Source organism: Hemitrygon akajei, chromosome 21 (assembly GCF_048418815.1).
Source record: "Hemitrygon akajei chromosome 21, sHemAka1.3, whole genome shotgun sequence".
NCBI lineage: Eukaryota > Metazoa > Chordata > Chondrichthyes > Myliobatiformes > Dasyatidae > Hemitrygon > Hemitrygon akajei.
In genome coordinates this window covers 35,604,913-35,677,001 of record NC_133144.1, presented here as the reverse complement: position 1 = coordinate 35,677,001, position 72,089 = coordinate 35,604,913, and the positions used below count along the sequence as shown (strand labels likewise).

The 72,089-nt window shown below is 40.3% G+C and overlaps 1 protein-coding gene across 1 annotated transcript; it reads right to left on the bottom strand.

Annotated features, from left to right (window-relative positions):
• Window positions 1-20,999: 20,999 nt before the first annotated feature.
• On the bottom strand, window positions 21,000-48,837 carry ghitm (growth hormone inducible transmembrane protein). The gene is made up of 9 exons (XM_073025192.1): window positions 48,724-48,837; window positions 42,435-42,612; window positions 35,435-35,537; window positions 34,603-34,714; window positions 32,818-32,959; window positions 31,836-31,944; window positions 27,960-28,148; window positions 27,695-27,866; window positions 21,000-21,394 (listed from the first exon to the last, which is right to left on the bottom strand). Exons 2-9 carry the CDS (start codon window positions 42,564-42,566, stop codon window positions 21,307-21,309), a joined length of 1,047 nt encoding a protein of 348 aa, XP_072881293.1. The 5' UTR covers window positions 42,567-42,612; window positions 48,724-48,837; the 3' UTR covers window positions 21,000-21,306.
• Window positions 48,838-72,089: the final 23,252 nt, after the last annotated feature.

Below are 72,089 nucleotides of genomic sequence, written 5' to 3'. Positions count from 1 at the left end.
ACCCCTGCCAGCTGATCCACACAGGATCTAAGGCTATGGCCAGGGACACTGTCTGGAGATTCACCCTCCAGAAGACTGATCTTATGTTTGCAACGATAATGTAGATTCAGCGGCACCGCAGACTGTCAGAGTGGATGATGACATACCCGTTCCCTTCTGTTTAAAACATGCTTAGGATATGCTGAGTTCCTTGAGAAGGGATGTGCTGTTGTCGTTGATGCTGCCCACTTCATCTTGTAACCTGTTACTGTAAGTAAGCCCCGCACAGCTGATGGCTGGGTTGACACACAGTTTTGGACTGATAATATCTCTTAGCATCATGATTTCTTATAAAGGTCAGAGTATTCCGATTTAAATGCTGCAAACCAGAACTCCAGAAGCAGGTGGATCTCCCTGTTCATCCATGCTTTCTAGTTTGAAAACACCCAGATTGTCCTCTTTGGTACACAGTCCACAACACACTTGCTGATGAAGTCTGTGGCAGTAGTGACATATTCACCTATGCTGCAGCTAAGTCTTTAAATATGGGCCAGTCTACCGAATCAAAGCAGTCATTCTCAGACCAGCACTTTCTGCCTTTCTGTTCTGGTTTCTGCCGTCGTAGCTTCTGTTTGTATGCAGCGAGTCTAGAGGTCTGACTTACCGAAGTGTGGACGGGGGATGGCTTGGAAGGCATCTTTGATGGTTGTATAATGATGGTTGATTGTGTTTGGGGCCCTGGTGGGATAGGAGACATGCTGGTAATATTGTGGTAACGCACTCTTGAAGTTGGCCTAGTTGATGTCAGTAGCAATGATGAGAAGGTCCTCTGGGTACCCCATTTCAAGGTGTTGACAATTAAGTATAGTTCATTGAATGAATTGAGAAGCTGTCAGGTTGAATGGTGCAGTCAGGTGAAGTGGATGTAAGCCACATTTCAGTGAGACATAGCACGGATCAATCCCTCAGTTTTCTTTGGTAAATCAGTCCTTTCCTTCGTTCATCAACTTTGTTCTCAATTGCCTGGACATTAGCTAGTAGTATGCTGGAGCAGGGTGGGGGGGGGGGTCTTGATGTTTCAGCCTTAGCCTCTTGCCATTCTTTCAACGTAACTGCTGGCTCCAAGGATCAGGTCTCACGTTGGGCTGGGCCTCAGCCCCTGACCCCTGCTGTGGATTGGGCCACTGGCAAAATTGATTATCCAGGGTACCTGGGGGTTCACTGGATCTAGAAATCAGGCAAGTTTGAAATTAGCTTTGTGAACTTTTAAGCACGTTAATCTTCAGCAATGTTTGAATGGGGCAAGGTTTAATGAGGGTTTCATGACACTCGTGGTTTGCGGGATAATACGATTCCTCAGACTGGATTCTATCTCTCAAGACTGCTTGGTGAGATGCTTTGCAATTCTTTGCTGAACATTTCCCAGGAGATTCCATGGCTTGTATTGTAGCGGGTGGTGTTTAGAAGAGTGAGAGGATACTTGAGTAAAACAGCAGCTCCTGTGAAATCTTGGTAAATGGATCAAGATTCTTGTAGGAGAACCCAGAACTGGGGATTGATGTGTTTTTTTTTGTTTTGTAAAGGTCACCCATTTAAGACAAAGCAAATTTTTGCTTTCAGATGGTGGTGAGTCTTTGGAACTTCCTTCCTGATGGGGCAGTGGAACAAGAATCTGAATAGAGGCAGATAGATTCCTGATGAGCAATGGGGTGGGATGATGGTAAGCAGTATCTCATATTTTGCTATGTAATAAAGGAGGCCATTTGGTTAATTAAGTCTGTGGCAGCATTTCCATCAGTCACTTCTCCCAATTAAGTTTCCATTCCATTAAGCTTTCATAGTGTAGCGGTTAGCATAACACTATTGCAGTGCAAGTGACCCGGGTTCAACTCCTGCCAGTGTCTGTAAAAAGTCTGTATGTTCTTCCAGTGACCGCGTGGGTATTTTTCTGCGTGCGCTGGTTTCCTCCCACATTCTAAAGATATAAGAGTTAGTAGGTTATTTAGTCACATGGATGTAATTGGGTAGCATGGGCTCATTGGGCTGGATGGCCTATTACACTGCTGTATCACTAAATAAAAATAAAAGTAAAACTAAAAAATTCATGTTAACCTCCTTTCCAACTCCCCAACCACCCTGCCACACACTGATCCATTTAAAGCAGCTAATTAAAGTAGCTGTACGATTTGGGATGTGGAAGAAAACCAGAGGATCTTAATGGGACATGTAATCACAGGGAGATCACGTAAACTCCACACACAGAGCACAGGAAGGCAGGATTGAACAGGAGCCTCTGAGACCTGTGAGGCTTTGGCTCTAACATCTGCGCCACTAGGTCTAGGCAAGAGTGGGGAGTTCATCTGGCAATTAGATCAGCCATGAATGCAGCACAGGTTCAAAGAATCCAGTGACTTCCTCCTGCCCTGGTGTGTTGCTGTGAAGGTAGGGAGACTGTTCAGCAGGAAGAGACAGGAAGAGTTGAGACGACTCTTTTCACATTAAGAGCATGCTGCAGGCTTGATGGACTATCTCATTCTTTCTTGATGTTCTTCATAACTAACTATGTCATGTAACTAAGTGTCAATTTCAATAATTTCAGTCCTAATGCAGGATTTTGACTCTAAACATTGATAACTCCTTTCCTCCCACAAATGCTGCTTGACCTGCCGAGTTCCTCCAGTAGATTGTTTGTTGACAGATTTCAATCTTAACCCTTCATTTCAATTATGTCATGATGATCTCAGTCTTGTTAACTGGGGTAGACACAACATGTCATAGGGGGCACATCCAATCACTTCTGCCACAAGGGCAAAGACAAGTGAACGGGTCAAACATTATGGAATGGAAAGTAACAGTAGGCAACCAGTTTCTGCATTGCAGGAGAAAGTCATTCCTGAGAACAGCTGCATAGCAATTGTACAGAAACTTCATTTGCAAGGATTCCTAATGGAACTCAGAGAGTTTTGAAAGCCTGGATGGATGAGGATTCCTGGCTAATTTTGATGGGGCCCAACTGATGTTCTGCCAAGCGAGCAAGTGTTATTTCAGGAATCAAGGGGTTTCTATCTCTGCCTAATCCACCACAGCTTTGACCTGTTCTTGCTGCAGTGGCTATAGATTACAAACTGACATTCCCAGCTATTTTTGGGTTTTTCTGAACCAGAAATTAATGCTGTTCATCCAGCGGGTGGTGACAACAGAATGATGGGTTGAATCGCCTCCCTTTTGGTGGTTAATGTCATTGATTCTACGAACCTGGTGGCAATCAGCTGTCCTTCAGTACATGAAAGAAGCGGTTATTGTAAAACTAAAGGCAGCAAGCACATCAGATATGATCTGCTTGGGGAGAAAGCTATCTATATACACAGAACATAGAGAGTGATGTATAGAGAAAGTGACCATTGAATGTATGTTTTTGGTCTTCTGCTGCTGCAGCCCATCCACTTCAAGTTTTGATGTGCTGTGCGTTTAGAGATGCCCTTCTGCACACCACTGTTGTAACGTGTGGCTATTTGAGTTACTGTCGCCTTCCTGTCAGCTGGAACCAATCTGGCCATTCTCCTCTGACCTCTCTCGTTAACAAGACATTTTCGCCCACAGAACTGTCGCTCACTGGATTTTTCTTTGGTTTTGCACCATTCCCTGTAAACCCTATTGACTGTTGTGTGTGGAAATCCCAGCAATTTCTGAGATACTCAACCACCCCAACTGGCACTAGCAATTATTCCATGGTCAAAGTCACTTAGATCACTTTTCTTCTCCATTCTGATGTTTGGTCTGAACAACTGAACCTCTTGACCATGTCTGCATGCTTTTATGTATTGAGTTGCTGCCACTTGATTGGCTGATTAGGTATGTGTATTAATGAACAGGTGTATCTAATAAAATGGCCACTGGGTGCACAGTATATTTACTGTATATAGGGAGATAGAGCATATTCAAAACCCGGACTCCTGCACCATCAATGCGGGTTCCAATGGCCATGGACACCTTCAAAGCAATTGCACAGCCTCCACTGTGACTCTAGCCTTGAACTCCACGCCGGGTCTTCATGTGCTGCTATTGTGACTCCCGTCTCCCCTTCCCCCACCACCACTCTGCAACCCTGTCTCCCTCAGATCCCATCATCAGCTCCTGGACCCTCAAAGGCTCCATCTTCCTCTCACCCCAACCCTTCCCTCTCCACTGACACTACCAGCCTCCCTCCCCCCTCTGATCCCAGCTCTCATCCGTGCCGGGTCTTTATCATTCCCTCTGACTTTCAACTCTCTGAGCCAGAGCGCTCTGACCTCAGTAAGGGCCTCACCTTTGTCCCCCTTCGCCCACACCTCAGCGAGTTCCACATGCGCCATGACGCTGAACTTCTCTTCTGCCAGCTCCATCTTTGAGCCTACTTCTTCGGCAAGGACTCTCCCACCCCCACCGATGACCCCTTCTCCCGTCTTCAACCCTCCTCTTCTTCATGGACACCCCGCTCTGGTCTTCTGCCTGCTCTGGATCTCTTTATTGCTAATTGCCAACGGGACATCAACCATCTTGACTTCACCACACCTTGTTCCAATTCCAACCTCACTCCTTCTGAACGCTCTGCTCTCCACTCCCTCTGCACCAATCCCAACCTCACTATAAAACCCGCTGATAAGGGAGGTCGCTGTTGTAGTCTGACGTACTGACCTCTACCTTGCTGAGGCACAGCAACAACTTGCTGATACCTCCTCTTATTTACCCCTCAATCATGACCCTACTAAGGAGCACCAGGCCACTGTCTCCTATACCATCACCAACCTTATGAGCTCTGGGGATCTCCCATCCACTGCCTCCAACCTCATAGTTCCCACAGCCCACACTTCCCAAGATCCACAAACCTGCCTGTCCAGGTAGACCCATTGTCTCAGCTTGCTCCTGCCCCACCGAACTCATTTCTGCATACCTTAACACTGTTTTATTTCTCCTTGTTCAATCCCTTCCACCTATGTTTGTGACACTTCTCACGCTTTGAATTTTTTCAGTGATTTTAAGTTCCTTGGCCCCGACTGCCTTATTTTCAACATGGATGTCCAGTCCCTATATACCTCCATCCGCCACCAGGAAGGTCTCAAAGCTCTCTGCTTCTTTTTGGATTCCAGACCTAACCAGTTCCCCTCTACCACTACTCTCCTCCATCTAGCGGAATTAGTTCTTACTCTTAGTAATTTCTCCTTTGGCTCCTCCCACTTCCTCCAAACTAAAGGTGTAGCCATGAGCACCTGTATGGGTCCCAGCTATGCCTGCCTTTTTGTTGGCTTTGTGGAACAGTCCATGTTCCAAGCCTATACTGGTATTCGTCCCCCACTTTTCCTTCGCTACATCGATAATTGCATTGGCGCTGCTTCCTGCACGCATGCTGAGCTCGTTGACTTCATTAACTTTGCCTTCAACTTTCACCCTGCCCTCAAGTTTATCTGGTCCATTTCTGACACCTCCCTCCCCTTTCTTGATCTTTCTGTCTCCATCTCTGGAGACGGCTTATCTACTGATATTTACTATAAGCCTACAGACTCTCACAGCTACCTGGACTATTCCTCTTCCTACCCTGTCTCTTGCAAAAATGCTATCCCCGTCTCACAATTCCTCCCTCTCCACCGCATCTGCTCTCATGATGAGGCTTTTCATTCCAGGATGAAGGAGATGTCTTCCTTTTTTAAACAAAGGGGCTTCCCTTCTTCCACCATCAACTCTGCTCTCAAACGCATCTCTCCCATTTCACACACATCTGCCCTCACCCCATCCACCCACCACCCCACTAGGGATAGGGTTCCCCTTGTCCTCACTTACCACCCCACCAGCCTCAGGGTCCAACATGTAATTCTCTGTAACTTCTTCCACCTCCAATGGGATCCCACTACCAAGCACATCTTTCCCTCCCCCCCCTTTCTGCTTTCTGCAGGTATCGCTCCCTACGCGACTCCCTTGTCCATTCGTACCCCCCAACCCTTCTCACCGATCTCCCTCCTGGCACTTATCCTTGTAAGCAGAACAAGTGCTACACCTGCCCTTACACTTCCTCCCTCACCACCATTCAGGGCCCCAGACAGTCCTTCCAGGTGAGGTGACACTTCACCTGTGAGTCGGCTGGTGTGATATACTGAGTCAGGTGCAGCCTTCTATATATTGGTGAGACCCGATGCAGACTGGGAGACCGTTTCGCTGAACACCTACGCTTGGTCCGCCAGAGAAAGCAGGATCTCCCAGTGGCCACACATTTTAATTCCACGTCCCATTCCCATTCTGATATGTCTATCCATGGCCTCCTCTACTGTCAAGATGAAGCCACACTCAGGTTGGAGGAACAATACCTTATATACCGGCTAGGTAGCCTCCAACCTGATGGCATGAACATTGATTTCTCTAACTTCCGTTAATGCCCCTCCTCCCCTTCTTACCCCATCCCTTATTTATCTATCTATCTATCTATCTATCTATCTATCTATCTATCTATCTATTTATTCCCCCCTCCCCTTTTTTTCTTTTTCTCCCAGTCCCTCTCACAATCACTCCTTGCCTGCTCTCCATCTCCCTCTGGTGCTCCCCTCCCCCTTTCTTTTTCCCTAGGTCTCCCCCTCCCCCTCCCACTTTCAAATCTCTTACTATCTCTTCTTTCAGTTAGTCCTGACGAAGGGTCTCGGCCTGAAACGTCGACAGTGCTTCTTCCTATAGATGCTGTCTGGCCTGCTGTGTTCCACCAGCATTTTGTGTGTGTTGATAGGGAGATAGAGATAGATAGACAAACAGAGAGCGAGAGAGAGAGAGAAGGAAATACACTCAAAATACTCATCAGTGTCAGACTAGAGAAATTATGGTCACCACTCCATTTCTACCCATAAATGACCCACTAACATTTTAGTCTGTAGAAGCAAAGAAGTAAAGAGTTGGAGACCTTCATAAATTCTAGATATTGCTCTTAGGAAGTGAAGTTAGGGAAGTAGATGAAGTGTAAATTGTGCTGAGAACATGAGTTGTAAAGCCCTTGAAAGTGAGTCCATAGGTTGTGGAATCAGTTCAGTGTTCAGGTAAGTAAAGTTATGCATGCTGGTTCAACAATCTGTTGGTTGAGGAGTAATGAACCTGGTTGTGTGGGAAATAAGGCTTCTGTACCTCCTTCCTGATGGCAGAAGTGAGAAGACAGCTTGGCGTGGATGGTAGGGTTCTTGATGATGGATGCTGTTTTCTTCTGACTGCATTCCTTATCGGTGTGCTCAACATTTCCAGTGATGGGGCTGGGCTGCACCATCACTTTTGGTATGTTTTTCTGTTCTTGGGCATTGGAGTCTCCATACCAGACCATGATGCAACAAGGCATGGTAGTTGTCACTGTGCATTTGTAGAAGTTTGTCAAAATTTTAGACAACATGCCAAATCTGTGCAAACTTTGAAGAAGGTTGAAGCACTTCTGTGCCTTCTTTATAATGACACTTGTGTCTGGTCCCAGGACATATCCTCTGAAACGATAAGGCCAAGGAATTTTAAATTAATGACCCTGTTTACCTCCAGTCCCCTAATGAGTACTGGCTAATGGACCTCCATTTTCTTCCTCTTGTGTTCAAAAGCACTGGACAACAAAGATTTTGCTTTTTCTGAATACTTTTAGGTGTACCTTATGGATTTTGGGTTGCTGATCATGAAAATCACCTTGAAATTTCCTATCACACACCATTTTTTGAAATCAGCTTATAGTTGTTATTTAAATTCATAATTCAAGTCAATTAAAGTGTAGCCCACAATGTAAGGGATTGGACAGGCTAGATGCAGGAAGATTGTTTCCGATGTTGGGGAAGTCCAGAACGAGGGGTCACAGTTTAAGGATAAAGGGGAAGCCTTTTAGGACTGAGATGAGGAAAAACTTCTTCATACAGAGAGTGGTGAATCTGTGGAATTCTCTGCCACAGGAAACAGTTGAGGCCCGTTCATTGGCTATATTTAAGAGGAAGTTAGATATGGCCTTTGTGGCTGAAGGGATCGGGGGTATGGAGAGAAAGCAGGTACAGGGTTCTGAGTTGGATGATCAGCCATGATCATACTGAATGGTGGTGCAGGCTCGAAGGGCCGAATCTCTCCTGCACCTATTTTCTATGTTTCTATGTAAGCTGAAAAGGTTTCTATCCTGTGCAGGCATGCTTGGGGATGCCTAGGCAGGGTGGATGCTTCATGGCAAGACAGGTTTTAGAGAGGCTATAAAAGCATCACACACACACTCACACACGTTGTTTTATGCATTGCAATTACATGCATATTGGTTTGTGATCATGTTGATGTGCATGTTTTATGTACATAGTGTATTGTGTGTACTCATTATAATCAAGTATTGTAATTTCAGGAGTATTTTGTGATAGCAATGTTTTTTGTTATATTTGTGTTATATTTGTTTTTGTTATATAAATCTATATTTGTTATATAGACTTAAGCTTACACTTAAATCTCAAACATGGAGCATGACTTCTCTTATTAAGATTTTGGGTGTAAACTTGGCGACCAAGACAAAGCCTGGGCTCCTCACATTTGTTGTGCAATATGCACTGCCAATCTTGGAGCTTGGCTCAGAGGTACTCAGAAGTCAATGTCGTTCACTGTCCTGATGATATGGTGAGAGCAGAAGGGGCATGTGACAGAATGCTACTTCTGTATGACCATTGTGTCTGGATTCTCTGCTAAAAACAAGAAATCTATTGAATACCCCAATCTCCCTTCAGCCGTGAGACCTGTGTCACATGACGACAGTCTTCCAGTACCAAAGCCACCAGAGATATGGAGTCCAGAGGAGGCAAATGAAGATGCCATGATGCATGAGCCAGAAATGGAAAACAACACTGTACCAATTCAGATATTGTATGTTGAGTGAGCCTCATCTGATAACCCAATCTGAGTTAAATGACCTGGTCAGAGACTGGGGTTTGTCAAAGGCAATAGCACAATAATTGGGTTCAACTCTACATGGATAGAAAGAATCTACTATCATCAGCCACATAAATTAAGATGAAGGATTTTGATATTTGAGAGAGATGTTTGCCAGAATAATTGAAGCCAATACTAAGAAAGGCATTTTTATTGGTCCACAAATATAACTGGTCATCAATGATAGCCAATTCAAAGAACTTCCAGTGGGATCAGAAAAAATCACATGGAAGGTATTCAAGGATGTTGGTGAAAAATTTCTTGGCAACTACAGAGCACTAAACTACGTGCAGCTGGTTGACAACATGCTTCAAGTACACAAAACCATGAAGTGCAACATGTCACTAATGATTCATTTTCTGCATTTCCATTTAGAATTTTTCCCTGCAAATCTTGGCACTGTCAGTGCTGATCATGGTGAAAGGTTTCACTAGGACATTGCGGTCATAGAGTAACAGTTCAAGAGCAATTGAAATCCATCAGTGCTGGCTGATTATTGTTGGACGCAAGTGAGAAATCTCAGTACTAATAAAAATCATCAACAAAACATTTTAGCTTCATTAAACCATTGCAAAGCATCAGCATCGTTATGTAATTAAATGCTTTATATTTAATAAAAGTTAATTTCTTGTTCTCCAAAATCCTATGTGATACAAGTAGTCTGAAATTATATCAGTGTTCAGCTTCAAGCAGTCTATCATAAACAAACAAAAATTTCTGAGGAAACAACAGTTCTGAAAAAAAAATTGTTGTCCAGTGTAATCAGCTCTTTGGTTTTACTGATGCAGAGTGAGAGGTTGTTGTAGCTGTGGCACCATTCAGCCAGTTTTTCAATCTCCCTCTTAAACGTCAATTCGTCACCACCTTTGATTTGACTACAGCGGTGGTGTTGTCAGTAAGTGTAAATGTGCTATTCCAGCTATTCTTAGCCTCATAGTTGTAAGTATAATGTGAATAGAGCAGGAGGCTAAACACACAACCTTGTGGTATACCTGTGCTGATGGTGATTGTGGAGGAGATGTTATTGCCAATCCAAACAGACTGGGGTTATGTCCTGTAAATGAGGAAATTGAGGATCCAATTGCGTAAGGTGGTATCCTGGCCCAGGTCTTGGACATTATTGATTAGTTTCAAGGTGATGATGGTATGTATTGAATGTGAGCTATAGTTAATGAAATGCATCCTGATATGTGCATTTTCACTGTGCAGTTGTTCCACGGTTGAGTGAAATCAATGAAGTGGAATCTGCTGTTGACCTGTTGTGACGGTAGGCAAGTTGGAGTGGATCCAAGTCACTCACAAGGCAGAAATTGATATGTTTCATGACCAAACTTACAAAGCACTTCATCACAGTGAAAGGAAGTGCTGTGGACAACAGTCATCGAGGCAGGTTACTAAGTTCTTCTTGGGCATCAGTGTGGTTGAAGCCTGTTTGAAGCAGGTGGCTACCTCAGACTGCCAGTGAGAGAATAAAGATGTCAGTAAACACTCCAGCCAATTGATTAGCACAGATCTTCAAGTACAACATCTGAGCCAGATGCTTTCTATTGGTCCGATAGCACTTGAGTATTGTGAGCAGTTCTGGGGCCCTTATCTGAGAAAGGATGCGCTGACATTGGAGAAGGTCCAAAGGAGGTTCATGAGAATGATCCCAAGAAAGAAAGGGATAATGTATGAGGAACATCTAATTGCTCTGGGCACGTACTCCCTGAAGTTTAAAGGAATGAGGGGAAATCTTATTCCAACCAATGAGAAGCTTAGATAGAGTGGACATAGAAAGGATGTTTCCACTAGCTGGGGAGTCTAGAACCAGGTGGCACAATCTCAGAATACAAAGACATCCCTTCAGAACAGAGATGAATATGAATTTCTTTAGACCGAGGGTGCTAAATCTGTAGAATTCATAGCCACAGATGGCTGTGGAGGACAAGTCACTGGGTATATTTAAAGCAGAGGCCGGCAGGTTCTTAATTAGTAAGAACATCAAAGGTTACGGGGTTAAGACGTGAATATGGGGTTGAGAGGGAAAATAAATCACCCATGATTGAATGGTAGAGCAGAATTCATGGACCAAATGGTCTAATTCTGCCCTTTTATCTTATGGTCTAAAATAAAGCAGGAATATTGCAGGTTCTTAAGTAGGTGAAGCCCTTTTGGAACATTAAATATATGGTATGGCACTGAATAAAACAAATAGGAGGACAAGGAGGGACTAGAAATTTTCACCATCAGACAGAGTTAAGGAAAATCTCAAGGGGTTTCTTGAAAGTATACTAAGAGCAAGAAGATAATTAAGGAAAGGATAGGGCTCAGTAGGAATCAGAGACAACCTATAACGAAAAACACATTAACTCTGCAGATTTTAGAAAGGGACGGGGATATTTTAGAGCATGTTAAAAAGAGGATGCATTAGATATCTTAGAATGTATAAAAGTCAGAAGATCCCCCAGGCCTGTTGAGATGCACCTCAGACTGTTTTGTAGGCAAGGGAAGAGATTTCTGCATCACCTGTTGGATGTAGTAACTTGTGTCTTGTCAAGTTCAGAATCAGAATCAGGTGTATTATCACTGGCATGTGTCGTGAAACTTGTTAACATAGCAGCAGCAGTTCAATGCAATACATAATACAAAAGAAGGGGGAAAAATGAATAAATAAATAAATAAGTAAATCAATTACAGTATATGTGCATTGAATAGATTAAACTCATGCAAAAAAGCAGAAATAATATATATTAAAAAAGTGAGGTAGTGTCCAAAGGTTCAATGTCCATTTAGGAATCAGATGGCAGAGGGGAAGAAACTGTTCCTGAATCACTGAGTGTGCGCCTTTGGGCTTCTGTATCTCCAACCTGATGGTAACAGTGAGAAAAAGGCATGCCCTGGGTGCTTGAGGTCCTTAATAATGGACACTGCCTTTCTGAGACACCACACCTTGAGATGTCCTGAGTATTTTGTAGGCTAGTACCCAAGATGGAGTCGATTAAATGTGCAGTAGCTCCCTTCACCCACCCCCCCAAACCCAGACAGTGATACAGCCTGCAAGAATGCTCTCCACAGTACATCTATAGAAGTTTTTGAGTGTATTTGTTGACATACCAAATCTCTTCAAACACCTTATAAAGTATAGACACTGTCTTGCCTTCTTTATAACTGCATTGATATGTTATGACCAGATTAGGTCTTCAGAGATCTTGACATCCAGGAACTTGAAACTGCTCACTTTTTTCACTTCTGATCCCTCTATGAGGATTGGTACGTGTTCCTTTGTCTTACCCTTCTTGAAGTCCACAAATAGCTCTTCGTCTTACTAACGATGAGTGCAGGGTTGCTGCTGTGACACCACTCCACCAGTTGGCATATCTCGTTCCTGTACGCCCTTTTGTCTCAATCTGAGATTCTACCAGCAATGGTTGTATCATCAGCAAATTTATAGATGGTATTTGAGCTATGCCTACCCACACAGTCATGGGTATAGAGTGAGTAGTGCAGTGGGCTAAGCACACACCCTTGAGGTGCACCAGTGTTGATTATCAGCGAAGAGGAGATATTATCACCAATCCATACAGGTTGTGGTCTTCCAGTTAGGAAGTTGAGGATCCAACTGCAGAGGGAGGTACGGAGGCTCTCCATGATTACAATTATGGTGATGAAGTTCAGTGTAATGAAAAACTTGTTTATAGCAACAGCACAGAAAGGTAGGGTCAAACAACACAGTATATCATGACTCATTTATATATAAAATGAATATCATACAGTGAAAAGAAATATAGTGCAAAGCAAGGCCCTCATGCAAAACTAACACACATAGTTGAACAGGTCCTGCCGAAGGGTTTTGGCCCGAGACGTCAGCTGTACTCTTTTCCTAGATGCTGCCAGGCCAGCTGGGTTCCTCCATCATTTTGTGTGTGGTGCTCAGACATAGTTGAAAACAAGTCAATGTATTGTGCAGGAGGTAGTGTTCTGTCACTGAGGTAGGATTAGAGATGTGCACGTTGATTCAAGAACCTGACCGTGGTAGGAAAACATACATTCCTAAATCTGATAGTGTGGAACTTCAGGTTTCTGGACCTCTTGTCTGATGGCAGCATCGAGAAGAGGGCTTGACCCAGATGATGGGTTTCTTCATTTTAGATAATGCATTGCTGAGGCAGAGCCTCCTGTAGATGCTGTCGGGAGGGTTGTGTCTGTTATGGATTGGGCTGAGCTCCACTGTTCTCTGTAGACTCTTGCACTTCTGCAAATATCAAGTTGTGAAGCAACCAGTCATTGAAGAAGTAAGAATGTTTGTTGATATGCTAAGCCTCCTTAAGCTTCTAATGAACTTCTCCATCTACCTTTGTCTAATGATAATTGATAATGATAAATCTAGTTCAGTACCTTTATTTCTGCATCACAATTATTCTTTTCCTCAAAAAAGTTAGATGTAATTTTTAAATCTCTTTTAGCCACAGGTGAGGTGCCTGATGACTGGAGGATAGCAAATGCCAGCTTTATTCAAAAGGGGCAGCAGAAATAGTTGTGGCAGTTATAGCCCTTGAGTCTAACATCAGTAGTAGGGAAGTTGTGGGAAGGGTAATGTACACTTGGAAAGAAAGGATGCAAGAAAGCATGGTGTTGTTGGTAGTGATCTGATCTGACCGATGTCACCATCAGGTTCAAGAGCAGCTACTTCCTTTCAACCATTCAGTTCTTGAACCAACTGGCAAAATCCTAATCACTACAGTTTAACAACACTATGACCACTTTGCACTAAAGTTCAAATAGTGTTCACTTTGAAAAATGGTGCATAATTTATGTTTTTCTTGTCAATGCTGCTTTCATGATACTACATTGCACTTGTGCATATGACAATATCCTCAACTTTGACTTCTGAAACTTCCAAGAAAGTAACTATGTATTTATATAATTGTCCTTATTTTGATTGAAATACTAGCAGGAACATTAATGGTGGAGAGGTGATGGGACTTGCGGAGGGAATTTGAAAGTTCAATTCATGTCATGGCCATCAACAGTATATCACTCCTTGGCAGGATTTGACCTAGATTTACAATAGAATGCTACTTCTTTCAGCTGATCAGTAACTTCCTTGCTGCTGAGCATGGTAGTTTTAAAAGTGCATCTGTCATCAACGACTGAGCCACAGTGATGTATTACTAAATTGCTTCTCTACAGCTGAGCCTTGATGAAATCAGAGAGCATCAAGTTTCAAGCCATCACTCCTGCCCGAGGCCAGTCCAAGTACAGTCCCACACCTGACATCAAAATAATTTCTAGAAAATAGCAATCAAGAGTTTGCAGTTTTTTCATTGACAAATCCTGTTGAGAGTGAGTGGGCACAATGACCAGGAAAGCATACCAGTACCTCTACTTCCACATAAAGCTAAGGGAGTTTAGCATGCATCCAATAGCTCTCACCAATTTTTACAGTTGCACAATAGAAAGCATTCCACCCAGATGCAGTGTGGCTTGGTATGGCAACTGCTCTGCCCTAGACCACGTCATTGCAGAGAGTTGTGGACACATCACAAAAACCGGTCTCTTCTCAATTGTCCCTCTCTACACTCTCACTGCCTCAGGAAAGCAGATAATGTAATCAAAGACCCCGGTCATTCTCTCTGCTCCCACCCCTACCACCACCAGGCAGAAGGAACAAAAGCACTAGTAGGCTCAAGATCAGCTTCTACCCCACTGCTATACGATCCTTGAACAGATCTCCTGCATGTTTAAGAAAAACTCTTTATCTTTTAGTCCACCTTGTCATGGTCCTTCTGTCTTATTCTTTGTATCTTATTTATATCTGTGTTACACTTTATCTGTAACTCTAACACTGCATTCTGTTATTGCTTTTCTCTTGTAATATCTCAGTCATATTTATGATTTGTCAGGATGGCAAGCAAAAGTACACTCACCAATCAAAACAGTTACCAATTAGATTAAAATAACTTGCAGATCATGATATAATTTCAAGTATTTATGTTGATGTGAAGCAGTTTCAAGGTGGAATAAATACAAGGGACCAGATATTTATCTTATTTCTTGAGATACAGCACGGTATAGGCCCATTCAGCCATTTGAGCAAAGCCACCCAGCAATCCCCTGATTTATTCCTAGCCTAATCAATGGCCGATTTTAAATGATCAATTAATCTACTAATCGGTATGTCTTTAGACTATGGGAGGAACCCAGAGCACCAAGAAGAAACCCACGTGACCATGGGAAGGACATACAAACTCCATACAGGCAGCAGCAGGAATTGAGCCTGTGTCACTAATACTGTAAAGCATTGTGCCAACCATTGTGTAAACACCTTGAGAATTTCCTTGGACCATTTTACTGCATTAATGCCATTGCAACTATAATTGGTTTTCAGTATTGCTGCTTACGCATCTGTGCATTGCATTACTAAGTCTTGTCTAACTTCCTAATGCCACTTTACACAAGTCTTAACACAGGGCCAATACGTTTTATCAGCTACCAGCTATATTTAAAGACAGTAGTTGTAACATGATTGGATACCATGAACTCAGTCACAACAATCTCTACTTTGAATACTTTCTGTATCTCTTTCACTTCACATCTGTGCTCCCAGCTGAGCTTTCAGTAGACATTTGAACACTCCTTTTTCTGACTGTTGCTTCTGAAGTAACAAAAGCATTTCCTCTGACTCTCCCTGGATCACCTCAAAAGCTGTCAACTTTCCTAGGACTGTTTTCAGTCTGTCTTGTTCAGCTGCCTTAGGCTGACATTAGTATTTCTGTATTTGCTGAGAAGTACTGTACTGATTAAACTGGGCCTCAGGCTGGATGGCTTGGAACTGGAAGGTGGAGGGAAGCTGAGGAGATGGAGTGGGTTAGACAGCTGACTGGAAGTGGAAGAGGATCCAGGAAGGAAAGTAGTGAGTGTAGCAGGAGGAAGTTCTGCACCAGCTTGAACTCTGGGCTGAGGAAACTCACTTTAGTGAAGTCACACAGGGTGAATCTGAGTCCAGAGGGTGGGTGGTCAGGTGGCAATGAGTGCCAACTGAGAGTCCACTTTGAATAATCACAGAATACAGAACACCCATACCAGACACAATTAACTTGACAAGTTTAAACAAAGCACAAGGGCTTAACAACTATTTGAGAGAACAACTAATACAGGTGCAAAGCCAGCAGGGCTCATGACAGAAAGACAGCGCAAGACAGAGCATATTATTGCTTCAGAGCCCGATCCCCAGGTGTTTGGCATTCCTCACCAAAAGACATGCTTTGTTGGTTGTTGAAGTTCAATGGCCACCATATGTCATGAGGTCACATAATGCACCTTTCATTCCATAGTGTGAAGTTTGGGACCTGAAATTGTCAGGATCTGGATGGACAATCCTCACAGCAACAGTCCTGAGCTTTATTCCCGTCGTACTCAGATACTTTGACCTTGCAGCCCTGAGAAAGACATGACAGGTGGGAGATATCACACCTCAAGAAGGATTAGTTGGTAGGTACACTATATGGTAGGAGCATTCATCCAGAAGGGATTTTTGTCATTATGTGATGAGCTTTGCTCTCAAAAATGAACTCGTCTGGTATTTCAACTACTCCTCCCTGTAAAGAATGAGGAGTCCAGCTCAGAGAACCATATAAGACAGTCAGCAGCACATACACAGATGAGGCTAAAGGGGACATTACCCCATCCTTGAGGTAATTCTAACCTTCCTCCCACAGGGAGACAACTCATTCTCTTGGGTCTCTTCAGTGCCTGAGTCCGGGAGAACACAGCCCTCTAGTTTGGTGTGATCAGCAAAGTTCTCCTCCTGACCAAAAACAAAAACTGAAGAGCCCTAGCCAACTCTATTTTGTCAGAGAGATGGGCAAAAGAACCCAGAGTAACAATGCTGGTCCAAACTGTCCTTCATTTGAATGTGAGTTCAGAAGTATGTCCACATATCTTCCCATGGTTTGCCAGATATTGATGACAGTGGGAGTGACTGCATCATAACTTGCTCTGTCATCTCCATTCAACTAGCTCTGAAACAGCACTGGCATTGAGACTCTACTGCAAGGAAGTCAATGTTGAGGGTCCCAAGAACATTGGAAAATGGCTCAGCTCAGTCAGCATATCATTGACAACATATTGACCCCATCAACCTACAGAAACTGCACCAATTCCACAGCAATTGGATCAACCTGGTTCCACCAAAATTAGCACCTATGAGGAAACTCTTGCTTTCTTTGCTGAAAATCACCAGAATGGCTTGATGAGAATGGCCAAGATAATTCCACCAGGCTTCAAGGGAAAGAAATAGTTTGACAGCGACTTTAAAGCAATGGTTCAAAATAAAGGCTGTGATCTCAACAGGTTTAAAGTAGAAAGAGCATAGGGAGCTCAACAACTAACAATTGCAATGTATGGGTTCTTTGGTGCTTTCAGGAAAGTCTACAGTTTAATAGCCAACCCTATAGAGTGTCAAGAATATAGTGTTTCTGATTTATCAAAAACAGTGGCTGCTAATGGGCACAGGTTCTCTCTCATTTGAACACCCTCATAGCAAATAATGTAATTTAGCCTCACATCTATCTGAATGACAAGTTTGAAAGTCATATGTCAATATCTCTGTTGGAAGAAGTTCTAAGCCTTGCAGAGAAGAAGTCAGGTCTTTAGCTTGTACATCTAAGAGGACACACCATGGATCTCCGAAATACCATAATTGTGACCCTCTTCAACAAAAGACAAATCTAACTGCATTAACTAAAGGCTGCCCTCTTCTCTGCCTCAGGTAGTCATCATTCTGGTTCTTCTCCAGTGGTGGTTAGAACTGCTCCTGGGGTCTGTGTGCAGTTTCCCTCCAACTAACGGACATGGACACAGACATAAATCACATCAGCTCCAGACATGCAGGAAGAAAGTTAAGAATTGAGAAAGAAGCTGTGTTGAAAGGAAGAAAGAGATCAACCATGGACAGAGATTAGTGCAATGACTGATGTAGAAATAACAGCAATGTTAAGCAGGAATTGGGCATTTCAGAACAATGGTTGGCTAGCACAAATTTTCCAGCAATGTAAAGCAGAGGAATAGGCTTTTCAGCAAAATGAGTCCATGTCAATCTTCAATCACCCACCCACTCAATTCTTGATTTGTAAAAATTCTCACCCTAATTCTGTCAAATGATACCAGATTCTACAACTTAGCTACATGCAAGGACAGACTTATAACAGCCAATTAACTTATCGACTTGCATGCCCTGAGAGGAAACCAGAACAGTTAGGAGAAACTGATGTGGTTAGAGGGAGAATGTGCAAAGTCTGCTTAGTTGGTCCTGGATATCAGGAATGAAACCTGGTTGGAATGGTGAGGCAGAGCTTTATGAACTGTGTCACCGCACTGGCAATTGTGGGGGTTTGTAATTTGTCTCAAGTAGTATGGGAAACATTGAGCTCACTTTGTCTTAACGTCAAAATACTGGCTGCAAGTGATAACACTAAAAGCATGGAAACCACTTCTGATTCCCATCTCTGATGAGACAGCGCCACCTCTAGGCCAATCGAACTAACTACAAGCTCGAGATGCCCATGGATGATAGTGTATTTGGTTTGAAACAAGCGAAGTTAGACGATTTAAATGGAGATCTTTGTAAACTTGCCACTATCATCAAAATAACCCACAAGAAACACTGTACCTGTAATTAAAGTAAAATATTGCCCTGAAATCACATCTTCAGCTGTTAACACCAGATGGATCATCCTCAAGTTATTTCAGACAGGACCATTTCTGCATGCACAGTACTGCACAACAACCTACTGCACCATCTAGAATTAACAAATGCATCCGAACTAAGCTTCATGTGTGAGATTTGCTGTGAAATGTCAGAGCTCCCAATAAAAATAGGATAACAAATGTATTGAAACTAAGATCCTTCCATGTTAAAGATGAAAAATACTTGGGTTAAAGGACAAAGTCACCCTCCCCCCCACCTTCTTTATAGGGCCCCTGCCCCTCCCTCTTCAGTCCTGACGAAGGGTCTTGGCCCGAAAAGTTGACTGTTCGTTTCCACCGATGCTGCCCAGCCTGCTGAGTTCCTCCAGCGTGTTGCAAATAACTTTTGTTGATTTCAGACTAATGTTAAATGCATATTATGGTACCATCCATGTAGCACCCAAGCAGTTGTTACCATTCAATTACATGTGCACTAATGATTCCAATCCACATTGTTGATACATCAAATTTTCTCATAACTAGAAGGGAATTGGAAGAAATACAAGCACATCGCCATTCATTCTCAGCTGGCCCAAGGAGAGGTTGTACAGCACCAAGCAATCTTTCTTGCTTTCATTAACATTCAGCATAGATAGTTCCTATCAAGCTCCGGGAATGTAGCTACCCTAATACACTCTATCACTTTGCCCTTCCCAATACAGATGAATTCCAGAATATCCATGTACCCCTAACTCAACAGCCTCCACGTCCCTGGAGAATACCAATGAGAAACAATTTCATTTTATCACAACCACTGCATTCATTAATCTAAGGAATGCTGGTGAGAAACTGATAATAGATTAAGGATGAGGTTTCAGGGTACTTGGAGATTAATGGTAACTTAAGTCAAAGCCAGCATGGTTTCTGTAAAGGGAAATCTTGCCTTACAAATCTGTTAAGAGTTCGCCAAGGAAGTAACAAGCAGGGTGGACATGTAGAGGCAGTGGATGTCATTAATTTGGATTTTCAGAAGGCATTTGATAAGGTGCCACACAGGAGGCTCCTTAACAAGATCCTATGGCAATACAAGAAGTACACTGGCATGGATGGAGGAATGGTTGACAGGCAGGAGGCAGCAAGTGGGAATAAAGGGAGACTTTGCTGGTTAGCTGCCAGTGACTAGTGGTGTTCCTCAGGGGTCAGTATTGGGACTGCTACTTTTCATGTTTGTCAATGACCTGGATAATGGAATTGCTGGCTTTGTGGAAAAGTTTGCAGACAATAAGATAGGTGGAGGAGTAGATAGTGCTGAGGAAGCAATGCAATTGCAGCAGGACAAATTGGAAGAATGGGCAAAAGAGTGGCAGATGGAATCAGTGTTGGGAAATGTAAAATAATGCATTTTGGTAAAAGGAACAATAGTGAAGACTATTATCTAAATGGGAAAAGGTTCAAACATCACAGGTGCAGAGGGACTTAGGAGTCCTTGTGCAAGACTCCCAGAAGGTTAATTCACCGGTTGAGTCTGTGGTAAAGGTGGCAAATACAATGTTGGCATTTATTTCAAGGGGAATAGAATAGAAAAGCCTTTATAAGACACTAGTTAGGCCACACTTGGGAGTATTGTCAATAATTTTGGGCCCCATATCTCGGAAAGGATGTGCTATCATTGGAGAGAGTCCAGAGGAGGTTCGTGAGTATGATTCTGGGAATGAAGGAGTTAAGACATGAGAAGCATTTGGCAGCTTTGGGAGGATTACTTTGAAACCTACTAAATGTTGAAAGGACTAGATAGGGTGGATGTGGAGAAGATGTCTCCTATGGTGGTGGTATCCAGAACTAGAGGGAACAGCCTCAAAATTAAGGAGCGACCTTTTAGAACAGAGGCAAGGAGGAACTTTTTAAGCCAGAGTAGTGAATCTGTGGAATGCTCTGCCATAGACTGTGGTGGAGGCAAAGTCTGTGGGTATACTTAAGGCGGAAGTTGGTAGGTTCCTGATCGGTCAGGGCATAAAAGGATATGGCAAGAGGGCAGATGTATGGGGTTGAGTGGGATCAGCCATGATGGAATGGCAGAGCAGACTCAATGGGCAGAATGGCCTAACTCTGCTCCTACATCTTATGGTTTTATGGAGAAGGTAACCCTTTATCTCATTTCAAGGATTCCCAACCCACTTTTGAAACAGCGAACACTGTGGTCAAAAGAAAGCAAAAAAATTAAACATTTATATGCACATCATAGAAAACAAATAAGCTCAGGAATCACTTGTCCAAAAGTTACCCCAGGCAAATAATTTAAAATTTGCTGGTGCAAAGGACTTAGCACATAGGATTTACCAAATGGCCAAATGTGGAAGTCAATGAGGAACATGTTAAACCTCACTTTCAGCTTGGGAAGTTACATTCATGATTCACTGGTGAAATGATGTTAACAAGACTTTATTAAACTGGAAGAGTCACTGAATATTTTAAATTGCTGTAATATACAGATATTAATAAACTATTGCACAAGGTAATTTCATTTGACACACCTTATATTCCCAGTATAACTTCAATTTTACTTGCTGAAGAAAACAAAGGAGATGCAAAGCTGTTCTAAGTCAACCTAATGTCCCACAAACAATAGATGTCTCAGCAGAGGTTTAACATCAACTCCTTCTGATTAGGTTTATTCCAATGGTGATGGGACAACAAGTACATTTCACAGGAAGTCATCCAATTTCTTTCCCATTACTTCCTTCTGTTTGCGCCACTACTTGACAGTATAGTTGCTACTCGAATGAAGATGTTTAACGTATCCATGTAAATCCCCATGCATCTGTAATAAAGAAGCAGTGTTAACATCAACAGACAAAACAGATTTAAATCAGAATGTCAGTATAGCCTAATCAAGGAAGGGATAAAGGGATCAGAATAGGTTTCTATTTGTTCAACATCTGTTAGCTCTGCTTGGATTGTCCTGTCATCTGGCTAGGTTTCTGTAAAGTCAGCACGTGGGTGTCCAAAAATATCTGGATGCACCCTAGGTTTGTTCCTGTGGACCCAACATCTGGTCCCCTGAAAGTATACACTTCTATAAGTCCAATATTTGTTGGATTTGCTTGGGTCATCCCAATATCTAATAACACACCAACAGTACCACGACTGAGCACCAGTGCTCACAAATCAAGGATCAATTCCTGCTGCTGTCTGTAAGGATCTTGTACATTTTCACCTTGACTACCTGGGTTTCTTCTCACATCCCAAAGGCGTAAAGTTAGGATCGGCAAGTTATTGGCATACTACGTTTGCGCCAGAAGTGTGGGGTACCCTCAGCACAATCCTTGGACTGTGCTGGTCGTTGATTTCACTGCATGTTTCGATGTACATGTGACAAATCAAACTAATCTTTAAGATTACTAGATAAGAAGCCTGTTAAATAAATGTCTGGCTTACTTATGAATCAGGCCTCTTGGATACAGTGATCAGCAATCTTCCTGAACGCAAAGATCCTCTCAGATGTATCAGAGGATACATCCATTTGGTAACCATGCAGTTAGAAACAAGGTCAATGTTAGTTTACAGCTGTTATACCAACAGTCCTCGTTTCAGAGTTGAATCAGGTCTGAATAGTTGCTGCCTCCATAGCCAACTGATTGTCCAATTAAGAAAATCCTCACAACCTCTATAAACACTATACCCTCATAATAACCATAATCTCACACTTACCCAAGATATTCATTTTGTTTTTACTCTTTCCCATTTCAATGGTCTTCAACCTGAAATGGTAACTGTTTTTCTTTCCACAGATGCTACCTGACTCAAAAGTATTTCAAACATTGATTTTAATTCTAGATTTCTAACATCTGCATTTTCATTTGTGTTGAATTCTCTCCCAAAAATGCAGAACTTTAAGTTCTCCTCTGGTCTCTGGCAGGATTTCCCTGTCCTTTTTGTCATGTTCACCCTCAGTAGGCATCTCAATGACACCTTGGTCTCACTTTCTCTTCAACTAATAACCAATTTGATTTTGTGCCTTAATGGTTCTGATGAATATTCTTTGAGCTGAAAAACTTTCTTTCAAAAGATATTGCCTGACCTTTGGTGTATTTTCAGCATCAGCAGCTTTTGGATTTTCTTGGTGCTCAGAGGTTTGACCGTTACAGGGAAAAAAAAACAATTTTTTACCTTTACACATAATCACCTGAATCCAAGGGGGACCAATATCCTTGCAAGTAGGTTTGCTAGAGCCATTAGGGAGGGTTTACACTAATTTGGCAGTGGGGGTTGGGAACTGAAGTGATAGGACAGAGGGCAGTTAGTATACTAGTATGGAGTGTGCAGTGAGGCTGAGGAAGGACAGGTAGATGATGAGGCAAAATTGCAGTCTGTGGGATGAGCTGAGGTGTATCATGGGGTAAAATTGACAAGGGTGATGAATACAGTGCTGAAGGTGTTATAGAAACCTAGAAAACCTACAGCACAATACAGGCCTTTTGGCCAAAGTTGTGCCAAACATGTCCCTACCTTAGAAGACCCTATTGTAACTGCCTCCACCACCGTTGCTGGCAGCCCATTCCACGCACTCACCACTCTGAGTAAAACACTTACCCCTGACATTTCCAATTATTTGAATGCATGCAGTACACAGAGTAAAATCTTGTTAAGTTGATAAAGATTGGTAGGTATGACTGTGTGTGCAACAGTGAGTCATGGCTAAAAGAAGATCATAGTTGGGAGCTAAACATCCAAGGATACACATAATATTGAAAAGATAGACACTGGGGGTGGGTTGCTCTGTTGATAAAAAAAATGAAATCAAATCCTTAGAAGGAAGTAACATCGGATTGTAAGACGTAAAACCCTTGTGCGTAGAGTTAAGAAACTGAAAGGGTAAATATACACTGATGCGAGTTATACACAGGTCTTCTAACAGTAGCTGGGTTGTGTTACAAATTACAATGGGAGATGAAGGCTTGTTAAAAACAGGAGTGTATGGGGGATATCAATAAGCAGATAGATTGGAAACATCAGGTTGGTGCCAGATCCCAAGAAAGAAAATCTGTAGAATGCCTATGAGATGAATTTTTATAGCAGCTTGTGCTTGAGCCCATTAGGGGAAAGGCATTCTGGATTGGGTGTTGTGTAATGATCCAAATTTGATTAAAAAGCTTAAGGTACTAGGATGTTACCAGGGTTTCAGCACTTAAGTTACAGAGAAAGGTTGAACAAGTTAGGTCTCTATTCATTGGAGCGTAGAAGGTTGAGGGGGGATTTGATCGAGGTATTTAAAATGTTGAGAGGGATAGATAGAGTTGACGTGAATAGGCTGTTTCCATTGAGAGTAGGGGAGATTCAAACGAGAGGACATGATTTGAGAGTTAGGGGGCAAAAGTTTAAGGGAAACACGAGGGGGTATTTCTTTACTCAGAGAGTGATAGCTGTGTGGAATGAGCTTCCTGTAGAAGTAGTAGAGGCCAGATCAGTTGTGTCATTTAAGGTAAAATTGGATAGGTATATGGATAGGAAAGGAGTGGAGGGTTATGGGCTGAGTGCGGGTAGGTGGGACTAGGTGAGATTAAGAGTTCGGCACGGACTAGGAGGGCCGGAATGGCCTGTTTCCGTGCTGTGATTGTTATATGGTTATATGGTTATATGGTTAAAAGCACCCTTAAGAGGCAGTAACATAATATGCAGTTTGAGAAGAAAAAGTGGAATTAAATTATTACAGTAAAGGGAATAATAGAGGCATGAGAGGAGCTGGTCAAAGTTGACTGGAAGGGGACACTGACAGATGACAGTAGAGCAGCAATGGCTGGAGTTTCTGGAAGCATTTAGGAAGATGCAGAATAGATACATCCCAAAGATAAAGTAGTACTCTAAAGTGAGGATGAGGCAACCATGGCTGACAAGGGAATTCAAAGACAGCATACGGGCACAGAGGATTAGGAAGCTTTAAAAAAATTTAAACAGAAAATGGAACTAAAAAAATTTTAAGGGGAGAAAAGATGAAACATGAAGGTAAGCTAGCCGATAATATAAAAGAGGACACTAAAAGCTTTCTTAGATTATAAAGAATAAGAGAGAGAGTGGATATTGCACAGTTGGAAAATAATGGAAATGTTAGTAATGGGGGATAAGGAACTGGTGGACAAGCCTAGAACACAGAACATTACAACACATGTACAGGCCATTCGGCCCACAATGTTGTGCAAAATCAACTAAAAAGCAAATCAAAATCACCCAAATACTAATCCCTCCTTAAGGAGTTATTTTGAGAGGGAAGAGAGAAAAGGGGAAAAAGAACTAAAATCAAAAATTAGGGATGGGGTAAGAAGGGGAGGAGGGGCATTAACAGAAGTTAAAGAAATCAATGTTCATGCCATCAGGTTGGAGATGGAATAGATAGATAGATAGATAGATAGATACTTTATTCATCCCCGTGGGGAAATTCAACTTTTTTTTTCCAATGTCCCATACACTTGTTGTAGCAAAACTAATTACATACAATACTTAACTCAGTAAAAAATATGATATGCATCTAAATCACTATCTCAAAAAGCATTAATAATAGCTTTTAAAAAGTTCTTAAGTCCTGGCGGTTGAATTGTAAAGCCTAATGGCATTGGGGAGTATTGACCTCTTCATCCTGTCTGAGGAGCATTGCATCGATAGTAACCTGTCGCTGAAACTGCTTCTTTGTCTCTGGATGGTGCTATGTAGAGGATGTTCAGAGTTTTCCATAATTGACCGTAGCCTACTCAGCGCCCTTCGCTCAGCTACCGATGTTAAACTCTCCAGTACTTTGCCCACGACAGAGCCCGCCTTCCTTACCAGCTTATTAAGACGTGAGGCGTCCCTCTTCTTAATGCTTCCTCCCCAACACGCCACTACAAAGAAGAGGGCGCTCTCCACAACTGACCTATAGAACATCTTCAGCATCTCACTACAGACATTGAATGACGCCAACCTTCTAAGGAAGTACAGTCGACTCTGTGCCTTCCTGCACAAGGCATCTGTGTTGGCAGTCCAGTCTAGCTTCTCGTCTAACTGTACTCCCAGATACTTGTAGGTCTTAACCTGCTCCACACATTCTCCATTAATGATCACTGGCTCCATATGAGGCCTAGATCTCCTAAAGTCCACCACCATCTCCTTGGTCTTGGTGATATTGAGACGCAGGTGTTGTGAATACAAGGTGTTGTTCCTCCAACCTGAGTATGGCTTCATCTCGACAGTAGAGGTGGCCATGGATTGACATATCAGAATGGGAATGGGACATGGAATTAAAATGTGTGGCCACTGGGAGATCCTAGTTCCTCTGGCAGACAGAACATAGGTTTTCAGCAAAACCATCTCCCAGTCTGCGTTGGGCCTCACCAATATATAGAAGGCCACACCGGGAGAACTGGACACAGTATATCACACCAGCAGACTCACAGGTGAAGTGTCACCTCATCTGGAAGGACTGTCTGGGGCCCTGAATGGTGGTGAGGGAGGAAGTGTAAGGGCAGGTGTAGCACTTGTTCCTCTTACAAGGATAAGTGCCAGGAGGGATATAGGTGGGAAGGGATTTGGGGGAGGGGGGGGGGAGAAAACGAATGGACAAGGGAGTCGCGTAGGGAGCGATTCCTGTAGAAAGCAGAAAGTGTGGGAAGGGGGAATGTGCTTGGCGGTGGGAACCCATTGGAGATGGCAGAAGTTACGGAGAATTATATGTTGGACACAGAGGCTGGTAGGGTAGTAGGTGAGGAGACCTATATAGAGTGGATGTTTCCTATAATGGGGGAGTCTAGGACCAGAGGGCACAGTTTCAGTATTGAAGGATGTCCATTTAGAACAGAGATGAGGGGGAATTCCTTTAGCTAGGTGTAATGAATCTGTGGAATTCAGTGCCACAGGCAGTTATGGTGGTCATTGGGTGTATTTGAAGTGGAGGTTGACTGGCTCTTCATTAGTCAGGGCATCAAAGGTTACGGCAGAATGCAGGAGAATGGGGTTGACAAGGTAATAAATCAGCCACGATGGAATGGCAGAGCAGACTTGATAAGCCAAATAGCCTCATTCTACTGATATGTTATGGTCTAACACTCCTCAGAAAAAGGAAGCAGTAAGAACTGAAAGTGGTGGAGGGGATTAAACAAATGCCCACAGTTCACCTTTGGTAGCCCAGCGTGAAGAGGAACAGGAACTTTTGATGGACCAGAATTTCAAAAGTGAGACCTTGCTGACCAAATAAGCTGAAGTTATTTATGGTTGAGATATGATTCATAGAACGCTGTAGTATTTTATGATTCTATCAAGAAAGGAATCCTAGCCACACTGCTAGACCTTAGCCTTCTGGTAGTTATCAAGTAGCTAGGAACATAATTGGGCCAAAATGAGTGAGAAAGCTTAGACTGAATAATCATTAGATGACACCTATTACCAACACAACGTCCTCATTGCAAACCCTACCAAAAACATGCTATTCCAAAAGCTAATCAACTGCAGTAGGAAACATTTAAAGATACAAAGAATTTGTAAAAATGAGTATAACCAAGTGCTGTGGCCTTTATCAACCTCACGGTCTAGAGATTAAAATGAATTTAGGTGAACACAATGCATTTATACAATCCCCATAAAATGTCCTTATCACTGAAGGCTGCTGTAAAGTCAGAGGAATGAAATTAGCCAAACAACTGAAAATTTAGTTCTAGATGGATTTAACAGAGTGGAGTAGAAAGGTTTCAAGGAGTATCACTAAACCAATGTTGCAAAGATACCAGCGGAAAAATGGAAGGTGATACAAAAAGTCAGCAAAATTGAAGAAAAGCAGAATTCTTGGCAAATTGTTGGGGGGGGGAAGGATCAGAATATGAGGAATATCAATTTGAAAATTAGACTACAGATCAATGGAGACAAATAAACGCAGAAGTGAGGGTGAGATGCAATTAGGTTACAGTTGTAAATAGTGTTAGGTTACGCAGGATTGGAAATGGGACCCAGCTAATGTAACTTACTCTGGAGGCAAATGGCCTACTGGATCTGTGCACCAAATTCACTCTGGCAGTCTTTCATGAGCTGAGATCTTTGGGGTGCTGAGGATGCAAAAGACTTTTCCTTTTATTTCTTATATGCAAGTTAACTTTATACTTACGCATTGATGGGATCAAATTTCTGAACGCCATAAGCTGGGTACATCTCTGCTCGTTTGATCACCTTCTGGGTATCGTACAGCAGGAACATTCCAAAAAGCACTAGCCCTCCATAGACAGCTACAGAATATAAACCAGCACCAAACACAGAGGTGGGAGGCAGGAACATGGAGCCTGAAGGTACAAGAACGTACAGGCAACAGATAAGCCACAAATGGATTAAGACCTTATTTAAACAGCTGCAGCCACCTTTCTTGAGTCACTTACCTAAAGAGGAAGCAAAAACCAAGCCCAGTCCAACAGCCAATGGTCCACCCATGTTCAGGAACTTCTCACTTGGGGCACACATAGCAACAGTGGAGAGACCTCCCACAATACCTGCTGTGTACCAGGCTGCTCTTATCAGTAGAGGCCCACCAAGAAGGGTCATAGGAGCAACCACTGCTCCCATCACTCCTAATCAAAATACATATTAAAAAATAATCAGTTTCTGAAGAACACATATTTAAAGATTTCCTTTAAACTAACTTTGGAACTGCAGAATATTGAAACAAAAACTCTTTGAAAGTGCATTGCTTAAATATTTTTGGGAATTAGGTGTGGCTCAAGGCCAGAATACATGCACATCTTTAACAGTTCTTGTGAAAGTGGACACAAGACACATTCATGACCTGCCAAAAGTCTGTCTAGTGAAAATTTCTCTATGGTGCCATCCCATTTCCCACCAGGCCTGGAGATAAACAAGCTTCTGCCTCCTTCACAGTTCAGATGAAGGGTCCACAACACAATTTCCTCCTCCTCCGCCCCCCCCCATAGACACAGACTAACTTGCTGCATATTTATGACATCTGCATTTTCCTTTTTTGACTTTCAATGAGATGTGTTTACCATGGAGAACCTTAAAGTGGTGGTATTTCTATGTGCTAGCTACCTTCATCAGTGGTAGAGTTTGCAAGTTTGCAGCTTTGGGAAGAGCTGTCAGTATGACAAGTAAATAACTTCCATGCATTTTACTGATGGCATGTATCACAATACACTAGTGGGGGAGCAAATAAACTTTTAGGATGGCCAACGAAGAAGCAAAAGCCTATAATAGAAATTTATGTGCTAAGTCTTGAGACCTCCAGTCTCCCGAATAAATACATCTGCACCAAACTGCAACTCCTGAGAAAATGTATTATGGAACTGGAACTGCAGATTACTTTCAACTCATACGGGAGAAATGACAAGGTGATAAATAGGAGCTACAGGAGGCAGTAACTGGGTGACTGTCAGAAGGAAGGGAAATGCATAGCCAGTGCAGTTACTGTGACCACTCCCTTAGTAAGTATACAACTTCAGATCATATTGGGGGGGCAACTTATCAGGGAGAGCCAGAGTGACTGAGTATCTGACACAGAGTCTGTTACTGTGGTTCAGAGGTGACGAAGACTACAATGATGATAGAAGATTCCATAGTCAGAGGAACACAGATGAGATTCCTTGGGCATAATAGAAACAACTGGATGACATATTGTCTCCCAAGTGCCAGAGTCAGGAATATCTTGGATCAGGTCCATGGCATTCCCTGGGGAGAGAAGCAGCAGCCAGAAGTCTTTGTAAATACTGGCACCAATGACATAAATAGATAAGGTGAGAAGGTCCTGAAGAGATTTTAGGGAGCTAGGTAAAAAGCTGATAAACAGCACCTCCAGGGTAGTAATCTCTGCATTGCTGGCTGTGCTATACACCAGTGAGGGTAAGAATGATTTGGCAGATGAACAAGTGGTTGAGGAACTGGGGTGGAGTTCAGATTTATGAATCACTGGGATCACTTCTGGGGAAGTACAAAATGGATGGGTTACCACTGAACCCGAAGGGGACCAATAACCTTGGGGAAGAGTTTGCTAGAGATGCGTATGAGGGTTTAAACTAATTTGGTAGGGGGGTGGAAACCAGAGTGATAATGCTGAGGATGAGGTAGTTGGTTTACAAGCAGAGGTAATGTGTAGAAAGACTCTCATCAAGAAGCTGATGATAGGGCAAAATTGAAGTCAAGTAGACATCTCCTTGCAATGTAAAAGGCGGATAAAATTGAAAAGGGTGAATACAGGACTAAAGGTGTAATATATGAATGCACACAGTATTATGGATAAGATAGATGTACTTGTAGCACAGTTACAGAATGGCATGTATGATGTTGTGGACATCACTGAATGATGGCTGCAAGGAGGTTATAGTTGACTGGAAAAGAATATTGGCAAGGATAATGGCAGACAAGCAATGGCTGGAATTTCTGAAAGAAATTTGGAAGGCGCAGAATATATCCTGAAGGAGTAGTATTCTAAAGGCAAGATGACACAAGCCAACAAAAAGCCAAAGAGAGGTCATATAATACAGCAAAAATTATTGGGAAAGTAGAGGGTTCAGAAACTCTTAAAAAGCAACAAATGGCAACTGAGAAAGTCATTAAGGAAAAGATGGAATGTGAACAAACTAGCCACTAATATTAAAGTGGATAGCAAATATTTTTTTCAGATACATAAAGCGTAAAAGAGGTGAGAGTGGATAATGGATTCAGTCACCTGGCTCAGATGGTGCACTCCCCGGGGATCTGAAAGAGGTGGCTGGAGAAATTGTGGAGGCATTAGTAATGATCTTTCAAGAATGACTAGATTCTGGAATGGTTCCGGAAGACTGAAAGATTGCAGATGTCACTTTACTCTTTGAGAGGAGAAAGTACAGAAGAAAGGATATTATAGGCCAGTTAGTCTAACCTCTGATTGGGAAGATGTTGGTGTTGATTGTTAAGGATTTGGTTTTGGGATACTTGGAGGCACATGATAAAATATGCCATAGTCAGCCTGGTTTTCTCAAGGGGAAATCTTGCCTTAGTAATCTGTTGGAATATTTTGAAGAAACAACAAACAGGATAGACAAAGGAGAATTGGTGGATGCTGTGTACTTGGATTTTCAGAAGGCCTTTGACAAGCTGCCACACATGAGGATGCTTACCAAGCTATGAGTCCATGGTATTATTACAGGAAAGGTTCTAGCATGGATAAAGCAGTGGTTGATTTGCAGGAGGTAGAGTGAGAATAAAGGGAGCCTTTTCTGGTTGGCTGCCAGTGACTAGTGGAGTTCCATAGGGTCTGAGTTGAGACTGTTTCTTTATCATATGTCAATGACTTGGATGACAGAATTGATTGCTTTGTTGCAAAGTTTGAGGAGGTTACGAAGATAGGTGGAGGGGCAGGTAGTTCTGAGGAAGTAGAGAGGCTACAAAAGGACTTGGATTAGGGGAATGGGCAAAGAAGTGGCAGATGGAATACAGTGAAGTGCACAGTCATGTATTTTGGTAGAAGAAATGAAAGGGCAAGTCTACTTTCTGAATGGAGAGAAAGTCCAAAAATCTGAGGTATAAGGAGACTGGGAGTCCTTGTGCAGGATTTTCTCAAGGTTAATTTGCAGGTTGAGTCAATGGTGAGGAATGTAAATGTGCTGTTAGTATTCATTTCAAGAGGACTAGAATACAAGGGCAAGGATGTAATGTTGAAACTTTATAAAGTACTGATGAGGCCTTACTTGGGAGTACTCTGAGCAGTTTTGGGCCCCTTATCTTAGAATGGATGTGCTGACATTGGAGAGGGTTCAAAAGGAGGTTCGTAAATATGATTTCAGGATTAAACATCTTGTCATATGAAGAGCGTTTAATGGTTCTGGATTAACTGGAATTTAAAAAACGAGGGGTGACCTAATTGAAACCTATCAAATGTTGAAAGGCTTTGATAGAGTGGATGTGGGAAGGACGGTGGGAGCAGACAACTTCAGAATAGAGAGGCATCCTATTAGAACGGAGATGAGGAGCAATTTCTTTAGGTAGTGAGTGGTGAATCTGTGGAATCTGTTGCCACAAGCAGCTGTGGAGGCCAAGTCTTTACATATTTTTAAGGCAAAGCTTGAGGGATTCTTGATTGGTCAGGGCATGAAGAGATACATGGAGAAGGAAGGAGATTGCAGCTAAGAGGGAAAATGGATCAGCCTTGATGAAATGGCAGAGCACTCTGTAGACCAAATGGCCTAATTCTGCTCCTATAGCTTATGGTCTAAAAATAATTGCTGCTGGCTAGTTTATTTTAAACCAAAGTCTGACAGATTCCTCACCGGCATGTAACATCCAGGCTAGGTGCTTAGCATTCAGTCCTTTCTCATAAGGTAGAGATCTCACCAACATTCCTGCACCGATCATTGCTGCAAAAGTTGCTCCTATTGCCTTTTAACAATAACAGAGGGGAAATGGGTATCAGGAAACTAATAAGCATACACAAACCTGTAGAATGCTGTAAACTAACCAACAAAGGAAATAGCCATTCTCCAATTCTGAAATATATTACTTGCTCCATAGAATACACCAGAACTGTTTCAGCAGTCATTTAAGACTTTGGATAAAATTCATTAGGAACGAAAGACTTGTCAGCTCATAGCCCACAAGCTGTTCAGTATCCTTCCTTGGTGATTGTAATATTCCTAAATTCCTCCCTCCCGTTTCCTGATTTACAGCTGGGAAATTAAAAGTGATGTGGAATACTTTTTTTGCTTCACTTGACATCTTTCGTTATTAATTCCTCAGACCAACTCTCAGTTTGCAGGTAGGGTACTGCACATAGTGTGGTGGTAGGGCTATACAACATGATGGAATCTTCGACATTCTTCTGTTAAATAATTGAAACATTGATGAAACAATGTTTCATTAACTGAAGGAGTACCGTGACTGCTACCATGACAGGGTTTTCCTTCCCCATACTTAAACAAATGCCAAGTAGCCCACAGTAAATGTTGAAGACCCCCAGGACCACATTTATAACACTATTGTCATATTCAAATATATTCTCAGATGTTAAATGCACAAGAAGCCTAACTAGCTGGCAACAATATTTGTAAAATGGCTGTGGCCAAAACAGCAAGTCATTCTCAAACTAACATTTATTGAAGAAGCCAACAAAAAAATAAACCAGAAAATATTTTGGGTAAAAAAACTGAACATGACATTCCTTTAAGGGGATATTGAAAGTAATTATTAGGGTAACAGTAAAAAGCTTCTGCACAGCAAACATCAATAGAAGTATCATTATTTTCAGCCACTTACCAAAAATGAACTCCTCATCATCAGATTCATGATCGCTGGTGACCTACTGATTGCCACAGCTGAGAGTGCTGTTAACCCCACACTTCCCGAAAAGTACATGTATGTGGAATGAATCCTCTCTTTTACATACTGTGGCCAGATGCTGCAAGACAATTTTAGTTAGTAACTTTTTAAGCAGATTGGACTCTAGATCAAAATTTGTTCACCATTCTATTTTTCAGCATCATTTTTTGTTCAATGAATCAGGCGTCTTGGGAGGGCAAGATATGGACATAACTACTACAGTGAAATTCTTCCAACAGGATTTTGCAAGATTACCACTACATTTTCTCTGATAAATTAACCTGCATAACTCAGCATTGTTCTTGATACTTGATTTAATAGCTAAACTTACCTGCCTATAAGCCCAGTTATCAGACGAGAACCTAACAAGTAACCTTGGGAAATAGCCAGAAATAATGACATAGGAAAACAAACAACTTTTAAAAATTATCTTTGAGATTAGTTTTTCTTATTTGTTACTTCAGCCCATAATGATCTGTTAAATGAGTTGAATTAAAATTTCCTAATACCCTGGTTAAGAACATGTTTTATTTTATTACTACAGTTATGCTGTTGGGTATTTTATTTTCTGCAGATTTTTTGTAGTTCTGTTACTCAAATTTTACAGTCCAGTATTTTGCTTCTGTTAACATAACGCATCATTTGATTAGCATAACAATATTGTATCAGTTCGTAACAGGCTTTGAGGAAAGCTCGAATCATGTCTGGTGCCTTTCAAGCAGAATATGGGTTCAGTGCTGTGAGTAATTAAAGTGAAGCACATGACTACACATCAATGAATGTTTATGTGCACATAATAGACTGGTTTAACTGTAATGGATGCCTTTTCTGTTGAACGTTTGTTAAAGCTGAAATATTTGTAAATATATTTACACTAAGTTTATGCTGGTGTAAGTTCCATTATTTCCTGGTGAATGATAACTTTTGCATAGGACTGTATTTATACAATATTCACCATACTTTCGCTCCATTAATAGAACATTCCAACTTTTCTGTTTGCATTGAACCTAGTCCTAGGTGTGTGTTGTTTACTGAAAATAGCCATCTCACTATTACCCATACATTGCTGAGTCATGTGGCTGTTAGTCCAGAAATAGTTAACAAGCCTAATTTGTTACGAGCCATAGTGAAAGGGTTCCAGGTGCAGTAACAGCAAGATGATTTTAAAAATATATGGAAACCAAAATGCAAGCCTCTAAGTGGTCTGCATGCAAATCACAGCTGGTTTCGCAGTGGATCTATAGTTAACCTTTAGATTGATTAGAGAAGAACAGGGCTGTGAAAGCTAGTATTCTCATTGCTGATCACCATCCAATGACTGCTACTGCCAGACCAGAACCAGTACATGATGTGACTTCTTCAAAAAATACCTGATTATTAAATTAGCATTTAAGTGAGGACGATAAAACACAAGAGCAGAATTAGGCCATTCAGTCTAATGAGTCTGCTCTGCCATGCCATCATGGCTGATTTATTATCCCTTTCAACCTCATTCTCCTGCCTTCTCCCTGTAACCTTTGATGCCCTGACTAATCAAGAACTAATAATATCATAAGGAGAGGTAGTGTTTCTGACCAAATTGTGTAGAACACTGTCTGAACAGCACAAGATTGAGAACTTATTTGTTTAAAATTATCAACACTGAGAAGTTGAAATTAAGTTTCTTACAAATCAATTGTGTTATTACTCAACATAGCTACTTGCCAAGAGCTATATACTTACATAGCTTTTTCAATAGCTCCAATCTCATTGGACATTCCCAGTCCATAGTAACAAAGTGCCCCGAGACCAAGAGCTGCTCCTCCAGCAATGAACAATCTTCCAGTGTTATCAACTGAAATTCAACAATTCAGCTTTCAGAGCATATTGTAGAGACAGCCAAGATACTTTCACACATATTAAGTTTCAGGCAATCCAATTCATCATCCATAATACTTGTTAAATGGGAAAACTTACTGAAGGGTTTCCAAATGGCAAGTTAATGCAAATTAAGGGAGAGGTATAAATAAAGTTTTGCCTTATTTCTAATCTGACAATGCTTGTACAGCAGCCAAAATTTGATTGTGAATAAAGCCCATGCTGAGCCTAAACTGCCTTTTCACAATGTTAACACATTATTCATTGTAAGAATTGAGGAGCATAAATAATGAATTAAATGCTCAAGTTGTAGTTCATCAAGGATTTAAATGTATGGCAATATAGAAGAAAGGATGATTGTGCAGAAACAAATTCACAACTAAAGGAACAGAAAACTAAAGAGGTGCAGCAGTCCTGTTGGAACAAACAGAACTAGAAGACAAAGACACCTTGGAAAAGAAGAATGAATGGCTTGGGAGAGATGATCGAAAGTTGGGAAATGTTTAAATTGATCACATATACAAGAGCAACTACACAAAATGTACTCAATTTTCTCCTATGGAGATGCCTTATAAGCATTGGAATGTCAAGTTTATGGACCCATTTTTTAACAATATAATCTCTAAACAATAAAACTACCCCAGTAAAAGCCCATGAATGTTTTACAGAAGGATGTTTTACTGAATCTGGACCTTACATTTGGCTGCAGTCTCCAGTGATGGGCTGAACATTACTTCCTTCATCTTCTCTCGCATTGTTTTTGCTCGCCGTACAGCAACACGTGACTTGGTGGCATAATTCTGGCAAAGGTGAACATTCAAGTTCAGAAATATATATTTAAGGAAGAAACGCATCTGCACATACAATGAGAATGTGGAAACAGACACCACCCAAATACATGACAATATGTATACCAATACTTTAAGCTGCCTTTTCAGTTGATTTTCTAATAACTAAAGTTTAAAGTACACTTATGATCAATGTATACTATATATAAGCCTTGAGATTTGTCTCCTTACAGGCAGCCACAAAACAATCAAGCATAATAGAATCCAGTAAAAAGGACCATCAAATATCCGATGTGCCAAAAAGAAATTGTGCAAGCAATAAGTAAGTAAATAGCATACAGAACTAAAGTTCATAGCCACAAAGTCAGTCATCATTGCAGCTGATCCAGGAGTCTGTTATTGCAGGCCACAGCCACAATCAAGCAAACCTCACCAGGCAGTGACCTGAAAATCACTGCTTGCCTCTGTCCCCGACACCCTGACTTTCTATCTGGCCCAGCGCTTAAATTGTCCAAACATAGGCTCCTTCTTTGCTCTCAGGCCCAAGCACTGCCACTTGGTTACACTCTTGGGCCCAGGCCCATAACTAACCTTTCCAATCTGGTCCAGCGCTTAAAATGTCAAACATTGGCTCGTTTCCAGCTGTCAGGATCGAACTCCGCTGTCTCAACTCTGCCTTGCCTGGCACACCTCACATTGGATCTGACGCTTTAAATTGGCTCCCAGTCCACTGCAGCAATGGCAAAACTTTGGCTCTCGGGCCCGGGCCCCACTACCTCCATTCTGCCCATACACGCCATGTTGCAACCATCCTGCACATTTGAGACTTCACGCTACAAAAATGCCAGGTCATATAGATAGTTCAGAAGCTCAACTCCGAAAGTGAAGTTACAGGCTATTGATTGCTGTGATCGTTTTCCAGAAAAAGTGAGATTAATGGAATAATTAGTAATTTTATTTGCTGCTAGTAAGGTGTTGCAGTGTTTCAACAATGCCATCTTAAAACCAAAATTAGCAGTTATAACTCGCGCAAACGTAGTGCACAACTACTACTACTACCACATGGTATGTACTGCCATTCAGCAAATTACTTTAGTTAACTATTAACTTTCTTAACTCAATCATCACTGGAAGAGAACCAAATGAGCAGTTTCATACAACTTCCTCTTTAAAAACACTGGCAATGAACTGCTGACAAACTTCACAATGAATACTACACCGTGGTAACACTTGATTTAAATGTTTTCTATATAATACCATCATGATACACTGTCTTCAATCTATAACTTTTTGGCTAGAAACATACCATTCGCCAGCAGATATAAATGTCACACTTCCTGCCAGATCATTTCGTCTTTATCAAGGTCACAGAGCTCTATGCTTACAATTAGAGTTCAGTAATATAGTGGATTCCAGTTAATTGGGCCATCGGTTAATCAGGGCAGCCGCTTATTTGGGACAACTATTAAAGAACAAAAACTGATTGAGAAAATAGCTGGGATTTATTTGAATCACTATGCCACTTAATTGGAATAGGAGACTGTTGCAAACAGTTTTTAAATAGAGTCAGTTTGTGCTACATTACCCATTTAGGCTAATTGACACTGAAAAGGCAGTGATTTTTGATAATTTCGTTTTTTTATTTTTAAAAATTTCACACCTCTGCCGAGATGCCACAAGGTGTCTGTGCTGATTTTGTTCATTTAGTCAAAAGAACACTGCAGCTTACACTAGATGAATTCCTCCATCTATAACTATTAGGAACTGACACCCAGTTTTATAGCACTGTAGTAGTATTGGTACTCTAATTTATTCTGTATTTCAATAAGATACGTAAATAGTTTGTTATTCAGTTAAATAGCACTTTGTCTTTTTTTCCATACCTTTAACTATTTCCATGAAACTTCAGCTAACTGGGGCAGCTGCATAATTAGGCCATAATGTATAGTCCTGATATGTCTGAATTAACTGGAATCCACTGTATATTCTGTGTCTTCAATTTTGGAGAATGGCACCTTATCTATGAAATCATGGCAGTCTAAACAATAGTACCAAGGTGGATGTAATTTTTAGAAGTTAAAAAAGCTAACATTAGATGGACACCAGCCCTTCATTAAACCTTGCAGCATTGATCCCTAATGTCAAGCATCACACACAAAATGCTGGAGGAACAGCAGGCCAGGCAGTATTTATGGAAAAAGAGTACAGTGGATGTTTTGGGTTGGGCCAAAACTCTTCCTGCCTGAAACGTTGACTATACTCTTTTCCATAGGTGCTGCCTAACCTACTGAGTTCCTCCAGCATTTTGTGCATGTTGCTCAGATTTCCAGCATCTACAGATTTTCTTTTGTTTGTCTTTCTTGATGTCAAGATGTTTAATGTCATTTCCAGTACACAAGTATAAAGGAAAACAAAATAATTTTAACTCTGGATCAGTTGCAGCACAAAAATAAACACAATCATAAGAAATACAATATGTAAGATAGCCTATATACATAGATTTATGTCCATCCAAAAAGTTATGTCCAAGAAGTGTCTGTACACAAGATGACTAACAGGAAATGATTAAGTAGTGGTGGTGTGGCGGGGGTTGTGGAGGGGTGGATAAGTGAGTGAAGGTTGATCAGCCATACTGCTTGGGGAAAGTAACCATTTTTGAGTCGGATGGTCCTGGTGTGGATAATACACTCCCTGATGGGAGAGGGGCGTACAGTCCATAAGCAGACTGGGTGGGATCATTCATGATGCTACTGGTCTTTTTCTGACACTGTTCCATATATATGCACAACAAAATACAAAATAAAATTTAGTACCTGAAAGTGCATTGCATGTTATATAGGGCAGATGTACAGAAGGAACAGAGGGGAAAAATGCAAATTAAAGCCTCTCTTCAACCCATTACTTAAAGAATCCCTAGTTTAAAGGGTGATGTGGCAAATAAAATGAAAGCCTAAATAGTACTATTTCTCTTCCAAGATCACACTATGAAGTTTCTCTCTTCCTTCATTGTGCAAGAAATAACAGCAGAGCCTTACTTATAAGTGATAATTCCCTGCGCATACTGACTTGACATCGAAGGCATGCCTGATAATAGCAGCTGCATTTTTGCCCCCTTTCACCACCATGCTTTAACAACACATGGACCAATGTGCTGCTGTTGGGAATAGCAGTACATTATGACTCATATCATTTTAGAGTCAAGTGGTAAGGAGAAACCGGCATTCAAGAAACCTCGAAGAGGTGCCCTATTAAGAGAGCCAAACATTACATCAGTGCCTCTCAGGATGATGCAACACTGAATGGTGTACAGAGGAAATTAGGACCAGAATGTATGCACAATTACCACTGGTTTATATTGATGCAAGTTCAGTGGCTGATATGTGAGAAGCTTGTGAGTTTCTTTTAGCTTATCAAGCAGTTAAGGTGTGTCCAGCCTTTCAGAATGCCATTACTTGGAGAAGAAAAGTTGGTGATGGTATCTGGTAGGCCAAGGTTAAAAATAATATAGAATTGCCAGTAAATATTAAAATATAAAAAGGAAAATGACAGTTACAATGAATTAATTAGTTAACACAAGCAGATTGAGGAGCTTTAGTGTCAAGTTGGAGCTGGAGGCTTAGCTATGAACACTCCGTACTTCATGGAGGGGAGAAATACATGTATGCTTTGTATTGAATGACGTGTGAATATCACGAGATGGGTATTCACTGATTGGTTGGGTACAGGGGAATACAACTGTATGAGGCTTAACCTTTGCAACTGTCCAAGTCAGTGAGGATCTTTCAATCCTTTTGGTTAATAAATGAGAAGGTGGACACACTTGGCCTTTGGAATGAAACAATTGGTTTGAGTGCAAATAGAAGGATGAGAAATGGCTTAAATATGACAGACTGCAACTCAAATATTCCACTATCCACTACTGAACACTATTAAACAGTACTAGATATTTAGGAAGCATGAAAAAGGTGGAGGAGTGGCTCAGTAATTAATGATAGTTTAAGTATAATATAAAGGGATGACTCAGCAGGAAAACCAGATGTAGAGAGTGTTTGGCCGTTGATATGAAATAACAGAGGCAAGAAGCCACTGGTGGTAGCAGTGTACAGCGGCTATAGGCAGCAGCATAAGGAAAATATTAACATGTAGCGGTGTGCTACACGCAGCGCTAAAATAACGACACGGAGTTGGTAAACTGCAATTAAAGATGATTTTATTCGAACTTCACAGCCTTGCTTTAAAGCCTCCCTCATCCCGTCCTCCCCGGGCACGGATGCTCTAAGGGACACGTACTCACAAACCCCCGCAGGCTTTTTTCCTTTGTTACGGACCTGGCCTTTGTGCCTGCGCGCTGGCTATTTGTGAGCCGGTTCGAGTGCGCTAGGAAGTGGGTCGCCACAAACAGAAGCATGACAGAGAGGTAAGGTAATAATTCAGGGGTTGAGGGGGATCAAATTTAATCTACATTCTGAAAAAAAATCCAGACGTTTCAGGGCAAGATCCTTCTTCAGGACACTAGGGCAAGCACCAATCCCTGAAGTAGTCCTGAAGGAAGATTTTGGCCCGAAACATCGACTGTTTACTAATTTCCTTAGATGCTGCCTGACCTGCTGAGTTCCTCTAGCACTTTGCATTGCTTTGGATTTCCAGCATCTACAGAATTTCTCATGTTTTACACACCATGAAGGCACTTCAAGGTAGTAGCAACCATAATTTTAAATAGAAGTTTACATTTGTCGAGGAAGAAAAGAACAGCTACAAGACTAGTATTAAACTTAATGCAAGGCAATTATAAGGACATGAAAATGGATTTAAAATGAACTGCCAAATTAGGTTACAGGATTGGAACATTTAACGTGGTCTTCCAGTTTATACAAAATAAGCATTTTTGTACTTATGACAACTTTCAGGAGGATACCATTTGTGATTATCTAGAAAAATTAAAGACAATATTAAATACAATACATGGATTTCAAATTTTCAACATTCCTTCGATTCAGGAATTTTCCTTTAGATCAGAAAATAGAGAATCCTTGAATGTCACAATTGTATTTGCTTTCACTATCACCAGAGGAAGGAAAGTAAACTGCCATAGATGTTACAAAGGGATATAGATTAAGTCAGTGAGCAAAGACGTGGCAGCGTATTACATAAATGGTGAAACACTGCAGAAGGGTCTAGGTGTCTAATTACTAGATTTGTAAAATCCAGTATGCATGTAGAAAAAAATTGGGAAATCATCAGTTTGTTAAAATGGAAACTGAACAAAAGTGGTTATAATTCCAGTACATAGGGTGTTTATGCAATCACATCTGGAATGCACTGTACGGTATTTGTCTCCTTACTTAGGGAAGAATGTTAATGCTTTAGTGGCTCAAAGCTTTACTCGATTTATAGGAACAAAAAATGCTCATAACATTCAGCAACATCAATGGAAAGAAAAATACGATTGTTGTCAAAACTGGAAAAGGAAGAAAGCATGATTGTTTGAAAAAGCAGAGACTTGGGTGGGGGAAGAGGGAACCTCTCTGATAGACTCAGATATAGGCTGCTGTGTGAAAAAGCTACTTAATAGTAAACTGGGTGGTGATCGAGACCAGTTACAGTGAAATAATATAAACATAGAAAACCTACAGCACAATACAGACCCTTCGGCCCACAAAGCTGTGCCAAACATGTTCTTACCTTTAAACTTTGCTTACATTACATTAATATAGCAAAATTTACAAGTCATGAGATAAAGGCAGCTACAGAAAGTACAAAATCTGTGAAATACAGGGTTCTAAGGAATGCCAAGCAGGTCATATCATGAGAAAGAAAAATTGAGTCAATTGATAGATGATCCAAGGCAGAAGGGCCCAGTTCAAATACAAATTGAAAAATTCACCATCAAATCCAGAATGTAGCATTGTGCCCAAACATACACAAGTTCTGTCCTTCATAGCTTACATTTTAGATGAATCCTGAACAAAAAAAATTACTGTGCACAGAAAGAAATGTGGTTATTCGGATCAGCTATGGTCACATTAAATGGCAGAAAAGACTGAAGGGGTCAAGAAACCTATTCCCACTCCTAATCTTATTGGACTCACTGCATTGTTCTAAACACTGGTGCAGATTTGAATGCTATAAGAACTTGGCGTTCATTTGACATGAGCCAAGTATCAAACCAAAAGAAATTCATTAATTGGATCAATCCAACAATACCATTTCCATGTTTCAACCCAACTATATCTCATTAGTGCTCCCTGTCTCCTGCAGAATTAATTTCACAGCCCTTCTTTCCACCACTCAAGGCTCCACACTATTAAAAAAAACATAAGTATTCAAAATTCTGTTGTCTGCATACAAATTATAAGACCTAATTTTCATCAATCTCACTGAAGATTAGAGAGCCAGCCAGCAGAGTTCAAAACCATTGATGCTCTAATTACTTAATCAACTTAAATTACACACAGCTGCCTTTAGGTGATTTAAACTCATGTCTCTGCATAATACATACAGACATTTAGTTAATCAGACTAACAGCTTAATAATGGTACCATTGTATCACCCCCAAGAGGAATGAGTCTTAGGATACAGAAAATGGAACTTAGATAAGCACAAGTATACATAGGTGAGAAATGAAGAGGTGGAAGGAGAGTACTGGAGTTATCAGTCTAGTGTGACAGAATCCTTTATTAGCTATGTAAATCAAGACTGGGGTGGAGGTGGGCAAAGTTCCTGAAGAAAGTATTAATTAGAGAGAAAACTGAGCTCAAAAGAAAATGCAGTGTAAAAGGCTGCAGTCTGACAGTGGTCAGGGGGAGATTAGTAGCATTGATGGGGGAAAAGAATTTTCAGCAAAGGCTCAAGTGAATAAAACATATTCATCCTTATTATATGAACATTTTAGAAAATGCTTTAACTCACCTGTTTGGGTAGCAAAAGCCATTGACTAGTCTTTAGATTATGACTCCTCCAAGTGATATTTTTCTGAGTGAGGGCAGGCCGTAGGCTCAATGCTGGTAAATTCTTCAGACAGACAAATCTTGCCACCAACATTGTTACTACACTTAAGTCTGATCAGTAACTGCCTAGGAAATGTGACCTGCAGGAAGAGAATGTAAACACTGTACAGTTATGGATTTAAGAGAACAATGCTCATCTATAATCTTTTCTAGTAATCTAGAAAACTACACAGGATGATGCTACTTTAAATAAATGGTGAATTTTTTCCACTTAAAGCAAGCTGTGTTTATTCCAATACTGATCATTAGAATATCACCCACACTGTAACTGAGACACACTGCCAACATAATATTTTAAGTAAATTATCAGTTGCCTGGTTTGGTTATAGTTCATTAATCCAGAAAATTTATAGGTTGAAATAGATAACTACACTCAGGATTGTGTCGTCCAACATCCAGACGTGAGAAACATTGGCTGCCATTCACCAGACCAAAAGTTGCTAATGACTTCAGTAACAAGTTCAAGCTACATGTAAAAGTTAAATGCTTATTCAGCAATAGTATACTTTGCCCACAATTAATTCAGAAATCATTTTGAGCTGATGCTGCTCTCAGCTGACTAGAAGATAATCAAGTCTGGTACCAGGCAACACGAGGACAGCAGTATCCTCACCACTTTCTACCCACTTGGCATTCTATTCTCATAGGCGGGATGACCACAAGTCTGGAAAAACTGTACAGTAATAAAACAGTTATGATACTCATTCAGTGTAATTCTCTTCCCCATCTTAAACTGGGAAAATTTAAAAACAAATTACAAATATTCAATCAAGGACACAACTTTTAAAAAAAGCTATTTGTTTGAGAACAGTTAAAACAGTTGTATCATGATCTGGTGTGGAAACACCAGTGCCCAAGAACAGAAAAGCCTATAAAAAGTGGTGGATCCAGCTTAGTTCATCATAGGAAGTGTCCTCCTCACCACTGAGGACATCTACAATGAGCGCCGCACAAGAAAGAAGCATCTATATCAGGAACCTTCACCATCCAGGCCACGATCTCTTCGTGTTGCTACCATCGGGAAGAAGGTACAGGAGCCTTGGGTCCCATACCACTAGGTGCAGGAAGTTATTACCCTTCAACTATAAGGCCCCTGAATCAGCATGGATAACTTCATTCACAACACTGAACTGATTACTGAACATAACTTTTGGACTAACTTTACAACTCCTGTTCTCGGTCTTACTTACTTATTTTTACTTGTTTCCTTTTGCATTTGCACTGTAGGTCTTTTTGTGTAGTTTTTCACTGATTCTATTGTATTTTGTTTTACTGTGAATGTCTCCAAGAAAATGACTCTCAGGATAGTATCTGGTAATATACATACTTTGATAATAAATTTATTTTAAACTCTGACATGCTATAAAGCATTAGTGTGGCCAAGTATACCCTAGATGACATGTCTTAGACCAGGTTGTGTGGGTGGCCATTTAGGACTACAGGGCACCAACTTTAGGTGTCTACCTCTTAATAGAACATAGAATAGTACAGCACATTACAGGCCCTTCAGCCCACAATGTTGTGACGACCCTCAAACCCTGCCTCCCTTATAACCCCCCACCTTAAATTCCTCCATATACCTGTCTAGTAGTCTCTTAAACTTCACTAGTGTATCTGCCTCCACCACTGACTCAGGCAGTGCATTCCACGCACCAACCACTCTGAGTGAAAAACCTTCTTCTAATATCCCCCTTGAACTTCCCTCCCCTTACCTTAAAGCCATGTCCTCTTGTACTGAGCAGTGGTGCCCTGGGGAAGAGGCACTGGCTGTCCACTCTGTCTATTCCTCTTAATATCTTGTTCACCTCTATCATGTCTCCTCTCATCCTCCTTCTCTCCAAAGAGTAAAGCCCTAGCTCCCTTAATCTCTGATCATAATCCATACTCTCTAAACCAGGCAGCATCCTGGTAAATCTCCTCTGTACCCTTTCTAATGCTTCCACATCCTTCCTATACTGAGGTGACCAGAACTGGACACAGTACTCCAAGTGTGGCCTAACCAGAGTTTTATAGAGCTGCATCATTACATCGCGTCTCTTAAATTCTATCCCTCGACTTATGAAAGCTAACACCCCATAAGCTTTCTTAACTACCCTATTTACCTGTGAGGCAACTTTCAGGGATCTGTGGACATGTACTCCCAGATCCCTCTGCTCCTCCACACTACCAAGTATCCTGCCATTTACTTTGTACTCTGCCTTGGAGTTTGTCCTTCCAAAGTGTACCACCTCACACTTCTCTGGGTTGAAATCCATCTGCCACTTCTCAGCCCACTTCTGCATCCTATCAATGTCTCCTTGCAATCTTCGACAATCCTCTACACCACCACCAATCTTTGTGTCGACTGGAAACTTGCCAACCCACCATTCTACCCCCACATCCAGGTCGTTAATAAAAAGCACAACAAGAAGAGGTCCCAGAACAGACCCTTGTGGGACACCACTAGTCACAACCCTCCAATCTGAATGTACTCCCTTCACCACGATCCTCTGCCTTCTGCAGGCAAGCCAATTCTGAATCCACCTGGCCAAACTTCCCTGGATCCCATGGCTTCTGACTTTCTGAATAAGCCTACTGTGTGGAACCTTGTTAAATGCCTTACTAAAATCCATGTAGATCATATCCACTGCACTACCCTCATCTACATGCCTGGTCACCTCCTCAAAGAACTCTATCAGGCTTGTTAGGCACGATCTGCCCTTCACAAAGCCATGCTGACTGTCCCTGATCAGATCATGATTCTCTAAATGCCCACACATCCTATCTCTAAGAATCTTTTCCCACAGTATTCCCACCACAGACGTAAGTCTCACTGGTCTATAATTACCTGGACTATCCCTACTACCTCTTTTGAACAAGGGGACAACATTCGCCTCCCTCCAATCCTCCGGTACCATTTCCGTGGACAACAAGGACATAAAGATCCTAGCCAGAGGTTCAGCAATCTTTTCCCTTGCCTCGTGGAGCAGCCTGGGGAATCTTCCTTAAACCAGTGCTCCACATTAGAGACTAGAGAAAACATCCAGATGGATTTGTTATGGAGCATCTGGGATGTGGAAAACTGTCATAGATAGTAGGTTTGGTCACACTTCAGGTACAGAAAGATGGGTGACCATCAGGAAGGGCAGCAAGTGCAGGCAACATCATGGGAATCCTCTGTACTAATTCCTTCTCAAAAAACTGTTGAGAGTGAGATTATGGAATGGCAGGTTGTTTTCCTGGTCAGGGATTTCTCTGATCAGGTACAGACATTCTGGAGGAGCAGACAGACCCCAGCCAAAGTCTACTAAACATTGGCAATTACAAAGGTAGAAATAGGAAAGTCAGTTTAATGGATTAGGCAGATGGTTTTTAAAAAACAGGACCTTTCTGTTAGAAGGTTAAAAAACAGGTCATTCCTGACCCATCAAATACACAAATTTGGCAGCGTAGGGGGATGTGGAAAGTCCCACTTGCTGCAAGTGGGAAGAAAAACACAAGCTAGTGGGCAGAGCAGACAGAAGTAGGTTAGGAAGCATGTAACAGCTCGGGAGGCTCAACTGCATCCACTTTATTGCAAAGTCTCATAGGCAAGTTAGCCAAGTTAGAACATGGATCAACACTTAGAATTATGTTGTTATTTTAAATACAGAATTGTTCTTGGGTTAAGGGCAAGACTGGCATCTTAATGTTCTGGGGTGTAGAAGTTTCTATCACGACAGGGGGGAATCAAAAAAGAGGGAGCCCTAGAGCTGATTAGGGAGAAGATAACATCAGAAAATATATGGGGGATCATCCAATTAGGTGTGATGTCTAGAATTAATAAGAGGGGGAATCACTATGCTGGGGTTATAAGATAGGCCTCCCAATAGTTAGCAGGAAGTTGGGGAATTCAGGCTGAGACATTTGACAATTCGCCCACACACCCCAAGTAGCTCAACCTACTGAGTTCCTCCAGGAGTTTTTTTTGGCTTCGGAATCTATCACTTGTAGTCTCTCAAGTCTCCAACTTCAACCATTCCCTGGCAACTGCCCAAACTGAACAAGGCCACTTGAAATGTGGATGTCATCTTTCAATCAAAAGTGAATTTTTTTGGAACACAAGTTGATGGCATTCAGACAGATTGCTGAATTCCCCTATTTGCTGCTGAATTATTGAAAAGGTGAGTTAACAGGAGCTGTGACTTGGAGAAAGAGGCACGAATGATTAACAGAGGTAGGTATTGGGACTAGCTGGTGAGTGTCACTAAACAGACTCTAAAAGAGGCACATCAAAAACACATTCTGCAGATGCTGGAAATCCAGAGTAACACATACAAACTGCTGGGGGGACTCAGCAGGTCTGACAGCATCTATGAGGATTCAGGCCAAGACCCCTCTTCAGAACTTGTAAGAAGCACATTTGAAAATAGTTAATTAATAGTTGTTTGGCTAATCAACTAATAGCAACCAATAAAAAGTTTGGTCAAGCTAAGTGGGTATTTTAACTGTGGGGAACTGAGGCTTTTGTGTGAAGACAAGTAACTGAAGTTGCAGGGTTTTTTGGATTCAATGACCACAATTCTTTTAGTTTTAAAAGTTATGGGAAATATAGAATAGGTCCACAGGTTTAAAAACTAAACTGAAGCAAGCCAACTGTGAGGACATTAGGCAGATTAGAGCTGAGGTTAACTGGGTAACTCCACTTAAAGGCAAAGGAACAGTTGGCAAGTGGTAGATTTCTAAAAGGATTTTATCAGGAGTTCATGGGCATTGTGGACCTATTAGGGTGAACAACAGACATGCCAAGTTCGGGGAACCGTGGGTGACAAAAGGCTTCGGGAAGGGATAAAGGAGGAATTATACATCATGTTTTGGCAGTAAGCTACAAATGAGTTCATTAATGAATATAAAAAGTTTAACACGTGATTCCAGACTCAATTGGCAACTCGGTTTTTTTCCCCCGGGTGATCACATGGGTTTGGGCGGGATGAATAATAAAATTAAATGGGCGGCATGGTGCCCTGTTGGTTGGCACTGTTGCCTTGTGGGATTCGGTGAAAACTAGAGTTAAGATTGGATCAGCCATGATCTTGTTGAATGGCGGAGCAGGCTTGAGGGGCTGATTGGCCTACTCCTGCTCCTATCTCTTATGTTCTTATGAGGCTACAAATCACCAGGGCTTGACTAAGTATACCCAGATGTTATGGGAGACCAAAGATATCAGAGGCTTTCTGAGAAATTAGCTTTGCCATTAGCTACAGGCAAAGTTCCAGAAGATTTAAGGGTGGCTACTGTTGTTCCACTGTTCTAGAAAGGTAGCAAGAACAGGCCAGGAAACTACTGGCTGGTGAGCCTAACTTCAGTTGTTAGGAAGTCACTGGAGGAAATTTGAGGGATAGTATCTACAAATGATGAGACACTCAAGGCCTAATTGGGAACATTCAGCATGGTTGTGTGTGGGAGGTCATTTATCATTAATCTTTGAGTGTTCTGAAGAGATAACGAAGGAGCAATGGATGTTGTCTACGTGGATTCAGTAAGGCTTTGGACAAGGTCAGGCATAGCAGGTGATCTGGAAGGTTAGGTTGCACGGGCTTTGGGGAGCTAAGGAGCTGGATTCAGAAATGGTTTGACGATGGTTGAAGGTCGATTCTTCGACTGGAGGCCTGTGACTAGTAGTAATACCTTGGGACCAGTGCTGGACCACACGTTTGACCCTTAACAGTATGATCCTACTAAGCAACATTTGGGGCCGAGGACTGAAGGGAGGAAGCACATGATGCAAGCTTGTGTCATAACCCGAGCGTAATTCACAATCCAACTGAATAACAGCCAACAGCGACCGAAACACAGAAGCCTTTAAAGAAGTAGCTAAATTCACACGCCAGCTTCACAAAACCTTCAGTGAGAGACATGCCCGGGTTTTACACCAGAGCTCAGTTAACATATGCGCGATGAGCCCCGCCGAAGATAAAGGAGCGATGGGGCCAGACTGCTCCATCCCTGGGCAAGAGAGGAGCGGAGCAGGTGGGATCAGCAAACAGGCACAGGGTTAGCAAGGGTGTGGGTCGAGCGGCCGGCTACCGGGAGACACCCACACCGGTCTCCATTCCCCTTCCCAGTCAGGTCGCGGTCCTCCAACCCACTCCGAGGGAACCCCGACACTACCCACGAGGTACAAGCGCTGTACTTCGACTATTTCCCCCCCACCCCGCATGCCCTGCACTCACCTCCCTCAGAACTGCGACACAACACACTCAACCTTTCCGGAACATTCGCCCGCAGTCACTGCGCATGCGCCGCAATTAATCCGGCTTCCTGAACGACAACGGGCGGCGGAGCTGGTCACGTGAAATGGTGTTTACGTTTTGATTGGGGACGTGTTTACGTCATTCCCGTCCCGCATCGCGTAGCCAGATTATCGGCGAGCACAGGTGTAAACTGTGTGGTTATGCCAACATCAACATTTAATCTCATGCACCATTCCTACTACCAGTACCTCCCTCACTGTATTTTCCCCTGTAGCCCTTCCTCCCTTTCTATTGACCACCCTTCTTTCCACGTTCCTCTTTCTCATGGCTTCTCCAATCTCTACATCACTCTCCTCTCCCACCCCTCTTTGCTTAAACCCTTCTTCCTCATTTACCCCTTCTGCCTGCTCCCCGTCTCCTATGACAACCATCAAGACAGCTCTCCTATCTCTTGCGTTACTCCTTTGCATCAAAGGCTGTAACAATGGGGTCTTGGTTATGACTAATCAGGATATGGAAATCGCTGTTACAAAAAATTGGATACGAGAAATAAAATTTATTGCAATGTAATTATGATGTGATCTATTTATAAACCCACAATCCCCCACACCCCCTGCTCATAGACTCCAGGATTTGAGGATTTGCTTTCAGGAAATAGGGTGTGCGTGTTCATCATTCTCCCCCTTCACATAACTGCCCCATTGCCTCAGCTGCTCTTAATAAGAGTGAGCTTTGCGTCTACACTGAGACACAAGCGATTGAACATACTGTAATGAACATTGAGCTACAGGAACTTAACGGGTTGGGCAGTGTCTGAGTGTTTTCTGACCTGAAACGTCAACAATCTTTCTCACCTCTCACCCAGCTGCATGACCTGCTGAGCTCCTCCACCCACATCCACACAACCTCCTGGGAAAAGTGGTCTCCCTGAATTCCCCACTTGATCTCAAGTTTTCCCTTTCCATACCCTGGACTACATTGTAGAATAATGGACAAAAAATATAGAACATGGAACAGGCCCTTTGACTGACAATGCTATGCTGAATCAATTAAATTAGAATGAAATGGCTAACTAAACTATTTTCTTCTGCCGACACAGTATACATGTCCTTCCATTTTCCTCACATTCATGTGTCCATCTAAATGTCCCTTAAAGTCTCTAATTTCTACCTTTACCACCACCTCAAGCAGTGCATTCCAGGCATCTGCCACCCTGTATAAAACCTTGTCCTTTACGTCTCCTTTGAAAGGACCCCCCCTCACCTTAAATGCATGCCTGAATTCAACTTTTGGAAAAAGATATTGTCTGCCTACTCTATCTATGCCTCTCAGAATCTCATGAACCTTTATCTGATCTCCCCTCAGCCTCCGCTGTAGCACAACTAGAGTTTTATAAAGCTGCAACATACCTTCCTGACCGCGCCTCAGCATGCCATATACCTTCTTAACCACCCAATTCAACCTGTGAAGCCACTTTAAGGGAACTATGAAAATGGACCCCAAGATCCCTCTGCTTAGCAACACTATGAAGGGTCTTGCTCTTAACGGTGTGTTATCTCATTGCATTTGACTTTACCAAGGAGAGGAACTTCTCATCTGGGCAGGTTAAACTCCTTCTGCCATTTCTCTTCAACAGATCTATACACTGTCGGATTATTTGTCCGTCTTCCACGCAATCAACAACACCACCAATCTTCATTATATCTGTAAACTTACTAACCCACCATCCAAATTTTCATCTGGGTCACTTATATACATTATAAACAGCAGATCCCTGTGGTACACTAATAGTGACAAACCTCTAGCTAGAATAACTCCATTCAACCACTATCCCGTCTTCTATGTGCAAGCCAGTTCTGAATCCAAATGGCCAATTCACCATGAATCCCATGCATCTTTATCATCTGGATGAGCCTCCCATGAGGGACCTTGTCAAATGCCTTACAAAAATCCATATATACAACATCCAAAATTCTACCTGCTCAATTGCCCTCGTCACCTCATCAAAAAACTCAAGCATGTTAGTAAAACATGATTTGCCCTGTACAAAGCCACGCTGGCTCTCCATAACTAGACCATAGTTTTCCAAATGTTCATAAATCATATCCCTAATAATTCCCTCCAGTGACTTCCCTGCCGCTGATGTGAGACTCAGCAGTGTATAGTTTCCAAGATTATTCTTCTTGAATAATGGAACACCATTAGCTACTCACCAATCCTCTAAGACCTTGCCTTTGGCTAAAGAGGACACAAAAATATTAGTCAAGGCCCTAGCAATCTCTTCCCTTGCCTCTCTCAATAGTCTGGGATATATCCCATCAGACCCTGGGGACTTATCCACCTTAATACTCTTTAAGAGACTTAGCACTACCTCCTCCTCATCCATGAAATGCCCTAGCATATCAATATGCTCAGCACTGATCTCCCTATCCTCCATGTCCACCTCCTTAGTAAATACCGATTTAAAGTACTCATAAAGGACCTCATCCATATTGTCTACATCCAAGCAAATGTTCCCCCTAAATGCACTCCCTTCCCTCATCCTTGAGTGATCCTACACTCTCTGTAGTTATCCTCTTGCTCTTGATGTATGTATAAAATGCCTTGGGATTCTCTTTAATCCTGGACTTTTCATGGACTCTCCTGACTTAGTTAATTCCATTCTTGAGTTCTTTTCTGGCTTATTTATAACCCTCTAGGCTCTGTTTGATTCTAGCTTCCTATGCTTTTCATGCTTTTCCTTTTTCTTCTTGACTTAATTCATCACTTTCTCAACATCCAAGGTTCTCTTACTTTGCCATCTTTGTCCTTCTTCTTACTGGAACGTACCTGTCCTGTACTCTGTCCAGTTGGTCTTTAAACACCCTCAGCATACCATGTGTGGACTTGTCCACAAACAGCTATTCACAATTAACTCTACCTAGTTCCTGCCTAATGCTCCAACAATTTGTACTGCTCCAATTAAATACCCTCTTGCAAGGTCCATACCTATCCTTATCTATAGCTATCTTAAACTTAAGGAGTTGTGGTCACTGTCATTCCAACTGTTCACCCACTAAAAGATCAGTGACCTCGCCTGGTTCATTGTGCGACACCAGGTCCAGTACAGCCCTTTCTCTTGTTGGATTAACTACATATTGATTTAAGAAACACCTAACAAATCTGCCCCAACTAAACCTTGTATGCAGAAGGACCTAGTTTATATTAGGAAAGTTGGAGTCCCCCCCCTGACAACAGCCTCAATGTTTTTACACCTTTCCTTAATCTACCTGCAAATCTGTTCCATAATGACCTGGTGGCTATTGGGGGTGGGATCAGTAGTAGAATCCCAACAGAATGATTGAAACCTTCCTATTTTCCTATTTTTGATTTTTACACATGTAAACTCGGCGGACGAGCCAACCACTATGTCCTCTCTGAGTGCAGCTGTGATATTGTCCCTGCTAAGTAGTGCAACTCCCCCAACTCTTTAACCTCCCTCTCAATTTTTTTAAATATTGAAACCCTAAGATATTAAGCACCCATTCTTGTCCCTCTAAAACCAAGAATCTGTAATCGTCAGAGCATCATAGTTCCACATACTGATCCATGTTCTAAGTTCATCACCTTAATCCATAATACTCCCAACATTAAGTTACACACATTTCAAACTATTCATATAATCATATCCATTATTTTTCTTCTGCCTGGCTCTGACATCTACCCTCCTCTCCATCCTTTCACCTTCTGAACTGGTAGTCTGGTTCACATCCCCTCCTGAGGAGCACTAGTGAGTCTCCCGGCCAGGATATTGGTTTCTCTCCAGTTTAGGTGGAATCCATCACTCTTATACAGGTCACCCCTTGCCCCAGAAATGGTTCCAATTATTCAAGAACATGAAATTCTGTTCCATGTACCAGTTCCTCAGCAACTCATTTATCTACGGTATTATCCTGTTCCTGTCCTGATTAACATATTCCACTGGAAGTAATCCAGAGATTACTACTTTAGAGGTCCTGCTCCTCAGCCTCTTTCGTAGCTCCCTATAGTCACTGCACAGGAGCTCTTCCCCTCTCTACCTTTGTCATTGGTACCAATGTTTACAATGAGTTCTGGCGGTTTACCCTCACAATAGGGAATCTTCTGCAGCCGTTCTGAGACATCCTGGATCCTAGCACCTGGGAGGCAACACACCATCCTGGTGTTCCTTACATGGCCATAGAATGTCCTGCCCACCTCTCTAACTATGTATAATCTGGATTTACAACACATGGTTAACTTGTTGCACAAGACAATAAGACGTAGGACCAGAATTAGGCCACTCAGCCCATTGAGTCTGCTCCTCCATTCCATCATGGCTGACTTATTATCCATCTCAACCTCATTCTCTTGCCTTCTCCCCTTAACCTTGAACACCCTGACTAATCAAGAACCTATTGACTTCTGCTTTAAGGATACCTCCACAGCAATCTGTGACAATGAATACCACAAATTCTCCACCCTCTGGTTAAAGAAATTCCTTCTCAACTCCGTTCTAAATGGCAGTCTCTCTATTCTGAAATTGCGCCCTCTGGTCCTAGACTCCCCCACTTTAGAAAACATCCTTTCCACATCTGCTCTATCTAGGCCTTTCAATATTCAATAGGTTTCAAAGATATCCCACCCCCATTCTTCGAAACTCCAGCAAATACAGGCCCAGAGCATTAAAATGCTCTTCATATATGAACAATTTCGTTCCTGCAATCATTTTTGTGGAAATCCCCTGGACCCTCTCCAATAGCAGCACATTTTTTTTGTAGAAAAGGTGCCCAAAACTGCTCACAATACCCCAAGTGTGGTTCGACCAAAGCCTTATAAAGCCTCAGCATCACATCCTTGCTCTCATATTCTAGTCCTCTTGAAATGAATGCCAACATTGCATATAGCTTCCTTGCTACTGACCCAACCTGCAAATCAACCTTTAGCATATCCCATAAAAGGAATCCCAAGTCCCTTTGCACTTCTGAATTTTGACTTTTCTCATTTAGAAAATAGTCTATGTCTTTATTCCTTCTACCAAAGTGCATTACCATATCTTCCCTACACTATATTCCATCTGCCACCTCTTTGCCGATTTTCCCAATCTGTCCAAGTTCTTCTGCAGACTCCCTCCTTCTTCAAAGCTTTGCTTCCTATCTTTGTATCATCTGCAAATGTGACCTCAAAACCATCAATTCCATTATCCTAATCATTAACCTAATCATGGGAAAGGAGCGGTCCCAATACAGAACACTGTGTAACACCACTAGTCACTGGCAGCCAACCAGAATAGGCTCCCTAGTGTTGGTACATGAATGATGAAGTATAATTAGCTCCTCGGTGCAGAATTCTCCAAACTCTAGGCAGCAGTCCAACCTTTTTGTCACATTAACCTCATGACTGTCTGGCCTTCAGTTTGTGCTTCTGCACAGAATCCCAACCTCTGATCAGTCTTCCCCCATTCCATCCCATCCCACAGGCTGGAAAAGCTGGTCTTCCATTCACTCTCACTTTTAGAATGTCATTTTCCCTTTATACCTGGATGTTCGAGTGTATAAGAGACTTGTTTAAAGAACTTTGGCAGAACTACAGCAATTTCATTGTATTTCTCCAAAGTAATTAATTATCATCCTTAAAAGTTGATTTGTATGAGTTAATTCAAATTATAGAGATCGACATCTTAATAATCAAACAGAATCTATAAAAATACAGTGAAGTAGAAAAAAACAATTAAAAACAAAAATGCAATGAAAATCCATCACTATCAGATCTCAATATTGCTTAAGTAGTTTATTTAGAACAGGGATTCCCTACTTGGGGTCCGCGGACCCCCTGTTTAATTGTAAGAGTCCATGGCATAAGAAATGGTTGGGGACCCCTTCTTTAGAAGATACAAAGCTAAAAAATCAGAAAGCAATTATCTTGAAATATGTTGATCAAAACAACATCACAAGCTATCAAAGTCACCAGACAACACCAAACTTACAAGAACATACAAGGAAAAAAAGATGGGAAATTAATATTTTTCATTTTCATTTTTAGAATCTTTTTATTGATACATAATCATCAACAGCTGTAAAATGATACAAAACTTTAACAGATTAATATGCATACAATTAATAAAGCTGAAGGGAAAAAACTGATCTTGAAATATAAAAATGTAAATTTTTAAAAATATATATACATAGAAAAAAAGAAGGGAAAAAAAGAAGAACCCTATCTAACTAAGAAAAAAACCCACTAACTATATAAAAAAACCCATTAGGAATCAACCCCCCAGAGCAATACGTTTGACCATCATCTAAATATATTTTAAAAAGCCATCAACCGTCATTTCATATTTATAAAAAAAAATAAAATTGGAAGGAAACCATATAACTTAATTCAAATTAAATGATAATATTTGGCAAAAGAACCCCATCTTCTCTCAAAATCAAATCGAGGATCAAAAGTTCTACTTCTGATTTTTTCCAAACTAAGACATAACATCACTTGAGAAAACCATTCAATTAATGTAGGGGAAGAAATATCTTTCCATTTTAATAAAATAGCCCTTCTTGCCAGCAGTGTAACAAATGTAATTACGTGTTGATCTGAAGATGAGATGCCCTGAATATGATGTGGAACTATTCCAAATAGAACAGTCAATCTATTAGGTTGTAAATTAATTTTCAAAGCTTTAGAAATTGTAGAAAATAAAGATTTCCAAAACAATTTTAAAGAAGAGCATGATCAGAACATATGTGACAAAGTAGCTACTTCCGTTTTACATTTATCACAATAGTTATCTATACTAGGAAATATTTTAGATAGTCTCTCCTTTGTTAAGTAATAATGGTGTACAATTTTAAATTGAATTAAACAATGGTTGGCAAATACAGAAGAAAAATTTACGTTTTTCAAAACTTGAAGCCAATCTTCATTAACAAAGGTCATATTAAGTTCTCTCTCCCAATCTTGTTTAATCTTTAGTGATAGGTTCTCTTTTTGTAATGAAAGTAAATTGTAAATTCTACTAATGGAACCTTTCACTAAGGGATTCAATTTCAAAATGGTATCCAACAAATCAGATTCTTGTAAATATGGAAACTTGGGTAAATATTGTTGTAAAAAATGTCTAACCTGAAAATATTGCAAAAACTGTGTATGAGCGAGAGAAAATTTATTAATTAACTCCTCAAAAGTCATCAATCGACCATCACAAAATGAATCTGTAAAAGAATGAATTCCTTTATTTTTCCATAGAAGAAAAGTGGGGTCAGTTGTTGAAGGTTTAAGTAAAAAAATTCAATATAAAAAATTAGATAACTTAAATTGTTTAAGATTAAAAGAATTATGGAACTGAACCCAAATCCATAGAGATTGTTTAATAACCGGATAGAGATTTAAATTTGGTATTTTAGAGAGCTGTAAAGGTAATGGAGCTCCTAAAATTGAAGTTAAATGAAAGTATTTAACAGCTTTTAATTCCAAATTAACCCATAATGGTTTTTGGCTCTTATCAAGCCAATATAACCAAAAACATAATTGTCTAATATTCACAGCCCAATAATACAGTCTTAAATTAGGAAGTGCAAGTCCACCATCGTTTTAAAATTTTTGTAAATGATACTTATTAATTCTAGGTCTCTTATTGTTCCAAATAAAAGAAGAAATAAGAGAGTCAATTTGATCGAAATTTTTTTTAGTTAAAAAGATAGGTATATTTTGGAAAACATATAAAAATCTAGGTAAAATCATCATTTTCACAGCATGAATATGACCTATTAAAGAGAAAGTAAGTGGATTCCATCTAGAAAATAATTGTTTCATGGAGTCCATTAAAGGAACTACAGTTGCTTTATAGAGATCTTTATATTTTTTAGTAATTATAATGCCTAAATATCTAAATGTATTAACAATTCTAAAAGGAATATCATTATATGTACTAACATGAACATTTAATGGAAACAATTCACTTTTATTCAAGTTAAGTTTATATGCTCAAAATTTACCAAAATCTTTAAGTGTTTCCAAAAGATTAGGAATTGATTCCTCAAGATTTGAAATAAAAACCAAAAGATCATCTGCGTAAAGAGAAATCTTATGTATGGTACCATTCATAGAGATATCATGGATATTTTTAGCTTCACGTCATGTTATAGCTAAAGGCTCCAATACAAGATTAAATAATAAAGGACTTAATGGACATCCCTGTCTAGTGCCACGAGAAAGTGAGAAAAAAGAAGACCGGCAGTTATTAGTAATGATCGTGACAATAGGATTCTTATAAATCATTTGAATCCATTTATTGGAATTATAACCAAAACCAAATGTTTCTAATACTTTAAACAAATATGGCCACTCAACTCTATTAAATGCCTTTTCTGCATTGAGAGAGATAACACATTGAGGTTGCTTAGATAATGATGAATATATAACGTTCATCAATCTCCGAATGTTAGAGAAAGAATAACGGCTTTTAATAAAGCCCATTTGATCCATAGAAATAATTTTAGTTAAAACATTTTCCAAGCGATTGGCCAATATTTTAGAGAGAATTTTTGCATCCACATTTAATAGCAAAATAGGTCTATATGATGAACATTCAGCAGGATCTTTATCTTTTTTAAGAATTAAGGAAATAGATGCTTCATAAAAAGAAGGTAAATTACCCTTGTCAAAGGATTCATGAAATATTTCCAAAAGATACGGAGAAAGTAATCTTTCAAATTTTTTGTAAAATCCCACTGAATAACCATCAAGTCCAGGAGCTTTACCTAATTGCATTGATAAAATAGCTTTCTGAATTTCATGCTCGGTAATTGGAACATCAAGCATCTGTTGATCTTCAAAAGAAATTTGTGAAAATTTAATTTTATGTAAAAAAAGCCTTCATTTTAGAGGAATCTGCAGGAAATTGAGATCTATAAAATCAGATTAAAAATCTTGAAAAGTATTATTAATGTCCTCATGGTTACTTACTATATCTCCATTATTTTTACGAATCTTTAAGATTTGTCTTTTAGCTCTAGCTGCTCTTAATTGAGAAGCTAAGAGCTTATTATTTTATCCCCAAAGATATAAAATAGACTTTTCAATTTAAGCAAATATCCTTCAATAGGATATGTTAGTAATAAATTATACTGTGATTGTAGTTCTACTCTTCTTTGAAATGAAACAGCATTTGGAGAGATTGCATTAATGTTATCTAATTCTTTAATTTGTTTAGAGATTTTATCTAATTCCATTCTTGTTTGTTTCTTCAGTTTAGCTACATACGAAATAATTTGACTGCGTAAATAAGCTTTTAATGTATCCCAAATTACTAACTTAGAGACGTTTCCTATATTATTAAAGAGAAAAAACTCTTTTATCTGAGCTTCAATAAATTCAACAAATTCTGAACTTTGTAGTAAATGTTCTGGAAAATATCAAAATGGTCTGGTAGAAACAACATCTTTCTGTTCAAATATTAAGTTTAAAGGAGCATGATCAGAAATAGCAATCGCATCATACTCACATTTCTGAACATTGAATAAAAGTCGAGGGTCAACTATAAAATAGTCGATTCTCGAATATTTATTATGAACATGTGAGAAAAAAAGAATATTGTCTATCACTAGGGTGCATATGCTTCCAGATCAAAATTAAACCATAATCAATTAAAAAGGAATTAATAAGTAATGCAGAATGATTAGGGAGTTGATATTTGGATGATGACTTATCCATTAAAGGATTTAGACAAATATTAAGATCACCACCCATTAATAACATATATTCATTTAAATCAGGTAATAACGCAAAAACAGTTTTAAAAAATGAGGGATTGTCAACATTTGGTCCATAAATATTAACCAAAGCCATTTTTCTATTACAAATTGTTCCTTTAACAATCAGAAATCTACCATTAATATCAGTTATAATATCCTCCTGATTAAAAAGAGTATTGGAATCAATAAAAATAGAAACACCTCTAGTTTTACTCTGGGAATTTGCATGAATCTGAGGACCCTGCCAAAATTAAAAAAATCGATTTTTATCACATAACCTGATAGGCGTCTCTTGAGCAAAAATTATATCAGGCTGGAATCGGTTAATAACTTTAAATGTTTTCTTACACTTAGTAGGATGATTCCAGCCGCGAACATTCCAAGTTAAAACATTTAGCTGTTTAGATATCATCATGGAACTTTGTGTCTAAAAGCAATAGTTAGATGCATGTCAGGGTATAATAGTCGAAAATGGCGGAGATGAACAACAATAAAAATAATTGGCGTATGCTCCAGGATTCCATAATGGGGAAAAAAGAAGAAAAAAAACCCTACCCAAACTACAAAGTCCAGAAACAAGTCGATATCAATCGAAGCAAGCCCCAAGAAAAGCATAGACGCGAATGCAAATACAAACTCCGCCTACCTCAGTAAAAAAAAATAAAAAAAAATCTGTCTCCCTCTACTGTTACGTATTCGGGCAACAATAATATAGATGAGTTAGGCAAGGGGTTTTATAACAAATAACACGTTTATTAAACACTGATAACAAACCCCCTTCAAATGTAAACAAACCCAAACAATGATCCGAGCTCAGCTGCTCAAACAGTCCTTAATAGCGTTGCAGTCCCAAACAGTCTTTAAAGTGGTATTGAAAAAAACAGTTCTCCAAAGCGAATTGCCGAATGAAAACAGTTCAAAGAACGATATGCCGACAGTTCAAAAGCTCACGGTACTTTTAAAAGGAGAGACTTTTTAAAGCGATGTAAATTCTCTTCCACGTCGATGTCCTTCGATTCCCAGCGTCGAACTCCCACGTCGAATTTTATTAAATATAACAACTTAAAGTGACTGACCTTCCTTCCACAATATTCTCAATCTCCCGCTTTTTCCAGCGGAGACTATCGTGAGAATAGTAAACGAAATCCTTCCGAATGAGGATCACACAAGGTCGAAGTCAATCCATCGTCGAAAATCGATTCTTCTCGATTTGTCTTCCAAACTTCACTCTCCATTAGCAAAGAAACCGTTGGCTCTGACCTTTTAAACTTTAGGCATTATATAAAACTTCATTTTTAACTAAACTGCGTCATCACATTAAATCACACAGTGATATGAAGTCATCTTGGCAAATCCAGCCACGAACTGCCCCACCTGACAGGGTGGGTCTCCCTTTTATACCCTGTAGAAAAAACCTGTCACATGACCTCCACTGGCAGGAAAATGACATCACTCCACCATTACCTCATGTCCAGTATAACTTCAACCCCAGTCACGTGACAAGGGTACCACTGTCACGTGTCACGGGTACGTAACACTACCAAACATAAAACTCATTACAGTCGACATAGATCTCAACATAATTAACTTGGAAGGAAAGTGTTTTTCTTGTATAACAAAACGACCTTCAATTGAAAGTAGCCTTCATAACATTAGATAAGGGAAGAAAAACACCTCTGAAACAATTCTTGGAATATTTGCACAGAAGAAAAACAATCGCTATCTTTAAATTGTCCTGTCTATCTTTAAAACATAAAGAAATCCAAATAATTACTTAAAAAAATCTTTACAAAAGCATACAAAACAAAAAAACAATTAATTCATTTAAATGCTGCAGAAAAAAAAGTTCTAAATGGTTCAAACTTAATACAGACTATCAACAGTTCTCCCTGTCTTCTGAAATTGAAGCTATCCAAACCAGTCCTTTTCAGAGATAAAAATGTATTTTAAAGTAAAGACTTCTGTAAACATCAAATCTTTCAATCTCATCACTCCTTGCACCGCAAGACAATCAAACCATTATAAATCATTCAAGCTTCAGATTCGTCATTGGATGCGTCGGATAAAGAATTAATAAAACTCAATGCATCAAGTGGATCATCAAAAAAATGAAAACCAGATTTTTTAATGAAGAGCCTCAGTTTCGCTGGATATTGGAGCAATGGAAAGAGCCTTTTTTCATATGCTGATTTCATTGAATTTGCAAATCCAGCACACTTTTAAAACATTTCTAAATGTCTGAATTCTGATATTGAGAGTCTTTTTTTTCTCGCAAGCTTAATAATACGGTCTTTGTCTCTGAATCGGAGAAAGCGCACCACAATATGTCTGTTTTTACCTTGATCCAAAAATTTTAAAGTGACGATTCTATGAGCCATTTCAATATCTGAAGGCTGTAAACAAACCTCTGGAAATAAAGACTGAAACATTTTTGCGAAATAATCCAGTGTGTCGGCCGATTCTGATTTCTCTTTTAATCCAACAATTGAAATATTGTTCCAACGCGATCGAGCTTCAAGATCGACGATCTGTTGAACATTACAGGCCCTTCGGCCCACAATGTTGTGCTACTAGGCTCCCTAGTGTTGGTACATGAATGATGAAGTATAATTAGCTCCTCGGTGCAGAATTCTCCAAACTCTAGGCAGCAGTCCAACCTTTTTGTCACATTAACCTCATGACTGTCTGGCCTTCAGTTTGTGCTCCTGCACAGAATCCCAACCTCTGATCAGTCTTCCCCCATTCCATCCCATCCCACAGGCTGGAAAAGCTAGTCTTAAGCACCCATTCTTGTCCCTCTAAAACCAAGAATCTGTAATCGTCAGAGCATCATAGTTCCACATACTGATCCATGTTCTAAGTTCATCACCTTAATCCATAATACTCCCAGCATTAAGTTACACACATTTCAAACTATTCATATAATCATATCCATTATTTTTCTTCTGCCTGGCTCTGACATCTACCCTCCTCTCCATCCTTTCACCTTCTGAACTGGTACACTGGTTCACATCCCACAGGCTGGAAAAGCTAGTCTTCCATTCACTCTCACTTTTAGAATGTCATTTTCCCTTTATACCTGGGTGTTCGAGTGTATAAGAGACTTGTTTAAAGATCTTTGGCAGAACTACAGCAATTTCATTGTATTTCTCCAAAGTAATTAATTATCATCCTTAAAAGTTGATTTGTATGAGTTAATTCAAATTATAGAGATTGACATCTTAATAATCAAACAGAATCTATAAAAATACAGTGAAGTAGAAAAAAACAATTAAAAACAAAAATGCAATGAAAATCCATCACTATCAGATCTCAATATTGCTTAATTAGTTTATTTAGAACAGGGATTCCCTACTTGGGGTCCGCGGACCCCCTGTTTAATTGTAAGAGTCCATGGCATAAGAAATGGTTGGGGACCCCTTCTTTAGAAGATACAAAGCTAAAAAATCAGAAAGCAATTATCTTGAAATATGTTGATCAAAACAACATCACAAGTTATCAAAGTCACCAGACAACACTAAACTTACAAGAACATACAAGGAAAAAAAGATGGGAAATTAATATTTTTAACTTACCATCAATAAATGCTTCCCATTCCCACTACCTCAATACTGTCCTGGTAAAACTTTAATGCGGAAGTGCAATGGGAGTTTTAACTCTAATTGCACATGAATCCAAGCTATTCCTCCATCCCAGATCTGTTTTCCTCAATCAGTTTAGTGTTCCTTATACACTCAGTGGCCACTTTATTAGGTACACCTGCTCATTAATGCAACTATCTAATCAGCCAATCATGTGCCAGCAATTCAATGCATAAAAGTATAGACCTGGTCAGGAGGTTCAATTCGAGTGCTGAGTGACTGAAGTCAGGGCAGAGGATTTGGCGCAAAAAGTTTTCATGCCCGTTGCTAGGGAGCAGAGCTGGGCGCTGGCTGAGTTGATGGTGAATTAGCGGTGGGGCGGACAGGGGGACAGCGAAATGGATGGTTGTGAAGGGAGAAATAAAGGGTATGAGGAGATAGTGAGGGGACGGATGAATGAAAACTGAGACAAAGGGAGTAAAAGAATAAGAAATGATAGTGGAGAGTGCTCTGAAAGTGAGGAAGATGAACAAGTTCAGAGAAGAGGTGTTGTCATAATAAGGTTTAATGAGAAGGCTCGAGGAAACATGAAGAAAATTGACCTGTTTGTGCTAACAACAACACTGGCAAATAAGATAGGGGAAATAATATTTGCCAAAGTCCTTAATGATGGCAACCTATTGGTAAGATGTGCGAATGAAGAACAGCTTGAGATAGCACTCAAATTAAGAGAGATAGGAAAATGTAAAGTGGAATACATAGGGAGGGTGGGAGCACGAAATGGTGGTGGATGTAAAGGAGTGATCATGGGGGTACCAATGAGTATAAATATGGAGGAGTTAAAGAGGAATATCAAAGGAGGAAAAGTAATGAATTTTCAAAGACTGAAAACAATAAAGGAGGGAGTGAAAAAGGAAAGTGAAACAGTATTGATTGAATTTGAAGAGTGCCAGGGAAGGTGTTCCTGGGTTTCATGAGTTACCCAGTAAGGGTGTATGTGCCAAAGCCATTGAGGTGCTAGAATTGTCAAAGGTTTGGACACATAGCCAAAAACTGTAAAAGGCAGAGGAGATGTGCTAGATGTGGGGGTGATCATGAATATGGAAAGTGTGGAACCAAAATGCTGTAATTGTGGAGGAGCTCATAATGTGGCGTATAGTGGGTGTGAGGTTATCAGACGGGAGAATAAAATTCAAGAAATAAGAATGAAAAGAAAGCTCACTTATGCAGAAGCTGTAAGAATGCCAAGAGAATAGAATAATGCTCCTAATGAACAGGGAGCAAGAGGGATGTGAGAGATGTGACAAAGAACAAATGACAGGATTAATGAGGACAAAAGGATCTAGTAACATTAATTGCAGGAGTGATTAATAGTACGGCTGAGGTAAAGTCAAAAAGTGAAAAAATTCAGCTGGTTGTCAAAGCAGCAATGAACCATTTAAGGTTAGTAGGATTGACATGGGAAGAAGTGAGGGACAACCTCACTAATCAGTCAAACCAGGAAATGTCATGGGTTGGTTAATACTAATTATGGTGATTCTTTTGCAATGGAATTAAAGAAATGGTTGTAAAACTGGATGTAGTGTGTATTCAGGAGACTTGGTAGTTGCAGTGTTTTTTGACATAGAAAAAGCCTATGACATGATGTGGAAGGAAGGATTGTTAATTAAACTGCACAAGATGGAGGTTGGTGGGTGAGTTTTTAATTGGATAAAAGATTTTTTGTTTGGTAGGAAAATTCAAGTTTGGATTGGGTCAGAATTGTCAAATCAATACACAGTGGGAAATGGCACACCTCAAGGTAAAGTGATTAGCCCGTTACTTTTCATAATTATGATCAATGATGTCTTCACAAAGGTACCAGTGGATATAGGTAGGTCACTGTTTGCGGATGATGGGGCCTTGTGGAAAAGAGGTAGGAACATGGAGCATATAATCAGGAGCCTACAAGGAGCAATTGATGAAGTGTTGGAGTGGGGTTATGATTGGGGTTATAGACTTTCAGTAGAAAAAACTCAAACTGTATGTTTCACCAGGAAAAGAAATGAGGTAGGGAAGAAGTTAAGGATGTATGGGATAGAATTAGAAAGGGTTGGATCATTTAAATTTCTGAGAGTTATATTTGATTCACGGTTAACTTGGGCAGACCATATCAGGAAAGTTGAAGAGAAATGTAAAAAAGTAATAAATGTGATGAGATGTTTGACTGGTAGGGAATGGGAGCAAGTTGTTCAGCGTTGAAGAGAATGTATGTGGCTTTAGTAAGATCTGTGTTGGATTATGGAAGTGTAGCATATGGATCAGCAGCTAGGACTCTTATAAGGAAACTGGATGTGATTCAGGCTCAGGCTTTGCGAGTGTGCAATGGGGCTTTCAAAACATCACCAATATCAGCCCTACAGGTAGAATTGGGAGTAATGCCTTTGGAACTAAGAAGGATGCAATTGATGGCAAACTACTGGGCTAATTTGCAGGGGCTCAATGATTCTCACCCTGCAAAAGGAGTGTTGCAGGAGTGCTGGGAGAATGGGAGGTTTCAGAGGGAAAGTTTAGCCAGGTAAGGAATGATATTGTTAAAGAATGTGAAGTGTTTGATCTAAGGATAAGTCCTTCAGTAGTTTATCCGGTTTTAGCTCCATGGAAGATTGTATGGCCTGACGTAGACTGGCATTTGTTAGAGGTAAAAAGGAAAGAAAAATATAAAAATGATTTGGTAAGTGCATTTAACTATCATGTGATAGAAAAGTATAGTGATTATACTCAGATTTATATGGATGGTGCTAAGGAACCTGAAACAGGAGTGACAGGGTTTGGGGTGGCTATACCAGCAAAAGCAATTGCAATCAGCAGAAGAACATCTGATAAGTTAGCGGTGTATACAGTGGAGATGATGGCAGTGTTGGTTGCATTGCAATGGGTGGAAAAAGCTAGACTAGTCAAAGTGTTGATATGCTCAGATTCATCCTCAGTTCTAGCAAGTTTAAGGTCTTTTCACTCAAACAGCCGGCAAGATGTACTTCATGAAGTCCCTCAGTCAGTCACAAGAGTTGCAAATCAGGGAGGTCAGGTTAAATTTCTATGGGTTCCAGCTCATGTAGGGGTGAAGGGAAATGAGAGGGTAGATTAGTTGGCAAAGAGGGTGTTAAAGAAATAAAATATAGAAATGCACATTAGTATCAGTAAAGCAGAGGCTAAGTGTGTAATCTGGGGGGAAAAATCACCAAAATGTGGCAAGAAAGATGGGACAGAGAGGGGAAAGGGAGGCATTTATATCAAATACAAAAGAGTGTTGCAGGTACTAGGGTAGGCAGTGGATACAGAAGAGAGGAAACTGTGTGGACTCGGTTAAGGCTGGGGCACTGTGCACTAAACCAAACATTGAAAATGATAAGGAAACACCAGACAGGACTGTGTGAGGAATGTCAGGAAGAGGAGTCAGTAGAATATGTAATTCTGTGTTGCAGGAAGTGTGGGATACAGAGAGAGATGATGAGAATTAATCTAAGGGAATTGGGAGTGCAGGAATTCACATTAAAAGCGTTACTGGGTATGGGTGAGAGAGCACAGGTCAGGGTACTTTTAGCTTTCTTAAGGGATACAGGGGTTTTTTATAGGATATGATGGATAAACAGGAATAGGGTGCTAGGATGGCCAAAGAAGGAAGGATGAAGTGTAGGTTAGGGTGTGTGTGTGTGTGTGTGTGTGTGTGTGTGTGTGTGTGTGTGTGTGTGTGTGTGTGTGTGTGTGTGTGTGTGTGTGTGTGTGTGTGTGTGTGTGTGTGTGTGTGTGTGTGTGTGTGTGTGTGTGTGTGTGTGTGTGAATGAGTGAAGGGATTTAGAATGTAAGTCTATTGTCTGATCCACCCTCCAGAGCAGAAGGTGGCGGTAGTGCACTATTAAGCTGGGTGCTAACCGCCATAAAACAAGAAGAAAAAGAGGTTCAATTCAATGGAGAGATGTCCAGAGAGGTGATGAATTTAGTCAAGAAGAAAAGGGAAAAGTATGTAAAGCTTTGGAAATTATGATCAAATGGAGCATGTGAGGATTATAAAGAAGCCAGAAAAGAACTCAAGAATGGATTCGGAAGGACAGGAGAGGCCATAAAAAGTTCTTGGCAAGTAGGACTAAGGTAAATCCCAAGATATTCTGTATTTATATCAAGAGCAAGAGGGTAACTAGGGAAGGATATGACCACTCAATGATAAAGAGGTGAACATTTGCTTGGATGTGGAGAATAACTGAGGTCCTTAATGAGGATTTTACTTCACTATTTACCAGGGAAAAGGATTTGAAGGACCAGGAGATCAGTGTTGAGTTCATAATAAATATGTAAGGGCTTTCAGAGGTCAAGGAGGAGAAAGAGTTGGCCTTCCTGAGTATTAAGGTACAGTATATAAGCCCCAGGTCCTAATAGGATTTGCTCCAGGTTATTGAAGGTGGCAAGTGATGAGATTACTGGGGCCCTGACCAGTATCTTTATTTCCTCTCTAGGCACATATGAGGTCCTGGAGAACTGGTGAGTGGCTAATGTTGTACCTCTACATTCGTGCAAACCTAGTGCAATTTTTTGAGGAAAATACAAGTAGGCTAGACAAGGGAGATACAGTGGATGTTGTGTATTTGGATTTTAGAACATAGAATAGTACAGCATATTACAGGCCCTTCGGCCCACAATGTTGTGCCAACCCTCAAACCCTGCCTCTCATATAACCCCCACCTTAAATTCCTCCATATACCTGTCTAGTATTCTCAGAAGGCCTTTGACAAGGTGTCACACCTGAGGCTGCTAAACAAGATAAGAGCCCATGGAATTACAGGAAAGTTACATACGTGGGTAGAGCGTTGGTTGATTGGCAGGAAACAGAGAGTGGGAATAAAGAGATCCCATTCTGGTTGGCTGCCGGTTACCAGTGGTGTTCCACAGGGGTCCGTGTTGGGGCCACTTCTTTTTACGTTGTATATCAACGATTTGGATTATGGAATAGATGGCTTTGTGGCTAAGTTTGCTGATGATACAAAGATAGGTGGAAGGACCGGTAGTGCTGAGGAAACAGAGAGTCTGCAGAGAGACTTGGATAGATTAGGGGAATGGGCAAAGAAGTGGCAAATGAATTACAATGTCGGAAAGTGTACGGTCATGCACTTTGGTAGAAGAAATAAACGGGCAGACTATTATTTAAATGGGGAGAGAATTCAAAGTTCTGAGATGCAACGGAACTTGGGAGTCCTCATGCAGGATACCCTTAAGGTTAACCTCCAGGTTGAGTTGGTGGTGAAGAAGGCAAATGCAATGTTGGCATTTATTTCTAGAGGAATAGAGTATAGGAGCAGGGATGTGATGTTGAGGCTATATAAGACACTGGTAAGACCTCACTTGGAACACTGTGTGCAGTTTTGGGCTCCTTATTTAAGAAAGGATGTGCTGACATTGGAGAGGGTTAGAGAAGATTCACTAGAATGATTCTGGGAATGAGAGGGTTAACATATGAGAAATGTTTGACCGCTCTTGGACAGTACTCCTTGGAGTTTAGAAGAATGAGGGGGGACCTCATAGAAACATTTCGAATATTGAAAGGCATGGACAGGGTGGATGTGGCAAAGTTATTTCCCGTGGTGGGGGGAGTCTAGTATGAGAGGACATGACTTGAGGATGGCAGGGTGCCCATTCAGAACAGAGATGCGAAAAAATTTGTTTAGCCAGAGGGTGGTGAATCTATGGAATTTTTTGCCATGGGCAGCAGTGGAGGCCAAGTCATTGGGTGTATTTAAGGCTGAGATTGTCAGGGCATCAAAGGATATGGTGAGAAGGCGGGGGAATGGGACTAAAGGGGAGATTGGATCAGCTCATGATGAAATGGCGAAGCAGACTCGATGGGCCGAATGGCCGACTTCTGCTCCTTTGTCTTATGGTCTTATGAAGTGTTCCATTGGAAGAATCTATAATTTATTATTACAATGGAATAAGCACCCTTTCTGTAAGATTAAACAAGATTGGGAAATGGAACTTAATTTGACTTTTATAGCAGAGGACTGGATGCGGATCTTGATGTTGGTTAACTCTTCTTTGATTTGTGCTAGCCATTCATTGACATCGTTATTATTTGACAAAGGAAAGATTGTCTAAAATCTTTCCTAATGTTGATAGTTATTGTGATAGATGTAAAACTGAGACAGCTACACTGACACATATGTTTTGGTCTTGTTCTATATTGGAACGATTTTGGAAGTCAGTTTTTTCTACAATTTCTAAACCATTTAAAATTAATTTACAACCTAACAAATTAACTGTGCTCTTTGGAATAATACCTCAAAATATTCGTAGTATTTCTTTGTCTGACCAACATGTTATTGCATTTGTTACATTGATAGCTAGGAGGGCCATTCTGTTGAAGTGGAAAGATACGTTGACAGAGCAGTTGCCTGAGTACAGATAATAATGGAAACACATATATTATGCACACATATGAGGGATTTATTTATTAAAGGAAAGATTATTTTATGACTTGATTTTATAAAGATTTAGCATGGTGTTGAGGCTAGATGGGGTGACAGGGTTACAAAGGATCTTAATCCTATTTTTACTGAATTTAGACATTAGGGTTAAAAATCAAATTATAAGGGATGTGAATTTATTTTTGATTTTAAATTATGGAAATCCTTTTTTTATAGAATTTCAGGGCTTATTTTTCACCCAATTTTAGAGATACCTTTAGGACAAATATTATATTTTTGACTAGACATTGAGCCTATATTTGAGACTAAATTTGAAGGGGGAATGAATGTGATTTCTAGATAAATGCTGAAAGTTTTAGAGATGTATTGTAGACATTTGGTGTAAAGCAATTCTTTTGTTAGTGGGAATATGAGATTTGATTCCTTCTTTATTTCCATCTCTTGAATAACTTCTCTTAGATCTTTTACTCAAATTGACAAGCTATTGTAATCTATGCAGAGGAGCTTATGCTGGTCCAGGAATGAATTTCTGCACAGCTACATTGACAAGACATTTTGGCTACTTACAATCCCATTTCATTGTCAAGACTTCAGTTAGGTTTATAGTGGATTAAATGCAGATGACTACACCCCGTAGGTCAAGAGCAAGTGCTAGAAGACATACTGTTGAAGTAAAATGACTCTAGAGACCAGACTTCATGTGGTGATACCTTTATTCACATTGATATCATGGAAAGTGTGTTGGTTCCCACTCTGTCACAATCGTTCTCTCAAGTGATGTTATGTCTTAGTCTGGAGAAAATTAGAAGTCGAACCTTTGAACCTATGTTTGATTTTGAGAAAAGATGGGGTTCATTTGCTCGTTATTATCATTTGAGTAATTGATAGATTTTCTCCATGATCTAATTGTAAATTTTGGTATAATTTTTTTTGCAGGCGGTTAGATGTTTATCTTTTGAAAATTTTTGTACGATGAATGGCTCCGGGGTTGAACACCTAATGGGTCTTTTTTTTCCCACAGTTTTTCTTGCTTTAGTAGGTTTTTTTCTTTTCTTCTCTTTTTTTGTGTCACCATATTTTTCAATCCTTAATATAGTTATTTTTTCTCTTTTGAGACATTATAAGTGTTACTTTCTTCGATGTACTCTTGGATTTTGGATAATAATAATAATAAAAAGATTTGAAAAGAAAGAGATACTCGATACTTCTCCGTTAATAGATAGAGTGCACCGAATCCCCCGCCCGAAGCCTTTGGTTGAGATGAAGCCGCGTCCATTGATTCTGTGTCTGCATTATTTTGCAACTAAAGAAGCAATTCTTCGATATGCTAGGAAGCAGGGGAAGCTAAGTTATAATGGAGTAGAGTTTTGCATAGTTGAAGATTTTGCCCCTGAGGTTTATGCAGAAAGAACTAAATATGGGGAAGGGATGGCTGAACTTTATAAGAAGACTGTTGTCCATCTCTGTGCTATCCTGTTCATTTGATAATTTTTCCGCCTAACACCCATCCAAAACAACTTGATTCCCCAGAGGAGGCTTGGAAATTTGTCAAGGACTTTTAGGCTGTTGTGTAAGCAGCTCCAACACTGCCTGTTTTGCAAGCAACTCCAACATTTAATCCTTAGCTGAGAATCATTTGTAACTGAATCATTGAAAGTTCAATCTATGTTCTATGTCTGCACACACATCACTTTGACTCTTTTATTTTTTTTCTTTAAGATTTGTAAGAATTTAACACAAGTCATAACATATTATTTGCTTGGATCTATCTTTTTTGAATATATGATCAATTTTTATTAAATGAATTTAAAATGGCCGCTGTTAATTACGTTCTAACATCTATTAGACATGATAATAAATTTAATCTTTAGCTGAGAGTAGTTTGCAGCTGAATCATTGAAAGTTCAATTTATGTTCTTTGTCAGTCAAGACATCGTTTGGGCTATATTTTTTCTTTTTTTAGGATCTGTAAGAGTTTAATATCAGTTGTAACATATTATTTGGTTGGATATTTCTTTTTTGAATATATGATCAATTTTTATTAAATGAATTTAAGATGGCTGCTGTTTACTACCTTCTAACCTCTGTTAGACATAATATCATAATATTTGGAATTTCTCGATTTGTTTTTTACATATCTGATATTGTGTCTTTAGTCAGTGGTGTCAGTATATAACTTTTTTTTAAAAAAGAGTCTGCCTATTAGAGACAAAGGGTTTAGGGTGTTTAGTTTAGCGTGCTGTCCGTCTATTGGATGTTTTTTTTCTGGCTTTGTGGGGAGAGGTGTGGGTCTATTATTTTAGTTTTTTTCCACAGGGTAGGCCTGAGAGGTTTTCCTGTCAATTATGTTGATTTTTTTCTTTCTGATCGAATCCTTAATTTGTTCTTCCCTGCAGGTTTGGTTTGTGTCGGCGCACTTATTTATTTTATAAAACCTTAAAGTCTCAGTGTGGATGTTAATAAAATTAATATAATTTCCTAGAACCTGAATGGCTTGAACCAACCTATTAAGCATAGAAAGATCTTTAAGAAATTTAAAACACTTCAAGCTGATATTATTTTTGCTCAAAAGACCCACATCTGTAGGGAAGATTAAAACAGTTTTTTTTAATTTTAGAAGGGCTCTCAGTTTCACTCTTCATTAGTAACTACAAATAGAGAGGTGTCTATTTTTATTAATTTTAAAGTCTTTTTCATACATTTTAACACTGTCTCTGATTCAATTGGAAGATACTTAATTATTAGTAGCTTGTTCTGTGGTCAAAATTTGGCTTTGGTGTGTGTGTGTATGCATCTAATTTAGGTAACCCTGAATTTTTTGAGGTTATTTTCTACACTGCCAAATTTAAATGAATGTAAGTTGATTATGGGCGGTGACTTTAAATGCTGCCTCAATCCCTCGATTGATAGGTCATCAACCAATCCATGCCTCCTAATAAGGCTGCGTCCTGTATCAATTCCTCATTTTAAATCTTTTTTTATTGATTTAAAAAATATATAAGGACAAATACAAATCAGAGAAGTTATATCAAATACATATTTCAATAATAGTACAAACAGAAAAAGGAGTGTACACTGTCAAAATCATATATAGTACAATATTGAGCTAATATATAAAAGGAACCACAACTCTTCTTAACAATTTGTGGAAAAAAAGACTCAAAATTTCTATTATTGAGAAAGAAAAAACCCCATTAAACTAGCCTAAAACAAACAAACAAAAAAAGACTGGGCATTCCATTTGAGGATATAATTACAAAAAAAAGGGGGAAAATCCTTCCAACCAAATCTGAATCATCACGGAGAAGAAGAGAAAAGATTGCCTGAAAAAGTGAAAAAAGTAAAAAAGAAGAAAATTTAAATCATGTGAAAATATTGAATGAAAGGTCGCCAGGTTTGCTCAAATTCAAAAGATGCATCAAACATCCGACTTCTAACTTTCTCCAAGCTTAAAAACGACGTAACGGAGGAAAGCCAAAAAAAAACCAGTAGGTGGATTAGGATCTTTCCAATTCAACAAAATAGCTCTCCTAGCCAATAAAGTTGAAAAAGCTATAATACAT

Bases quoted from the DNA above. Each gene is read 5' to 3' on its own strand.
- ghitm (XM_073025192.1), bottom strand. From the start codon at position 42,566: ATGTTGGTGGCAAGATTTGTCTGTCTGAAGAATTTACCAGCATTGAGC. The intron at 34,715-35,434 runs GTAAGGTCCAGA...GTTGAATTTCAG, and splicing joins ACTGGAGACTGCAGCCAAAT to TTGATAACACTGGAAGATTG. The intron at 32,960-34,602 runs GTAAGTATATAG...ATTGTCTTGCAG, and splicing joins GGAGCTATTGAAAAAGCTAT to CATCTGGCCACAGTATGTAA.